We start from the raw sequence: 72089 nt of genomic DNA on the forward strand, positions 1-72089 counted from the left end.
AGGACATATGCTTTCTGCTACCTCTTGAGCACTGCGTTAGTTTTCCCCGAAGAGGAAGGGATGATGCAGCGAAGTAGCATAAGTATTTCCCTCAGTTTTTGAGAACCAAGGTATCAATCCAGTAGGAGGCTACGCGCGAGTCCCTCATACCTGCACAAAACAAATAAATCCCCGCAACCAACGCAAATAGGGGTTGTCAATCCCTATAAGGCCACTTACGAGAGTGAGATCTGATAGATATGATAAGATAATATTTTTGGTATTTTTATGATAAAGATGCAAAGTAAAATAAAGGCAAAGTAAATAGCAAAGGAAATAACTAAGTAGTAGGAGATTAATATGATAAAGATAGACCCGGGGGCCATAGGTTTCACTAGTGGCTTCTCTCGAGAGCATACGTATTCTACGGTGGGTGAACAAATTACTATTGAGCAATTGACAGAATTGAGCATAGTTATGAGAATATCTAGGTATGATCATGTATATAGGCATCACGTCCGAGACAAGTAGACCGACTCTTGCCCGCATCTACTACTATTACTCCACTCATCGACCGCTATCCAGCATGCATCTAGAGTATTAAGTTAAAAATAGAGTAATGCCTTAAGCAAGATGACATGATGTAGAGGGATAGACTCATGCAATATGAAGAAAACCCCATATTGTTATCCTCGATGGCAACAATACAATATGTGCCTTGCTGCCCCTACTGTCACTGGGAAAGGACACCGCAAGATTGAACCCAAAGCTAAGCACTTCTCCCATTGCAAGAAAGATCAATCTAGTAGGCCAAACCAAACTGATAATTCGAAGAGACTTGCAAAGATAACCAATCATACATAAAAGAATTCAGAGAAGATTCAAATATTATTCATAGATAGACTTGATCATAAACCCACAATTCATCGGTCTCTACAAACACACCGCAAAAAGAAGATTACATTGAATAGTTCTCCACAAGAGAGGGGGAGAACATTGTATTGAGGTCCAAAAAGAGAGAAGAAGCCATATAGCTACTAACTATGGACCCGTAGGTCTGAGGTAAACTACTCACACTTCATCAGAGGGGCTATGGTGTTGTTGTAGAAGCCCTTTGTGATCGATGCCCCCTCCGGCGGAGCTCCGGAGCAGGCCCCAAGATGGGATCTCGTGGATACAGAAAGTTGCGGCAGTGGAATTAGGTTTTTGGCTCCATATCTGATCGTTTGGGGGTACGTAGGTATATATAGGAGGAAGGAGTACGTCGGTGGAGCAATAGGGGGCCCACGAGGGTGGAGGGCGCGCCTAGGGGGGTAGGCGCGTCCCCCTACCTCGTGGCCTCCTCTTTTCTTTCTTGACGTAGGGTCCAAGTCTCCCTGGTCTTGTTCGTTGAGAAAATCACGTTCTCGAAGGTTTCATTCTGTTTGGACTCCGTTTGATATTCCTTTTCTTCGAAACCTTAAAATAGGCAAAAAAACAATAATTCTGGGCTGGGCCTCCGGTTAATAGGTTAGTCCCAAAAATAATAGAAAAGTGGATAATAAAGCCCAATAATGTCCAAAACAGTAGATAATATAGCATGGAGCAATAAAAAAATTATAGATACGTTGGAGACGTATCAAGCATCCCCAAGCTTAATTCATGCTCGTCCTCGAGTAGGTAAATGATAAAAACAAAATTTTTGATGCGGAGTGCTACTTGGCATGATTTTAATGTAATTCTTATTAATTGTGGTATGAATATTCAGATCCAAAAGATTCAAGACAAAAGTTCATATTGACATAAAAATAATAATACTTCAAGCATACTAACAAAGCAATTATGTCTTCTCAAAATAACATGGCTAAAGAAAGTTATCCCTACAAAATCATATAGTCTGGCTATGCTCTATCTTCACCACACAAAATATTTAAATCATGCACAACCCCGATGAAAAGCCAAGCAATTGTTTCATACTTTTGACATTCTCAAAACTTTTTCAATCTTCACGCAATACATGAGCTTGAGCCATGGATATAGCACTATAGGTGGAATAGAGTGGTGGTTGTGGAGAAGACAAAAAAGGGAAGATAGTCTCACATCAACTAGGCGTATCAACGGGCTATGGAGATGCCCATCAATAGATATCAATGTGAGTGAGTAAGGATTGCCATGCCACGGATGCATTGAGCTATAAGTATATGAAAGCTTAAATAGAAACGATGTGGGTGTGCATCCAACTTGCTTGCTCATGAAGACCTAGGGCAATTTGAGGAAGCCCATCATTGGAATATACAAGCCAAGTTCTATAATGAAAGATTCCCACTAGTATATGAAAGTGATAACATGAGAGACTCTCTACTATGAGATCATGGTGCTACTTTGAAGCACAAGTGTGGTAAAAGGATAGTAACATTGTCCCTTCTCTCTTTTTCTCTCATTTTTTATTTGGGCATTTTCTCTTTTTTATGGCCTCTTTTTTTATTTGGGCTTCTTTGGCCTCTTTTATTTTTCGTCTGGAGTCTCATCCCGACTTGTGGGGGAATCATAGTCTCCATCATCCTTTCCTCACTGGAACAATGCTCTAATAAGGATGATCATCACACTTTTATTTTTCTTACAACTCAACAATTACAACTCGATAACGGAACGGTGGAAAGTTGCATGGCAATATATCTCGGAATGGCTATGGAAATGCCATAATAGGTAGGTATGGTGGCTGTTTTGAGGAAGGTATATGTGGGTGGGTGATACCGGCGAAAGGTGCATGGTATTAGAGAGGTTAGCAAAGGTGGAAGGGTGAGAGTGTGTATAATCCATGGACTCAACATTAGTCATAAAGAACTAATATACTTATTGCAAAAATCTACAAGTTATCAAAGCAAAGTATTACGCACATGCTCCTAGGGGGATAGATTTGTAGGAAAAGACCATCACTCGTCCCCGACCGCCACTCATAAGGAAGACAATCAAAAAATAAATCATGCTCCGACTTCATCACATAACGGTTCACCATACGTGCATGCTACGGGAATCACAAACTTTAACACAAGTATTTTTCAAATTCACAACTACTCAACTAGCATAACTTTAATATCACCATCTTCATATATCAAAACAATTATCAAGTATCAAACTTCTCATAACATTCAACACACTCATAAGGAAGTTCTTTTATTATTCTTGAATACCAAGCATATTGGAATTATTTAAGTAAATTAACATGCTATTTAAGACTCTCAAAATAATCTAAGTGAAGCATGAGAGATCAATAGTTTTTATAAAACAAATCCACCACCGTGCTCTAAAAGATATAAGTGAAGTACTAGAGCAAAATTATATAACTCAAAAGATATAAGCGAAGCACATAGAGTATTCTAAAAAAATTCCAAATCGTGTATGGTTCTCTCAAAAGGTGTGTACAGAAAGGATGACTGTGGTAAACTAACAAGCAAAGACTCAAATAATACAAGATGCTCCAAGCAAAACACATATCATGTGGCGAATAAAAATATAGCTCCAAGTAAAGTTACCGATAGAAGTAGACGAAAAAGGGGATGCCTCCGGGGCATCCCCAAGCTTTGGCTTTTAGGTGTCCTTAGATTATCTTGGGGGTGCCATGGGCATCCCCAAGCTTAGGCTCTTGCCACTCCTTGTTCCATAATCCATCAAATCTTTACCCAAAACTTGAAAACTTCACAACACAAAACTTAAAGTAGAAAATCTCGTGAGCTCCGTTAGCGAAAGAAAATAAAAGACCACTTCAAGGTACTGTAATGAACTCATTATTTATTTATATTGGTGTTATACCTACTGTATTCCAACTTCTCTATGGTTTATAAACTATTTTACTAGCCATAGATTTATCAAAATAAGCAAACAACACACGAAAAACAGAATCTGTCAAAAACAGAACAATCTGTAGTAATCCGTAGCTAGCGCAAGATCTGGAACCCCAAAAATTCTAAAATAAATTGCTGGACGTGAGTAATTTATCTATTAATCATATGAAAAATAATTAACTAAATATCACTTTCCAAATAAAAATGTCAGCAGTTCTCGTGAGCGCTAAAGTTTCTGTTTTTACAGCAAGTTCAACAAGACTTTCCCCAAGTCTTCCCAACGGTTCTACTTGGCACAAACACTAATTAAACACAAAAAACACAACCAAAACAGAGGTTAGATAAATTATTTATTACTAAACAGGAGCAAAAAGCAAGTAATAAAAATAAAATTGGGTTGCCTCCCAACAAGCGCTATCATTTAACGTCCCTAGCTAGGCATAACAAGCAAGAATAGATCTAGGTATTGCCATCTTTGGTAGGCAATCCATAAGTGGCTATCATAATAGATTCATAAGGTAATTTAATTTTCTTTCTAGGAAAGTGTTCCATGCCTTTCCTTAATGGAAATTGGAATCTAATATTTCCTTCCTTCATATCAATAATTGCACCAATCGTTCTAAGGAAAGGTCTACCAAGAATAATAGGACATGAAGGATTGCAATCTATGTCAAGAACAATAAAATCTACGGGCACATAATTCCTATTTGCAACAATAAGAACATCATTAATTCTTCCCATAGGTTTATTAATAGTGGAATCCGCAAGGTGCAAGTTTAGAGAGCAATCATCAAAATCACGGAAACCTAACAAATCACACAAAGTCTTTGGAATCGTGGAAACACTAGCACCCAAATCACATAAAGCATAGCATTAATGATCTTTAATTTTAATTTTAATAGTTGGTTCCCACTCATCATAATGTTTTCTAGAGATATAAACTTCCAATTCAAGTTTTTCTTCATAAGATTGCATCAAGGTATCAACGATATGTTTAGTAAACACTTTATTTTGACTATAAGCGTGAGGAGAATTTAGCACAGATTGCAACAAGGAAATACAATCAATCAAAGAGCAATTTTCATAGTTAAATTCCTTGAAATCCATAATAGTGGGTTTAGCAACATCTAGGGTTTTAATTTCTTCAATCCCACTTTTATCAAATTTAGCATCAAGATCAACAAATTCCGAATTCTTGGAACGTCTTCTAGGTAAAGGTGGATCATATTCAGTCCCATCATTATCAAGATTAATATTGCAAAACAAAGATTTAATAGGGGACACATCAATAACTTTTAGATCTTCATCTTTATTTTCATAGGAACTAGAAGAACACGCTCTTATAAAGGCATCTTTCTTAGCACGCATCCTAGCGGTTCTTTCTTTGCACTCATCAATGGAAATTATCATGGCTTTGAGAGACTCATTGATATCATGCTTAGGTGGGATAGATCTATGTTTCAAAGAATCAACATCAAGAGCAATTCTATCAACATTCCTAGCCAAATCATCAATCTTAAGCAATTTTTCTTCAATCATAGCATCAAAATTCTTTTGTGAAGTAATAAATTCTTTAATATTAGATTCAAAATCAGAGGGCATCTTATTATAATTTCCATAAGAATTGTTGTAGGAATTACCATAATTATTAGAGGGATACTAGGATAAGGCCTGGGATTAAAATTTCCTCTATACGCGTTGTTACCAAAATTGTTCCTACCAACAAAATTCACATCCATAGATTCATTATTATTCTCAATCAAAGTAGACAAGGGCATATCATTAGGATCAGAAGAAACACTCTTATTAGCAAATAATTTCATAAGTTCATCCATCTTTCCACTCAAAACATTATTTTTTTCTATCGCATACACCTTTTTATTAGTAGATCTTTCAGTATGCCATTGAGAATAACTAACCATAATATTATCTAGGAGTTTAGTAGCTTCTCCTAAAGTGATTTCCATGAAAGTGCCTCCCGCGACCGAATCTAAAAGATTTCTAGAAGCAAAATTCAATCCGGCATAAAAATTCTGAACAATCATCCACAAATTTAAACCATGAGTAGGGCAATTACGTATCATTAATTTCATTTTCTCCCAAGCTTGTGCAACATGTTCATGATCAAGTTGCTTAAAATTCATAATATCGTTTCTAAGAGAGATGATCTTAGCGGGAGGAAAATACTTAGAGATAAAAGCATCTTTGCACTTATTCCATGAATCAATACTATTTTTAGGCAAAGACGAAAACCAAGCTTTAGCACGATCTCTAAGCGAAAAAGGAAATAGCTTCAATTTAACAATATCATTATCCACATCTTTCTTATTTTGCATATCACACAAATCAACGAAGTTATTTAGATGGGTAGCGGCATCTTCACTAGGAAGGTCAGAAAACAGATCTTTCATGACAAGATTCAGCAAAGAAGTATTAATTTCACAAGATTCAGCATCAGTAAGAGGAGCAATCAGAGTGCTAATAAAATCATTGTTGTTGGTATTGGTGAAGTCACACAATTTACTATTATCTTGAGCCATCGTGACAAGCAAGCAAACTAACACACAAGCAAACAAAAAGCAAGCGGGCAAAAGGAGGCAAATAGAGAAAGAGAGGGAGGATAGAGAGAGAGGGCAAATAAAACGGCAAGGGTGAAGTGGGGGGAGAGGAAAACGAGAGGCAAATGGCAAATAATGTAATGTGGGAGATAAGGGTATGTGATGGGTACTTGGTATGTTGACTTTTGCGTAGACCTCCCTGGCAACGGCGCCAGAAATCCTTCTTGCTACCTCTTGAGCACTGGGTTGGTTTTCCCCGAAGAGGAAGGGATGATGCAGCGAAGTAGCATAAGTATTTCCCTCAGTTTTTGAGAACCAAGGTATCTATCCAGTAGGAGGCTACGCGCGAGTCCCTCGTACCTGCACAAAACAAATAAATCCTCGCAACCAACGCAAATAGGGGTTGTCAATCCCTATAAGGCCACTTACGAGAGTGAGATCTGATAGATATGATAAGATAATATTTTTGGTATTTTTATGATAAAGATGCAAAGTAAAATAAAGGCAAAGTAAATAGCAAAGGAAATAACTAAGTAGTAGGAGATTAATATGATAAGGATAGACCCGGGGGCCATAGGTTTCACTAGTGGCTTCTCTCGAGAGCATAGTATTCTACGGTGGGTGAACAAATTACTATTGAGCAATTGACATAATTGAGCATAGTTATGAGAATATCTAGGTATGATCATGTATATAGGCATCACGTCCGAGACAAGTAGACCGACTCCTGCCTGCATCTACTACTATTACTCCACTCATCGACCGCTATCCAGCATGCATCTAGAGTATTAAGTTAAAAACAGAGTAACGCCTTAAGCAAGATGACATGATGTAGAGGGATAGACTCATGCAATATGAAGAAAACCCCATCTTGTTATCCTCGATGGCAACAATACAATACGTGCCTTGATGCCCCTACTGTCACTGGGAAAGGACACCGCAAGATTGAACCCAAAGCTAAGCACTTCTCCCATTGCAAGAAAGATCAATCTAGTAGGCCAAACCAAACTAATAATTCGAAGAGACTTGCAAAGATAACCAATCATACATAAAATAATTCAAAGAAGATTCATATATTATTCATAGATAGACTTGATCATAAACCCACAATTCATCGGTCTCAACAAACACACCGCAAAAAGAAGATTACATCAAAAAGATCTCCACAAGAGAGGGGGAGAACATTGTATTGAGATCCAAAAAGAGAGAAGAAGCCATCTAGCTGAAGGAAATATGCCCTAGAGGCAATAATAACGTTATTATTTATTTCCTTATATCATGATAAATGTTTATTATTCATGCTAGAATTGTATTAACCGGAAACATAATACATGTGTGAATACATAGACAAACAGAGTGTCACTAGTATGCCTGTACTTGACTAGCTCATTAATCAAAGATGGTTATGTTTCCTAACCATGAACAAGGAGTTGTTATTTGATTAATGGGATCACATCATTAAGTGAATGATCTGATTGACATGACCCATTCCATTAGCTTAGCACCCGATCGTTTAGTATGTTGCTATTGCTTTCTTCATGACTTATACATGTTCCTATGACTATGAGATTATGCAACTCCCGTTTACCAGAGGAACACTTTGTGTGCTACCAAACGTCACAACGTAACTGGGTGATTATAAAGGAGCTCTACAGGTGTCTCCAAAGGTACATGTTGGGTTGGCGTATTTCGAGATTAGGATTTGTCACTGCGATTGTCGGAGAGGTATCTCTGGGCCCTCTCGGTAATGCACATCACTTAAGCCTTGCAAGCATTGCAACTAATGAGTTAGTTGCGGGATGATGTATTACAGAACGAGTAAAGAGACTTGCCGGTAACGAGATTGAACTAGGTATTGAGATACCGACGATCGAATCTCGGGCAAGTAACATACCGATGACAAAGGGAACAACGTATGTTGTTATGCGGTCTGACCGATAAAGATCTTCGTAGAATATGTAGGAGCCAATATGAGCATCCAGGTTCCGCTATTGGTTATTGACCGGAGACATGTCTCGGTCATGTCTACATTGTTCTCGAACCCGTAGGGTCCGCACGCTTAAGGTTCCGATGACAGTTATATTATGAGTTTATGCATTTTGATGTACCGAAGGTTGTTAGGAGTCCCGGATGTGATCACGGACATGATGAGGAGTCTCGAAATGGTCGAGACATAACGATTGATATATTGGAAGCCTATGTTTGGATATCGGAAGTGTTCCGGGTGAAATCGGGATTTTTACCGGAGTACCGGGAGGTTACCGGAACCCCCCGGGAGCTATATGGGCCTTAGTGGGCCTTAGTGGAAGAAGAGGAGAGGCAGCCAGGGCTGGGCCGCGCGCCCCTCCCCCCTAGTCCGAATAGGACAAGGAGGGAGGGGGCCGGCGCCCCCCTCCTTTCTCTCTCTCTCTTTTCCACCTCGCGAATCCTATTCCAACTAGGATTGGGGGAGAAGTCCTACTCCCGGAGGGAGTAGGACTCCTCCTGGCGCGCCCTATGATGGCCGGCCGGCCTCCCCCTCTTGAACCTTTATATACGGAGGCAGGGGCACCCCAGAGAGACACAAGTTGATCCACGTGATCATATTCTTAGCCGTGTGCGGTGCCCCCTTCCAGCATAGTCCTCGATAATATTGTAGCGGTGCTTAGGCGAAGCCCGGCGACAGTAGTGCATCAAGATCGTCAGCATGCCGTCGTGCTGACGGAACTCTTCCCCGACACTTTGCTGGATCAGAGTCCGGGGATCGTCATCGAGCTAAACGTGTGCTAGAACTCGGAGGTGCCGTAGTTTCAGTGCTTGATCGGTCGGGCCGTGGAGACGTACGACTACATCAACCAAACGCTTCCGTTGTCGATCTACTAGGGTACGTAGATCATACTCTTGTTGGGTTTCGTAGTAATTTCAAAAAATTTCCTACGCACACGCAAGATCATGTGATGCATAGCAACGAGGGGGAAGAGTGTTGTCTACGTACCCAACGCAGACCGACTGCGGAAGCGATGAACCGACGTAGAGGAAGTAGTCGTACGTCTTCACGATCCAACCGATCAAGCACCGAAACTACGGCACCTCCGAGTTTGAGCACACGTTCAGCTCGATGACGATCCCCGGACTCCGATCCAGCAAAGTGTCGGGGAAGAGTTCCGTCAGCACGACGGCGTGGTGACGATCTTGATGTACTACAGCAGCAGGGCTTCGCCTAAACTCCGCTACAGTATTATCGAGGAATATGGTGGCAGGGGGCACCGCACACGGCTAAGGAATAGATCACGTGGATCAACTTGTGTGTCTAGAGGTGCCTCCTGCCCCCGTATATAAAGGATCCAAGGGGGAGAGCTGGCCGGCCAAGGAGGAGGGCGCAGGAGAGTCCTACTCCCTCTGGGAGTAGGATTCCCCCCCCCAATCCTAGTCGGAATAGGATTCGCGGAGGGGGAAAAGAGGAGGAGGGGGCCGGCCACCTCTCCTAGTCCTAATAGGACTAGGGGAAGGGGGAGGCGCACAGCCCATCTAGGGCAGCCCCTTCTCTTTTCCACTAAGGCCCACTATGGCCCATATAGCTCCCGGGGGGGTTCCGGTAACCCTCCCGGTACTCCGGTAAAATCCCGATTTCACCCGGAACACTTCCGATGTCCAAACATAGACTTCCAATATATCAATCTTTACGTCTCGACCATTTCGAGACTCCTCGTCATGTCCGTGATCACATCCGGGACTCCGAACAACCTTTGGTACATCAAAATGCATAAACTCATAATATAACTGTCATCATTACCTTAAGCGTGCGGACCCTACGGGTTCGAGAACAATGTAGACATGACCGAGACACGTCTCCGGTCAATAACCAATAGCGGGACCTGGATGCCCATATTGGCTCCTACATATTCTACGAAGATCTTTATCGGTCAGACCGCATAACAACATACGTTGTTCCCTTTGTCATCGGTATGTTACTTGCCCGAGATTCGATCGTCGGTATCCAATACCTAGTTCAATCTCGTTACCGGCAAGTCTCTTTACTCGTTCCGTAATACATCATCTCACAACTAACATATTAGTTGTAATGCTTGCAATGCTTATGTGATGTGTATTACCGAGAGGGCCCAGAGATACCTCTCCGACAATCGGAGTGACAAATCCTAATCTCGAAATACGCCAACCCAACATCTACCTTTGGAGACACCTGTAATGCTCCTTTATAATCACCCAGTTACGTTGTGACGTTTGGTAGCACCCAAAGTGTTCCTCCGGCAAACGGGAGTTGCATAATCTCATAGTCATAGGAACATGTATAAGTCATGAAGAAAGCAATAGCAACATACTAAACGATCGGGTGCTAAGCTAATGGAATGGGTCATGTCAATCAGATCATTCAACTAATGATGTGACCTCGTTAATCAAATAACAACTCATTGTTCATGGTCAGGAAACATAACCATCTTTGATTAACGAGCTAGTCAAGTAGAGGCATACTAGTGACACTTTGTTTGTCTATGTATTCACACATGTATTATGTTTCCGGTTAATACAATTCTAGCATGAATAATAAACATTTATCATGATTATAAGGAAATAAATAATAACTTTATTATTGCCTCGAGGGCATATTTCCTTCAGTCTCCCACTTGCACTAGAGTCAATAATCTAGATTACACTGTAATGATTCTAACACCCATGGATCCTTGGTGCTGATCATGTTTTGCTCGTGGAAGAGGCTTAGTCAACGGGTCTGCAACATTCAGATCCGTATGTATCTTGCAAATCTCTATGTCTCCCACCTGGACTAGATCCCGGATGGAGTTGAAGCGTCTCTTGATGTGTTTGGTCCTTTTGTGAAATCTGGATTCCTTTGCCAAGGCAATTGCACCAGTATTGTCACAAAAGATTTTCATTGGACCCGATGCATTAGGTATGACACCTAGATCGGATATGAACTCCTTCATCCAGACTCCTTCGTTCGCTGCTTCCGAAGCAGCTATGTACTCCGCTTCACATGTAGATCCCGCTACGACGCTTTGTTTAGAACTGCACCAACTGACAGCTCCACCGTTTAATGTAAACACGTATCCAGTTTGCGATTTAGAATCGTCCGGATCAGTGTCAAAGCTTGCATCAACGTAACCTTTTACGGTGAGCTCTTTGTCACCTCCATATACGAGAAACATATCCTTAGTCCTTTTCAGGTATTTCAGGATGTTCTTGACCGCTGTCCAGTGATCCACTCCTGGATTACTTTGGTACCTCCCTGCTAAACTTATAGCAAGGCACACATCAGGTCTGGTACACAGCATTGCATACATGATAGATCCTATGGCTGATGCATAGGGAACATCTTTCATATTCTCTCTATCTTCTGCAGTGGTCGGGCATTGAGTCTTACTCAACTTCACACCTTGTAACACAGGCAAGAACCCTTTCTTTGCTTGATCCATTTTGAACTTCTTCAAAATTTTGTCAAGGTATGTGCTTTGTGAAAGTCCAATTAAGCGTCTTGATCTGTCTCTATAGATCTTAATGCCTAATATGTAAGCAGCTTCACCGAGGTCTTTCATTGAAAAACTTTTATTCAAGTATCCCTTTATGCTATCCAGAAATTCTATATCATTTCCAATCAGCAATATGTCATCCACATATAATATCAGAAATGCTACAGAGCTCCCACTCACTTTCTTGTAAATATAGGCTTCTCCGAAAGTCTGTATAAAACCAAATGCTTTGATCACACTATCAAAACGTTTATTCCAACTCCGAGAGGCTTGCACCAGTCCATAAATGGATCGCTGGAGCTTGCACACTTTGTTAGCTCCCTTTGGATCGACAAAACCTTCCGGTTGCATCATATACAACTCTTCTTCCAGAAATCCATTCAGGAATGCAATTTTGACATCCATCTGCCAAATTTCATAATCATAAAATGCGGCAATCGCTAACATGATTCGGACGGACTTAAGCATCGCTACGGGTGAGAAGGTCTCATCGTAGTCAATCCCTTGAACTTGCCGAAAACCTTTTGCGACAAGTCGAGCTTTGTAGACAGTAACATTACCATCAGCGTCAGTCTTCTTCTTAAAGATCCATTTATTCTCAATTGCTTGCCGATCATCGGGCAAGTCAACCAAAGTCCATACTTTGTTCTCATACATGGATCCCATCTCAGATTTCATGGCTTCAAGCCACTCTGCGGAATCTGGGCTCACCATCGCTTCTTCATAGTTCGTAGGTTCATCATGATCTAGTAGCATGACTTCCAGAACAGGATTACCGTACCACTTTAGTGCGGATCTTACTCTGGTTGATCTACGAGGTTCAGTAGTATCTTGATCTGAAGTTTCATGATCATTATCATTGGCTTCCTCACTAACTGGTGTAGGTGTCACTGAAACAGTTTTCTGTGACGAACTACTTTCCAGTAAGGGAGCAGGTACAGTTACCTCGTCAAGTTCTACTTTCCTCCCACTCACTTCTTTCGAGAGAAACTCCTTCTCTAGAAAGGATCCATTCTTAGCGACGAATGTCTTGCCTTCGGATCTGTGATAGAAGGTGTACCCAACAGTCTCCTTTGGGTATCCTATGAAGACACATTTCTCCGATTTGGGTTCGAGCTTATCAGGTTGAAGCTTTTTCACATAAGCATCGCAGCCCCAAACTTTAAGAAACGACAACTTTGGTTTCTTGCCAAACCACAGTTCATAAGGCGTCGTCTCAACGGATTTTGATGGTGCCCTATTTAACGTGAATGCGGCCGTCTCTAAAGCATAACCCCAAAATGATAGCGGTAAATCAGTAAGAGACATCATAGATCGCACCATATCTAGTAAAGTACGATTACGATGTTCGGACACACCATTACGCTGTGGTGTTCCGGGTGGCGTGAGTTGCGAAACTATTCCACAATTTTTCAAATGTACACCAAACTCGTAACTCAAATATTCTCCTCCACGATCAGATCGTAGAAACTTTATTTTCTTGTTACGATGATTTTCAACTTCACTATGAAATTCTTTGAACTTTTCAAATGTTTCAGATTTATGTTTCATTAAGTAGATATACCCATATCTGCTTAAATCATCTGTGAAGGTGAGAAAATAACGATATCCGCCACGAGCCTCAATATTCATCGGACCACATACATCGGTATGTATGATTTCCAACAAATCTATTGCTCTCTCCATAGTACCGGAGAACGGTGTTTTAGTCATCTTGCCCATGAGGCACGGTTCGCAAGTACCAAGTGATTCATAATCAAGTGGTTCCAAAAGTCCATCAGTATGGAGTTTCTTCATGCGCTTTACACCGATATGACCTAAACGACAGTGCCACAAATAAGTTGCACTTTCATTATCAACTCTGCATCTTTTGGCTTCAACATTATGAATATGTGTATTACTACTATCGAGATTCAATAAAAATAGACCACTCTTCAAGGGTGCATGACCATAAAAGATATTACTCATATAAATAGAACAACCATTATTCTCTGATTTAAATGAATAACCGTCTCGCATTAAACAAGATCCAGATATAATGTTCATGCTCAACGCTGGCACCAAATAACAATTATTTAGGTCTAATATTAATCCCGAAGGTAGATGTAGAGGTAGCGTGCCGACCGCGATCACATCGACTTTGGAACCGTTTCCCACGCACATCGTCACCTCGTCCTTTGCCAGTGCCCGCTTATTCTGTAGTCCCTGTTTCGAGTTGCAAATATTAGCAACAGAACCAGTATCAAATACCCAGGTGCTACTGCGAGCTCTAGTAAGGTACACATCAATAACATGTATATCACATATACCTTTGTTCACCTTGCCATCCTTCTTATCCGCCAAATACTTGGGGCAGTTCCGCTTCCAGTGACCAGTCTGCTTGCAGTAGAAGCACTCAGTTTCAGGCTTAGGTCCAGACTTGGGTTTCTTCTCCTGAGCAGCAACTTGCTTGCCGTTCTTCTTGAAGTTCCCCTTCTTCTTCCCTTTGCCCTTTTTCTTGAAAATGGTGGTCTTGTTAACCATCAACACTTGATGCTCCTTCTTGATTTCTACCTCCGCAGCTTTCAGCATTGCGAAGAGCTCGGGAATAGTCTTGTTCATCCCTTGCATATTATAGTTCATCACGAAGCTCTTGTAGCTTGGTGGCAGTGATTGGAGAATTCTGTCAATGACGCAATCATCCGGAAGATTAACTCCCAATTGAATCAAGTGATTATTATACCCAGACATTTTGAGTATATGCTCACTCACAGAACTGTTCTCCTCCATCTTGCAGCTATAGAACTTATTGGAGACTTCATATCTCTCAATTCGGGCATTTGCTTGAAATATTAACTTCAACTCCTGGAACATCTCATATGCTCCATGACGTTCAAAACGTCGTTGAAGTCCCGATTCTAAGCCGTAAAGTATGGCACACTGAACTATCGAGTAGTCATCAGCTTTGCTCTGCCAGACGTTCATAACATCTGGTGTTGCTCCAGCAGCAGGCCTGGCACCCAGCGATGCTTCCAGGACATAATTCTTCTGTGCAGCAATGAGGATAATCCTCAAGTTACGGACCCAGTCCGTGTAATTGCTACCATCATCTTTCAACTTTGCTTTCTCAAGGAACGCGTTAAAATTCAACGGAACAACAGCACGAGCCATCTATCTACAATCAACATAAACAAGCAAGATACTATCAGGTACTGAGTTCATGATAAATTTAAGTTCAATTAATCATATTACTTAAGAACTCCCACTTAGATAGACATCCCTCTAATCTTCTAAGTGATTACGTGATCCAAATCAACTAAACCATAACCGATCATCACGTGAGATGGAGTAGTTTTCAATGGTGAACATCGTTTATGTTGATCATATCTACTATATGATTCACGCTCGACCTTTCGGTCTCCGTGTTTCAAGGCCATATCTGCATATGCTAGGCTCGTCAAGTTTAACCTGAGTATTCTGCGTGCGCAAAACTGGCTTGCACCCGTTGTAGATGGACGTAGAGCTTATCACACCCGATCATCACGTGGTGTCTGGGCACGACGAACTTTGGCAACGGTGCATACTCAGGGAGAACACTTCTTGATAATTTAGTGAGAGATCATGTTATAATGCTACTGTCAATCAAAGCAATATAAGATGCATAAAAAGATAAACATCACATGCAATCAATATAAGTGATATGATATGGCCATCATCTTGTGCTTGTGATCTCCATCTCCGAAGCACCATCGTCACCGGCGTGACACCTTGATCTCCATCGTAGCATCGTTGTCGTCTCGCCAATCTTATGCTTCCACGACTATCACTACCGTTTAGTAATAAAGTAAAGCATTACATCGCGATTGCATTGCATACAATAAAGCGACAACCATATGGCTCCTGCCAGTTGCCGATAACTCGGTTACAAAACATGATCATCTCATACAATAAAATTCAGCATCATGTCTTGACCATATCACATCACAACATGCCCTGCAAAAACAAGTTAGACGTCCTCTACTTTGTTGTTGCAAGTTTTACGTGGCTGCTACGGGCTTAAGTAAGAACCAATCTCACCTACGCATCAAAACCACAACGATAGTTTGTCAAATAGACTCCGTTTTAACCTTCGCAAGGACCGGGCGTAGCCACACTCGGTTCAACTAAAGTTGGAGAGACAGTCGCCCGCAAGCCATCTATGTGCAAAGCACGTCGAGGGAACCGGTCTCGCGTAAGCGTATGCATAAGGTTGGTCCGGGTCGTCTCGTCCAACAATACCGCCGAACCAAAGTATGACATGCTGGTAGGCAGTATGACTTGTATCGTCCACAACTCACTTGTGTTCTACTCGTGCATATAACATCAACATAAATAACCTAGGCTCTGATACCACTGTTGGGTTTCGTAGTAATTTCAAAAAAATTCCTACGCACACGCAAGATCATGTGATGCATAGCAACGAGGGGGAAGAGTGTTGTCTACGTACCCAACGCAGACCGACTGCGGAAGCGATGAACCGACGTAGAGGAAGTAGTCGTACGTCTTCACGATCCAACCGATCAAGCACCAAAACTACGGCACCTCCGAGTTCGAGCACACGTTCAGCTCGATGACGATCCCCGGACTCCGATCCAGCAAAGTGTCGGGGAAGAGTTCCGTCAGCACGACAGCGTGGTGACGATCTTGATGTACTACAGCAGCAGGGCTTCGCCTAAACTCCGCTACAGTATTATCGAGGAATATGGTGGCAGGGGGCACCGCACACGGCTAAGGAATAGATCACGTGGGTCAACTTGTGTGTCTAGAGGTGCCTCCTGCCCCCGTATATAAAGGATCCAAGGGGGAGAGCTGGCCGGCCAAGGAGGAGGGCGCAGGAGAGTCCTACTCCCTCTGGGAGTAGGATTCCCCTCCCCAATCCTAGTCGGAATAGGATTCGCGAAGGGGGAAAAGAGGAGGAGGGGGCCGGCCACCTCTCCTAGTCCTAATAGGACTAGGGGAAGGGGGAGGCACACAGCCCATCTAGGGCAGCCCCTTCTCTTTTCCACTAAGGCCCACTATGGCCCATATAGCTCCCGGGGGGGTTCCGGTAACCCTCCCGGTACTCCGGTAAAATCCCGATTTCACCCGGAACACTTCCGATGTCCAAACATAGACTTCCAATATATCAATCTTTACGTCTCAACCATTTCGAGACTCCTCGTCATGTCCGTGATCACATCCGGGACTCCGAACAACCTTCGGTACATCAAAATGCATAAACTCATAATATAACTGTCATTGTTACCTTAAGCGTGCGGACCCTACGGGTTCGAGAACAATGTAGACATGACCGAGACACGTCTCCGGTCAATAACCAATAGCGGGACCTGGATGCCCATATTGGCTCCTACATATTCTACGAAGATCTTTATCGGTCAGACCGCATAACAACATACGTTGTTCCCTTTGTCATCGGTATGTTACTTGCCCGAGATTCGATCGTCGGTATCCAATACCTAGTTCAATCTCGTTACCGGCAAGTCTCTTTACTCGTTCCGTAATACATCATCTCACAACTAACATATTAGTTGTAATGCTTGCAAGGCTTATGTGATGTGTATTACCGAGAGGGCCCAGAGATACCTCTCCGACAATCGGAGTGACAAATCCTAATCTCGAAATACGCCAACCCAACATCTACCTTTGGAGACACCTGTAATGCTCCTTTATAATCACCCAGTTACGTTGTGACGTTTGGTAGCACCCAAAGTGTTCCTCCGGCAAACGGGAGTTGCATAATCTCATAGTCATAGGAACATGTATAAGTCATGAAGAAAGCAATAGCAACATACTAAACGATCGGGTGCTAAGCTAATGGAATGGGTCATGTCAATCAGATCATTCAACTAATGATGTGACCTCGTTAATCAAATAACAAATCATTGTTCATGGTCAGGAAACATAACCATCTTTGATTAACGAGCTAGTCAAGTAGAGGCATACTAGTGACACTTTGTTTGTCTATGTATTCACACATGTATTATGTTTCCGGTTAATACAATTCTAGCATGAATAATAAACATTTATCATGATTATAAGGAAATGAATAATAACTTTATTATTGCCTCTAGGGCATATTTCCTTCAACTCTCCCCTCTCGTTGCTATGCATCACATGATCTTGCGTGTGCGTAGGAATTTTTTTGAAATTACTGCGTTCCCCAACAGTGGCATCCGAGCCTAGGTTTTATATGTTGATGTTATATGCACGAGTAGAACACAAGTGAGTTGTGGGCGATATAAGTCATACTGCTTACCAGCATGTCATACTTTGGTTCGGCGGTATTGTTGGATGAAGCGGCCCAGACCGATATTACGCATACGCTTATGCGAGACCGGTTCTCCCGACGTGCTCTGCACAGAGGTGGCTTGCGGGTGACAGTTTCTCCAACTTTAGTTGAACCAAGTGTGGCTACGCCCGGTCCTTGCGAAGGTTAAAACAGCACCAACTTGACAAACTATCGTTGTGGTTTTGATGCGTAGGTAAGATTGGTTCTTGCTTAAGCCCGTAGCAGCCACGTAAAACTTGCAACAACAAAGTAGAGGACGTCTAACTTGTTTTTGCAGGGCATGTTGTGATGTGATATGGTTAAGACATGATGCTAAATTTTATTGTATGAGATGATCATGTTTTGTAATCGAGTTATCGGCAACTGGCAGGAGCCATATGGTTGTCGCTTTATTGTATGCAATGCAATCACGCTGTAATGCTTTACTTTATCACTAAGCGGTAGCGATAGTCGTGGAAGCACAAGCTTGGCGAGACGACAACGATGCTACGATGGAGATCAAGATGTCGCGCCGGTGATGATGGTGATCATGACGGTGCTTCGGAGATGGAGATCACAAGCACAAGATGATGATGGCCATATCATATCACTTATATTGATTGCATGTGATGTTTATCTTTTATGCATCTTATCTTGCTTTGATTGACGGTAGCATTATAAGATGATCTCTCACTAATTATCAAAAAGTGTTCTCCCTGAGTATGCACCGTTGCGAAAGTTCTTCGTGCTGAGACACCACGTGATGATCGAGTGTAATAAGCTCTACGTTCAAATACAACGGGTGCAAAACAGTTGCACACGCGGAATACTCAGGTTTTACTTGACGAGCCAAGCATATACAGATATGGCCTCGGAACACGGAGACCGAAAGGTCGAGCGTGAATCATATAGTAGATATGATCAACATAGTGATGTTCACCAATGAAACTGCTCCATCTCACATGATGATCGGACATGGTTTAGTTGATTTGGATCACGTAATCACTTAGAGGATTAGAGGGATGTCTATCTAAGTGGGAGTTCTTTAAGTAAATTAACTGAACTTAAATTTATCATGAAACTTAGTACCTGATGAGTATCTTGCTTGTTTATGCTTGATTGTAGATAGATGGCTCGTGCTGTTGTTCCGTTGAATTTTAATGCGTTCCTTGAGAAAGAGAAGTTGAAAGATGATGGTAGCAATTACACGGACTGGGTCCGTAACTTGAGGATTATCCTCATTGCTGCACAGAAGAATTACGTCCTGGAAGCACCGCTGGGTGCCAGGCCTGCTGCTGGAGCAACGCCGGATGTTATGAACGTCTGGCAGAGCAAAGCTGATGACTACTCAATAGTTCAGTGTGCCATGCTTTACGGCTTAGAATCGGGACTTCAACGACGTTTTGAACGTCATGGAGCATATGAGATGTTCCAGGAGTTGAAGTTAATATTTCAAGCAAATGCCCGGATTGAGAGATATGAAGTCTCCAATAAGTTCTATAGCTGTAAGATGGAGGAGAACAGTTCTGTCAGTGAACATATACTCAAAATGTCTGGGTATAATAATCACTTGATTCAATTGGGAGTTAATCTTCCAGATGATTGCGTCATTGACAGAATTCTCCAATCACTGCCACCAAGCTACAAGAGCTTCGTGATGAACTATAATATGCAAGGGATGAATAAGACTATTCCCGAGCTCTTCGCGATGCTGAAAGCTGCAGAGGTAGAAATCAAGAAGGAGCATCAAGTGTTGATGGTCAACAAGACCACTAGTTTCAAGAAAAAGGGCAAAGGGAAGAAGAAGGGAAACTTCAAAAAGAACAGCAAGCAAGTTGCTACTCAAGAGAAGAAACCCAAACCTGGACCTAAGCCTAAAACTGAGTGCTTCTACTGCAAGCAGACTGGTCACTGGAAGCGGAATTGCCCCAAGTATTTGGCGGATAAGATGGATGGCAAGGTGAACAAAGGTATATGTGTACCTTACTAATGCTCGCAGTAGCACCTGGGTATTTGATACTGGTTCTGTTGCTAATATTTGCAACTCGAAATAGGGACTACGGATTAAGCGAAGATTGGCTAAGGACGAGGTGACGATGCGCGTGGGAAACGGTTCCAAAAGTCGATGTGATCGCAGTCGGCACGCTACCTCTACATCTACCTTCGGGATTAATATTAGACCTAAATAATTGTTATTTGGTGCCAGCGTTAAGCATGAACATTATTTCTGGATCTTGTTTGATGCGAGACGGTTATTCATTTAAATCAGAGAATAATGGTTGTTCTATTTATATGAGTAATATCTTTTATGGTCATGCACCCTTGAAGAGTGGTCTATTTTTATTAAATCTCAATAGTAGTGACACACATATTCATAGTGTTGAAGCCAAAAGATGCAGAGTTGATAATGATAGTGCAACTTATTTGTGGCACTGTCGTTTAGGTCATATCGGTGTAAAGCGCATGAAGAAACTCCATACTGATGGACTTTTGGAACCACTTAATTATGAATCACTTGGTACTTGCGAACCGTGCCTCATGGGCAAGATGACTAAAACACCGTTCTCCGGTACTATGGAGAGAGCAACAGATTTATTGGAAATCATACATACAGATGTATGTGGTCCGATGAATATTGAGGCTCGTGGCGGATATCGTTATTTTCTCACCTTCACAGATGACTTAAGCAGATATGGGTATATCTACTTAATGAAACACAAGTCTGAAACATTTGAAAAGTTCAAAGAATTTCAGAGTGAAGTAGAAAATCATCGTAAGAAGAAAATAAAATTCCTACGATCTGATCGTGGAGGAGAATATTTGAGTTATGAGTTTGGTGTACATTTGAAAAATTGTGGAATAGTTTCGCAACTCACGCCACCCGGAACACCACAGCGTAATGGTGTGTCCGAACGTCGTAATCGTACTTTACTAGATATGGTGCGATCTATGATGTCTCTTACTGATTTACCGCTATCGTTTTGGGGATACGCTCTAGAGACAGCCGCATTCACGTTAAATAGGGCACCATCAAAATCCGTTGAGACGACGCTTTATGAACTGTGGTTTGGCAAGAAACCAAAGTTGTCGTTTCTGAAAGTTTGGGGCTGCGATGCTTATGTGAAAAAGCTTCAACCTGATAAGATCGAACCCAAATAGGAGAAATGTGTCTTCAAGGATATCCAAAGGAAACTATTGGATACACCTTCTATCACAGATCCGAAGGCAAGACTTTTGTTGCTAAGTTCGGAAACTTTCTAGAGAAGGAGTTTCTCTCGAAAGAAGTGAGTGGGAGGAAAGTAGAACTTGACGAGGTAACTGTACCTGCTCCCTTATTGGAAAGTAGTGCATCACAGAAAACTGTTTCTGTGACACCTACACCAGTTAGTGAGGAAGCTAATGATGATGATCATGAAACTTCAGAACAAGATACTACTGAACCTCGTAGATCAACCAGAGTAAGATCCGCGCCAGAGTGGTACGGTAATCCTGTTCTGCAAGTCATGCTACTAGATCATGATGAACCTACGAACTATGAAGAAGCGATGGTGAGCCCAGATTCCGCGAAATGGCTTGAAGCCATGAAATCTGAGATGGGATCCATGTATGAGAACAAAGTGTGGACTTTGGTTGACTTGCCCGATGATCAGCAAGCAATTGAGAATAAATGGATCTTCAAGAAGAAGACTGACGCTGACGGTAATATTACTGTCTACAAAGCTCGACTTGTCGCAAAAGGTTTTCGGCAAGTTCAAGGTATTGACTACGATGAGACCTTCTCACCCGTAGCGATGCTTAAGTCTGTCCAAATCATGTTAGCAATTGCCGCATTTTATGATTATGAAATTTGGCAGATGGATGTCAAAACTACATTCCTGAATGGATTTCTGGAAGAAGAGTTGTATATGATGCAACCAGAAGGTTTTGTCAATCCAAAGGGAGATAACAAAGTGTGCAAGCTCCGACGATCCATTTATGGACTGGTGCAAGCCTCTTGGAGTTGGAATAAATGCTTTGATAGTGTGATCAAAGCATTTGGTTTTATATAGACTTTTGGAGAAGCCTGTATTTACAAGAAAGTGAGTGGGAGCTCTATAGCATTTCTGATATTATATGTAGATGACATATTACTAATTGGAAATAATATAGAATTTCTGGATAGCATAAAGGGATACTTGAATAAGAGTTTTTCAATGAAAGACCTCGGTGAAGCTGCTTACATATTAGGCATTAAGATCTATAGAGATAGATCAAGACGCTTAATTGGACTTTCACAAAGCACATACCTTGACAAAGTTTTGAAGAAGTTCAAAATGGATCAAGCAAAGAAAGGGTTCTTGCCTGTGTTACAAGGTGTGAAGTTGAGTAAGACTCAATGCCCGACCACTGCAGAAGATAGAGAGAAGATGAAAGATGTTCCCTATGCATCAGCCATAGGATCTATCATGTATGCAATGCTGTGTACCAGACCTGATGTGTGCCTTGCAATAAGTTTAGCAGGGAGGTACCAAAGTAATCCAGGAATGGATCACTGGACAGCGGTCAAGAACATCCTGAAATACCTGAAAAGGACTAAGGATATGTTTCTCGTATATGGAGGTGACAAAGAGTTCATCGTAAACGGTTACGTTGATGCAAGCTTTGACACTGATCCGGACGATTCTAAATCGCAAACCGGATACGTGTTTACATTAAACGGTGGAGCTGTCAGTTGGTGCAGTTCTAAACAAAGCGTCGTGGCGGGATCTACATGTGAAGCGGAGTACATAGCTGCTTCGGAAGCAGCGAACGAAGGAGTCTGGATGAAGGAGTTCATATCCGATCTAGGTGTCATACCTAGTGCATCGGGTCCAATGAAAATCTTTTGTGACAATACTGGTGCAATTGCCTTGGCAAAGGAATCCAGATTTCACAAGAGAACCAAGCACATCAAGAGACGCCTCAATTCCATCCGGGATCTAGTCCAGGTGGGAGACATAGAGATTTGCAAGATACATACGGATCTGAATGTTGCAGACCCATTGACTAAGCCTCTTCCATGAGCAAAACATGATCAGCACCAAGGCTCCATGGGTGTTAGAATCATTACTGTGTAATCTAGATTATTGACTCTAGTGCAAGTGGGAGACTGAAGGAAATATGCCCTAGAGGCAATAATAAAGTTATTATTTATTTCCTTATATCATGATAAATGTTTATTATTCATGCTAGAATTGTATTAACCGGAAACATAATACATGTGTGAATACATAGACAAACAGAGTGTCACTAGTATGCCTCTACTTGACTAGCTCATTAATCAAAGATGGTTATGTTTCCTAACAATGAACAAGGAGTTCTTATTTGATTAACGAGATCACATCATTAAGTGAATGATCTGATTGACATGACCCATTCCATTAGCTTAGCACCCGATCATTTAGTATGTTGCTATTGCTTTCTTCATGACTTATACATGTTCCTATGACTATGAGATTATGCAACTCCCGTTTACCAGAGGAACACTTTGTGTGCTACCAAACGTCACAACGTAACTGGGTGATTATAAAGGAGCTCTACAGGTGTCTCCAAAGGTACATGTTGGGTTGGTGTATTTCGAGATTAGGATTTGTCACTCCGATTGTCGGAGAGGTATCTCTGGGCCCTCTCGGTAATGCACATCACTTAAGCCTTGCAAGCATTGCAACTAATGAGTTAGTTGCGGGATGATGTATTACAGAACGAGTAAAGAGACTTGCCGGTAACGAGATTAAACTAGGTATTGAGATACCGACGATCGAAAATCGGGCAAGTAACATACCGATGACAAAGGGAACAACGTATGTTGTTATGCGGTCTGACCGATAAAGATCTTCGTAGGATATGTAGGAGCCAATATGAGCATCCAGGTTCCGCTATTGGTTATTGACCGGAGACATGTCTCGGTCATGTCTACATTGTTCTCGAACCCGTAGGGTCCGCACGCTTAAGGTTACGATGACAGTTATATTATGAGTTTATGCATTTTGATGTACCGAAGGTTGTTCGGAGTCCCGGATGTGATCACGGACATGACGAGGAGTCTCGAAATGGTCGAGACATAACGATTGATATATTGGAAGCCTATGTTTGGATATCGGAAGTGTTCCGGGTGAAATCGGGATTTTACCGGAGTACCGGGAGGTTACCGGAACCCCCCGGGAGCTATATGGGCCTTAGTGGGCCTTAGTGGAAGAAGAGGAGAGGCAGCCAGGGCTGGGCAGCACGCCGCTCCCCCCTAGTCCGAATAGGACAAGGAGAGAGGGGGCCGGCGCCCCCCTCCTTTCTCTCTCTCTCTTTTCCACCTCGCGAATCCTATTCCAACTAGGATTGGGGGAGAAGTCCTACTCCCGGAGGTAGTAGGACTCCTCCTGACGCGCCCTATGATGGCCGGCCGGCCTCCCCCTCTTGAACCTTTATATACGGAGGCAGGGGCACCCCAGAGAGACACAAGTTGATCCACGTGATCATATTCTTAGCCGCGTGCGGTGCCCCCTTCCACCATAGTCCTCGATAATATTGTAGCGGTGCTTAGGCGAAGCCCTGCGACAGTAATGCGTCAAGATCGTCACCATGCCGTCGTGCTGACGGAACTCTTCCCCGACACTTTGCTGGATCGGAGTCCGGGGATCGTCATCGAACTGAACGTGTGCTAGAACTCGGAGGTGCCGTAGTTTCAGTGCTTGATCGGTCGGGCCGTGGAGACGTACGACTACATCAACCAAACGCTTCCGTTGTCGATCTACTAGGGTACGTAGATCATACTCTCCCCTCTCGTTGTTATGCATCACATGATCTTGCGTGTGCGTAGGAAATTTTTTGAAATTACTGCGTTCCCCAACACTAGCTACTAACTATGGACCCGTAGGTCTGAGGTAAACTACTCACACTTTATCGAAGGGGCTATGGTGTTGATGTAGAAGCCCTCCGTGATCGATGCCCCCTCTGGCGGAGCTCCGGAACAGGCCCCAAGATGGGATCTCGTGGATATAGAAAGTTGCGGCGGTGGAATTAGGTTTTTGGCTCCGTATCTGATCATTTGGGGGTACGTAGGTATATATAGGAGGAAGGAGTACGTCGGTGGAGCAATAGGGGGCCCACGAGGGTGGAGGGCACGCCTCCTACCTTGTGGCCTCCTCTTTTCTTTCTTGACGTAGGGTCCAAGTCTCCCTGGTCTTGTTCGTTGAGAAAATCATGTTCCCGAAGGTTTCATTCCGTTTGTACTCCGTTTGATATTCCTTTTCTTCGAAACCCTAAAACAGGCAAAAACAACAATTCTGGGCTAGGCCTCCGGTTAATAGGTTAGTCCCAAAAATAATATAAAAATGGATAATAAAGCCTAATAATGTCCAAAACAGTAGATAATATAGCATGGATCAATCAAAAATTATAGATACGTTGGAGACGTATGTAACATCCCAAATTTTCAATTTGGAATGTTATACATTAGATCATCATGCATATCATATTTTATTTTGCATTTTGGTTGATCCTAGAAATTCTACGCAACTCAATGACCCACGGAGAGAGTTGTGGATTTCGTTATTTTCATATTTGAGTTTTCTCAAATTTTGAGAATATGATCATTTGATTTTATTTATTTTATCATCAATTATTTCTATTACAAAAATATGAGAGAGGGAATAAAATGACTTTCAAAAAATAAAGAAATATTGAGGATTTAATTAAAAAATCAAATAAGATTTTATTTCGGAGTTTTTCGGAGTTTTATTTGAATTTAGGAAAAATGTGCGTTTTTCAAAATTGCATTTAGGTCCCAAATAAATGTTCACCTTGTGCGGCTTGATTTTAGAAGCCCGTGAAAATTTATTTCGGAATTTTTGGAGTCCGTTTAGTATTTCTTTTTTTTCTTGCGAGCAGAATAATTTAAAAAAACGAACCGACTTCGGGCCGTACCCGAGCGGGACATCGCCCGGGGGCAGCCTTTAAATAGCGCCGCTCCGAGCCGCCCCAGCTCATCAGCCCTGCCACGATCCGCGCGCGCCGCCGGAGCCGCCGCCGCCGACGATCCCGCCGCCCGAGGTTCGTCGCGCCTCGTTTTCCGTGCTGAAAAAAACCGGCGTTCGTCGTTTTTCTTTTTCTCGGATTAAATCCGCGATTTTCTGATCGCGATTCCTGATCCGATTTTCATTTTAGTATAACTTTTCGCTCGTTTATCGGAATCAGGCGATTCAAGCGCCTAGGGATTCGTCTCGAAACCCTCTATCCGTTTAACCAACTTAAACAAGATTTTGCTACTGTAAAATTTGCCGTAGATCCAGATTAGTAGAATGAAGTTGTTTTCTTTCGCCGTTTGACTTTCGTTGCTTCGTTCGATTTGATTCTTTTTGCCAACCGGAGTTCTTAAGTTGAACCTTCTGGTTAGATCTCTTATTTGAGTTTTACCCGTGCATTAGATGAGTACTTATTGTATGCTTGTTTGTTTGTCTGCGATAGAATACCCGGAGTGCGCCGCCTGTTACTTCGAATCGTTAGGTATTGCGGATCATCAGCAAGGCAAGTAACACTTTGATCATACATTTTCTACTACCCAGTTTTATTGCATTAGATCAATCCTCACGCATTGCATGATTTATAGCAGACTAGCAGATGTAGGGGATGTAGGTGGTACGGTCTACCCGATCGTAAGGTGCTAGCGCTTCTGAAATACTATGTCTCGGTCATCCGTCTTCTCAAACACCATGTAGTGCGAGAAACCAAACGGAGGCGACCGAGTCTTGTGGGGAAAAGTGCGCAAACCTCTGCAGAGTGTATAAACTAATCATGGTTAGCCGTGTCCCCGGTTATGGACATCTTGAGTATCTAGTACTTGGATTATCATGTGAATCTCAACATGTTATTCTAAATTAATTTTGTTGGGTTATGTTTAATGATGAAGCTTAATTGGGATTGAGAATGCTGTCAACCATTCTCAATGTTTAACAACCACCATGATAGTAATTAAATTTATTCCTTCAAAGTAGGGAAAAATTGGCTTTACGCAAAACTGTAACCATAGAGCTTTCCACCAGCCAAATATGCATGTAGTATAGCTGTTTCATTCCATTACTCTCTATGTGTTACCTTGCCAGCATATTTCATGTGCTGACCCATTTCGGGCTGCAACGTTAATGTTGCAGACTTTTCAGACGACGATTAAGAAGTCTTTAGGTCGTGGTTCTATACTCAGTGATGCCGTTGGAGTTGATGGACTCACTTATCTTCCAAGCCTTCCGCTGTTATCGTTATTAGATGGCCTTAAGCCATATTTATTGTAATAAGTTCTCTTATGAGACACTCGATGTAATAAGTGTGTGATTGCTACTCTGCTATAAATCCTCCGAGTACTGTGTGGTGTCAGCATTACTGATCCAGGGATGACACCGGAGCACAGAGATCAGACTGTTTGAGGTCTGGTCGCTACAGAGATGGTATCAGAGCACACGCTGACTGTAGGACACGACCACTAAACTAAAGACCTAGATCATTATTCACTCTCTTCTCTTCTGACCTCTCATCTTTTCTACTCTTTAGGATGGCGGATGCAAGGAACAAGTACACACAACCGGATGAAGATACACCCTTTGGACGACACTTGAAGGAAGTCACTAGATACCTGAACATAGGAGTACCAAGTTTCACCGGAACCTACAACGCCACTTTACGTGAAGAAGAGCGCTGGATGATTCAAGTTCAAGTTCCAGGAAGGACGTTCATGCCAGTCACTAAGCCCATAGAGTTTTCTTTTGATGCACCAACTTGGAGTCTAGGAAAGAGCATGGCAGCTCACATCGCCATGGGACGCATTGGAGAAGCCTACCGCAAGGATCTCAAGGATACTATCTACCAGATTTGTGGGCACCGAGATGAGCACTGGGAGATGATCAGCACCAGGAAGGATAGATCAATCGTAGCTTTTATCCAGGAGTTAAATCAGCACATTCGATGACAGGAGAACCAGATGTGCGCCGACATGATAGATCTGAAGAAGGCTAAGACTAGAATCAAGGAACTGGAGGAAGAACTCAAGGCTACACGTGAAGATTATGAAGAGGAAATTGAAGTATTGGTGGAGAAGAATGACGACCTGATCAAGAAGATTAGAATATTTATGGGAGACCCTACACCCGTGGATGAAGACGAAGAACCCCAGGAGATTAGCCCGGAAGACTACATCATCATCGACGGCACCAACTCGGAACCAGATAGTAGCGATGATGACTATGTTGATGAAGCTGGAGCAGATAGCATAGAGTCTGCAACCGAAGAATATTTCTAGTAGACCACCTCATTAGTAGTAGTAGTCCACCATGTAAATATAGTAGTCCGAGCACTTTTGTGATAGTTAGATCGATTGTATGCCCTTGTTTGATTGATTGGAGTGAATTGTTTGTTTTGCCTCATGTGCATATGGGTAGTGTTTTCTCTTTAGACCCCCTCTATTCTTATATCTCATCTTTTCTAAACCCTCAGATGCCTCCGAGACGTGACCCCGGATTTGCCTTTCCAGCAGAGCTCACCCAGTTGATCCAGCAGCAGAACACATTGATGCAGTTGCTAGTCTAGAATCAGAATCAGGGGAACAACAACAACAATCCACCACCACCACCACCACCTGTTGACCACTTAGCCCGTTTTCTTAGGCTGAATCCGCCGGTGTTTTCCAGTAGCACCGAGCCGATAGTAGCAGATGATTGGCTCCGCAAGACAGCTAGGGAGTTTACCACAGCAGGATGCACAGATGCGGAGAAGGTGAAATTTGCCGCACATCAGTTAGAAGGACCCGCAGCATCATGGTGGGAGAATTTCACAGCCACTTTCCCTGTAGACACTGTCACATGGGACCAGTTTCAGCAGGCTTTTCGTACTGCACACGTTTCAGCAGGAGCTATGGCCATGAAGAAGCGTGAGTTTCGCAACTTGCGCCAAGGAGGAAGGACAGTTGGCCAGTATGTGGAGGAATTTAGTAAGCTAGCACGTTATGCACCATATGATGTCGCTACAGATGCAGCTAAGCAGGAGAAGTTTCTAGAAGGACTGAATGATGAGTTGAGCATGCAGTTGATGGTAGCAACCTTCAACAACTACCAGGAGTTGGTAGATGGTGCTCTTATGATTGAAGGGAAGCAGTAGCAAATTGAGAATCGCAAGAGGAAGTATGGACAAGGAAAGTACAATTCAGGAGCTCAGCAGAAGCCACGTTTTACCCCTAGACCGGGAGGACATTTTCAGCATACCCATGGAGGAGGTAGCACGCACAATCACAATGGCACCAAGAATGGTAATGGCAATGGAGGAAGCAACGGCCAGAACAGCACCAACCCCTCAACCCCATCCAAGAAGGACCTAAGCCAAGTCACTTGCTTTAAGTGTTCGAAGACAGGACATTATGCCAACGAATGTCCTGAAGGCCAAAATGGCAATGGAAGTTCTGGGAAGAAGCCGAACCCTTTCAACAGGGGACAGGTGAACCACGTTAGCGTGGAGGAGGTTGAAGCTCAGCCCGATGCAGTAATAGGTAAGTTTTTGGTTAAGTCATTTACTGCACTCGTTCTCTTTGATACTGGTGCATCGCATTCATACATCTCAAGGGGGTTTGTGGATAAGTATAACCTACCAACCCAAGCCCTTAGGTCACCCATGTTAGTAACCTCGACCGGAGCAGAGTATGTGGCTAGTCTATGGTGTGATCGGTTACCATTAAGGATTGGTAACTATGTTTTTCCCTCAGACCTAATAGTATTGGAATCTCAAGGATTGGATGTGATATTAGGCATGGATTGGTTATCAAAGTATGAAGGGAATATTGAATGTGCTAGTAAGTCAATTTTGCTTACCACACCAGAAGGGAGAAGGATCAAGTATGCATCCCGGCATGTGCCAAAGAGGACTCAAGTAAATTGCCTAACAGGAGTTGTGCAGGAGGAAGTACCAATGGTAAGGGATTTCCCTGATGTATTTCCAGAGGAGTTGCCAGGCATGCCATCGGATAGAGATATTGAGTTTTTGATTGAGCTATTGCCAGGCACAGGGCCAATATCAAAGAGACCATATAGGATGCCAGCAAAGGATTTGGTGGAAATTAAGAAGCAGATTAAGGAGTTACTGGATAAAGGATATATTCGCCAAGTTCTTCGCCTTGGGGATCTCTAGTACTTCTAGTGGAGAAGAAGGATGGATCATTAAGGATGGTTGTTGATTATCGAGGATTGAATGAAGTAACGATCAAGAACAAGTACCCACTACCAATGATCAACGATCTGTTTGATCGATTGCAAGGAGCTAAGGTATTTTCCAAGATCGATCTGCGATCAGGATACCACCAGTTGAAGATTCGAGAACAGGATATTTCGAAGACAGCTTTTACCACCAGGTATGGGCTGTACGAGTATACCGTTATGTCATTTGGTCTGACTAACGCACCTGCCTATTTTATGAACATGATGAACAAAGTGTTTATGGAGTTTTTGGATAAGTTCGTCGTAGTGTTCATTGATGATATCCTGGTTTACTCGAAGAATGAAGAGGAGCATAAGGAGCATTTGCGTTTGGTACTTGGAAAGCTCAGAGGACATCAGTTATATGCCAAGTTCAGCAAATGTGAGTTTTGGTTGAAGGAAGTAGGATTCCTCGGACACGTTATATCTGGAGAAGGTATAGCAGTAGATCCCGCTAAAGTTGAAACCGTGACCAAGTGGGAAGCCCCAACAACAGTTGGAGAGATCCGGAGTTTTCTTGGACTCGTAGGATACTACCGGAGATTTATTGAGAATTTCTCAAAGATTGCGAAGCCTATAACAGAGTTGTTGAAGAAAGATACCAAGTTCATATGGATAGAGGAGTGTGAGGCTAGTTTCCAGGAGTTGAAGAAACGCTTAGTTACCTCACCAGTGTTGATTTTGCCAGACCAGACCAAGGATTATGAGGTGTATTGCGACGCTTCACGTCGAGGACTTGGAGCAGTGCTTATGCAGGAAAGGAGAGTTGTTTCATATGCCTCAAGACAACTGAAGCCTCATGAGTTAAATTATGCTATGCATGATTTGGAGTTAGCAGCCGTAGTGCATGCATTGAAAACATGGAGACATTTTCTGATTGGAAATCATTGTGAGGTGTACACGGATCATAAGAGTTTGAAGTACATTTTCACACAGAAGGAGTTGAATCTCAGACAAAGGAGATGGTTGGAGCTTATCAAGGATTATGATATGAAATTGAATTATCATCCCGGAAAGGCTAATGTAGTAGCTGACGCCTTAAGCCGTAAGAGCCATGTCAATACATTAATGACGGGAGGAACACCAAGGGAGTTAGCAGAAAATCTTCGTGAACTATGTTTGGAAATAGTTCCGCGAGGCTATGTAGCAGCATTGGAGATTCAGTCAACCTTGATGGATAAAATCAGGGAAGCTCAGAAAGCTGACAAAGAGATTGCCGCGGTAAAGGAGAAACTGAGCAAAGGAAAAGCTAAAGGATTTCGTGAGGATGAGCACGACACTCTATGGTTTGAAGATCGTGTTTATGTGCCCAATGACCCGGAGATCAGGAAGTTGATTTTGCAAGAGGCACACGACTCACCGTATTCAATTCACCCAGGAAATACCAAGATGTATTTGGATTTGAAGGATATTTTCTGGTGGACCGGAATGAAGAAGGATATTGCGGAGTATGTAGCAGTTTGTGATGTATGCCAGAGAGTAAAGGCGGAGCATCATAAGCCAGCAGGATTGTTACAACCATTGCCGATACCCGAATGGAAGTGGGATAAGCTAGGCATGGATTTTATCACGGGATTGCCCAGGACTCGTTCAGGCTATGACTCAATTTGGGTTGTAGTTGATCGATTGACGAAAGTAGCTCATTTTCATCCCAGTAAAGACCACTTACACCAGTGCTAAGTTGGCAAAGATATACATGACCAGGATCGTATGTTTGCATGGAGTTCCGAGGAGTATCGTATCGGATAGAGGAACCCAGTTTACCTCAAAGTTTTGGAAGCAGTTGCACGAAACTTTGGGTACCAGGTTAGAATTCAGTACAGCTTTTCATCCACAGACAGATGGACAGACCGAGAGAGTCAATCAGATTTTGGAGGATATGCTGAGAGCTTGTGCGCTAGATTATGGATCTAGTTGGGACGATAATTTGCCATATGCAGAGTTCTCTTACAACAACAGTTACCAAACCAGTTTGAAGATGGCCCCTTTCGAAGCTTTGTATGGAAGGAGGTGCAGGACACCGTTATCATGGGACGAAGTTGGAGACCGCTAGTTGTTTGGTCCTGACTTGATTAAAGAGTCTGAACAGAAGGTGAAATTGATTCGCGATAGGCTCAAGGTAGCCCAGTCCAGACAGAAGAGTTATGCGGATTCTAAACGCAAGGAGACAGTTTACGAAGTTGGAGATAGAGCTTATCTTCGAGTATCACCACTTCGAGGAACAAAGCGTTTTGGAGTTAAAGGGAAGTTAGCACCACGATTTGTAGGACCATATCGAGTTTTGGAGTGTATGGGAGAAGTAGCCTACAAGTTGGAATTGCCCGAAGGATTGTCAGGAGTACATGATGTGTTCCACGTTTCTCAGTTAAAGAAATGTCACGCGGAGATGGCTGATATACCGTTGAGAGACACAGTGCCTTTGGAAACTATTCAGTTGGATAACGATTTGACCTACAACGAGAAACCAGTCAAGATTCTCGAGTTTGCCAGCCGAGTTACTCGCAGCAAGGTTATCAAGTTTTGCAAAATTCAGTGGAGCCACCACACAGAGGATGAAGCCACCTGAGAGCGAGAGGAAGATTTGCTCAAAGACCACCCTCACCTATTTTCTAGCCAACCCGAATCTCGAGGGCGAGATTCATCTTAAGGGGGGTAGGTTTGTAACATCCCAAATTTTCATCTTAAGGGGGGTAGGTTTGTAACATCCCAAATTTTCAATTTGGAATGTTATACATTAGATCATCATGCATATCATATTTTATTTTGCATTTCGGTTGATCCTAGAAATTCTACGCAACTCAATGACCCACGGAGAGAGTTGGGGATTTCGTTATTTTCATATTTGAGTTTTCTCAAATTTTGAGAATAGGATCATTTGATTTTATTTATTTTATCATCAATTATTTCTATTACAAAAATATGAGAGAGGGAATAAAATGACTTTCCCAAAATAAAGAAATATTGAGGATTTAATAAAAAAATCAAATAAGATTTTATTTCGGAGTTTTTCGATGTTTTATTTGAATTTAGGAAAAAATTGCGTTTTTCAAAATTGTATTTAGGTCCCAAATAAATGTTCACCTTGTGCGGCTTGATTTTAGAAGCCCGTGAAAATTTATTTCGGAATTTTTGGAGTCCGTTTAGTATTTCTTTTTTTTTCTTCCGAGCGGAATAATTAAAAAAACGAACCGACTTCGGGCCGTACCCGAGTGGGACACCGCCCGGGGGCAGCCTTTAAATAGCGCCGCCCCGAGCCGCCCCAGCCCATCAGCCCCGCCTCGATCCATGCGCGCCGCCGGAGCCGCCGCCACCGCCGTCGACGATCCCGCCGCCCGAGGTTCGTCGCGCCTCGTTTTCCGTGCTAAAAAAAATCGGCGTTCGTCGTTTTTCTTTTTCTCGGATTAAATCCGCGATTTTTCTGATCGCGATTCCTGATCCGATTTTCGTTTTAGTATAACTTTTCGCTCGTTTGTCGGAATCAGGCGATTCAAGCGCCTAGGGATTCGTCTCGAAACCCTCTATCCGTTTAACCAACTTAAACAAGATTTTGCTACTGTAAAATTTGCCCTAGATCTAGATTAGTAGAACGAAGTTGTTTTCTTTCGCCGTTTGACTTTCGTTGCTTCGTTCGATTTGATTCTTTTTGCCAACCGGAGTTCTTAAGTTGAACCTTCTGGTTAGATCTCTTATTTGAGTTTTACTCGTGCATTAGATGAGTACTTATTGTATGCTTGTTTGTTTGTCTGCGATAGAATACCCGGAGTGCGCCGCCTGTTACTTCGAATCGTTAGGTTTCGCGGATCATCAGCAAGGCAAGTAACACTTTGATCATACCTTTTCTACTACCCAGTTTTATTGCATTAGATCAATCCTCACGCATTGCATGATTAGGATCTAATTAAATTGTGGGACGGGAAGTAGATGAGGTAGTACCTATTACCTGTTATTATCAAACCTTTGGGAGTTACTTCTACGTTTGCTTATTATGCCATGCTATGCTAGTAGACGTGGATTCGGTGAGTGATATCCATGACAGATGTGAGATTGTTAATTAATGGTTTATCTAAGGTGGCAACTTAAACACACATCTGGGTGGATTGAGGCACCTGGGTATTCCAGGACTTGCCTGTTTTCTTTTGGACCGCCACCCAGGCTCAAAGGGATCATGAGACTATTCATACTAGAAACTTCTGTGTGCAGCCACAAGCTATTATGGGCTCTAGCATAGTTGACTAAGTTGTGCGAACTCTTACAATGGTAGAATAGAAGATGTAGGGGATGTAGGTGGTACGGTCTACCCGATCGTAAGGTGCTAGCGCTTCTGAAAGACTATGTCTCGGTCATCCGTCTTCTCAAACACCATGTAGTGCAAGAAACCAAACGGAGGCGATCGAGTCTTGTGGGGAAAAGTGCGCAAACCTCTGCAGAGTGTATAAACTAATCATGGTTAGGCGTGTCCCCGGTTATGGACATCTTGAGTATCTAGTACTTGGATTATCATGTGAATCTCAACATGTTACTCTAAATTAATTTTGTTGGGTTATGTTTAATGATGAAGCTTAATTGGGATTGAGAATGCTGTCAACCATTCTCAATGTTTAACAACCACCATGATAGTAATTAAATTTATTTCTTTGAAGTAGGGAAAAATTGGCTTTACGCAAAAATGTAACCATAGAGCTTTTCACCAGCCAAATATGCATGTAGTATAGCTGTTTCATTCCATTACTCTTTATGTGTTACCTTGCCAGCATATTCCATGTGCTGACCCGTTTCGGGTTGCAATGTTAATATTGCAGACTTTTCAGACGACGATTAAGGAGTCTTTAGGTCGTGGTTCTATACTCAATGATGCCGTTGGAGTTGATGGACTCACTTATCTTCCAAGCCTTCCGCTGTTATCGTTATTAGATGGCCTTAAGCCATATTTATTGTAATAAGTTCTCTTATGAGACACTCGATGTAATAAGTGTGTGATTGCTACTCTGTTATAAATCCTCCGAGTACTGTGTGGTGTCAGCATTACTGATCCAGGGATGACACCGGAGCACAGAGATCAGACTGTTCGAGGTCTGGTCGCTACAACGTATCACTTTCCTGGCAGCTATGAGGATAATCCTCAGGTTACGGACCCAGTCCGTGTAGTTGCTACCATTGTCTTTCAGCTTGCTTTTCTCTAGGAACGCGTTGAAGTTGAGGGCAACATTAGCGTGGTCCATTTGATCTACAAGACATATTGCAAAGTTTTAGACCATGTTCATGATAATTAAGTTCATCTAATCAAATTATTTAATGAACTCACACTCAGATAGACATCCCTCTAGTCATCTAAGTGATACATGATCCGAGTCAACTAGGTCGTGTCCGATCATCACGTGAGACGGACTAGTCATCATCGGTGAACATCTTCATGTTGATCGTATCTTCTATACGACTCATGTTCGACCTTTCGGTCTTCCGTGTTCCGAGGCCATGTCTGTACATACTAGACTCGTCGAGTCAACCTAAGTGTATTGCATGTGTAAATCTTGCTTACACCCGTTATATGCGAGCGTTAGAACCTATCACACCCGATCATCACGTGGTGCTTCGGAACAACAGACCTTAGCAACGGTGCACAGTTAGGGGGAACACTTTCCTGAAATTATTGCAAGGGATCATCTTATTTAAGCTACCATCGTTCTAAGAAAATAAGATGTAAAAACATGGTGAACATGTCATGCAATCAAATAGTGACATGATATGGCCAATATCATTTTGCTCATTTTGATCTCCATCTTCGGGGCGCCATGATCATCATCGTCACCGGCATGACACCATGACCTCCATCACCATGATCTCCATCATCGTGTCTTCATGAAATTGTCTCGCCAACTATTACTTCTACTACTATGGCTAATGGTTAGCGATAAAGTAAAGTAATTACATGGCGTTTATGTTAACACGCATGTCATAAATAAATTAAGACAACTCCTATGGCTCCTACCGGTTGTCATACTCATCGACATGCAAGTCGTGATTCCTATTACAAGAACATAATCAATCTCATACATCACATATATCATTCATCACATCCTTTTGGCCATATCACATCACACGGCATATGCTGCAAGAACAAGTTAGACGTCCTTTAATTGTTGTTGCAAGTTTTTACGTGGCTGCTATAGGTTTCTAGCAAGAACGTTTCTTACCTACGCCAAAACCACAACGTGATATGCCAATTTCTATTTACCCTTCATAAGGACCCTTTTTATCGAATCCGATCCGACTAAAGTGGGAGAGACAGACACCCGCTAGCCACCTTATGCAACTAGTGCATGTCAGTCGGTGGAACCAGTCTCACATAAGAGTACGTGTAAGGTCGGTCCAGGCCGCTTCATCCCATGATGCCGCCAAATCAAGATAAGACTAGTAACGGCAAGTAAATTGATAAAATCGACACTCACAACAACTTGTGTTCTACTCGTGCATAGAAACTACACATAGACCTAGCACATGATGCCACTGTTAGGGATTGTTGCAGAAATTAAAAAAATTCTATGCATCACCAAGATCAATCTATGGAGAGACTAGCAACGAGAGAGAGGGGAGTGTATCTTCATACCCTTGAAGATCGCGAAACGGAAGCGTTACAAGAACGCGGATGAAGGAGTCGTACACGAAGCGATTCAGATCACGGCGGAATCCGATCTAAGCACTAAACAACGGTGCCTGCGCGTTCAACACACGTGCAACCCTGTGACGTCTCCCGCGCCTTGATCCAGCAAGGGGAGAGGGAGAGGTTGGGGAAGACTCCGTCCAGCAACAGCACGACGGCGTGGTGGTGGTGGAGGAGCGTGCCACTCCAGCAGGGCTTCGCCAAGCACTTCGAGAGACGAGGAGGGAGAGGGGTAGGGCTACGCCAAGAGAGAGGGAGACTCGTGTCTCTGGCAGCCCCAAAAACCCCACTATATATAGGGGGAGGGGAGGGGCTGCGCCCCCATCTAGGGTTCCCCTTAGGGGTGGCGGCCAGCCCTACATGCATCTAGGGGGCGGCCAGAGGGGGAGAGAGGGGGGGCGCACCCTAGGTGGGCCTTAGGCCCATCTGAGCCTACGGTTTCCCCCTTCTCCCCTTCCCTGCGCCTTGGGCCTCTTGTGGGAGGCGCACCAGCCCACCTAGGGGCTGGTCCCTTCCCACACTTGGCCCACGTAGGCCTCCGGGGCTGGTGGCCCCTCCCGGTGGACCCCCGAACCCTTCCGGTGGTCCCGGTAACACCCAAAACACTTCCGGTGTCCAAAACGGGACTTCCCATATATAAATCTTTACTTTCGGACCATTCCAGAACTCTTCGTGACGTCCGGGATCTCATCCGGGACTCCGAACAACATTCGGTAACCACGTACTTCCATTCCCTATAACCCTAGCGTCATCGAACCTTAAGTGTGTAGACCCTACGGGTTCGGGAACCATGCAGACATGACTGAGACATCTCTCCGGTCAATAACCAACAACGGGATCTGGATACCCATGTTGGCTCCCACATGTTCCACGATGATCTCATCGGATGAACCACGATGCCAAGAATTCAATCAATCCCGTACATGATTCCCTTTGTCTACCGGTATAGCACTTGCCCAAGATTCGATCGTCGGTATACCGATAACTTGTTCAATCTCGTTACGGCAAGTCTCTTTACTCATTCCGTAAAACATCATCGCGTGACCAACCCCTTAGTCACATTGAGCTCGTTATGATGATGTCTTACCGAGTGGGCCCAGATATACCTCTCCGTCATACGGAGTGACAAATCCCAGTCTCGATTCGTGCTAACCCAACAGATACTTTCGGAGATACCCGTAGTGCATCTTTATAGCCACCCAGTTACGTTGTGACGTTTGGCACACCTAAAGCATTCCTACGGTATCCGGGAGTTGCACAATCTCATGGTCTAAGGAAAAGATACTTGACATTGGAAAAGATTTAGCAGACGAACTACACGATCTTGTGCTATGCTTAGGATTGAGTCTTGTCCATCACATCATTCTCCTAATGATGTGATCCCGTTATCAATGACATCAAATGCCCATGGCCAGGAAACCGTAACCATCTATTGATCAACGAGCTAGTCAACTAGAGGCTCACTAGGGACATTTTGTGGTCTATGTATTCACACATGTATTACGATTTCCGGATAACACAATTATAGCATGAACAATAGACAATTATCATGAACAAGGAAATATAATAATAACCATTTTATTATTGCCTCTAGTGCATATTTCCAACAGTAAGTTACTCCATTTGATCAGCGAGCGGACGATAGGGATCTCAATGTGTCCTTGTGTTCCTTGGGATGAGCTTTTTATTTCCAGTAGTTGTTCTAGCTTCAGCAAGATTGTACCATCCGGATTCAGTAAGGGCGGTTAGGGATTTGGAATGGCCAAAGGACCCATGTGCTTTTTCAATGGACACTAGAAAGGAGTAAGACCAGGAAAAGCTACCGATCCCGGCAATCTACTTTTGGTTTGGTCCAAGTTGATGTTTGTTTCTCCCCTGGATTCTCCTCTTCAGTGTCCATATTATTTGAGTACGTGTCTGCTCGCGACATATATTTCGGTAGCTCTTGTAGCTGCTTCACTTGATGTGGTGACAGATCTCGAGGACTCGTCCAGGGCCAACACAGATATCTCTAGGTTTTGTCATTTTCATTTTTTTCCTCCTAATATTTGTGTGGCATTGGTAATTCGTCCCATGAAGGATAAATTTGAGAAGTGGGGCATCTTTGATGTGGCTGTATACAAAAGAACACCACGCATTGCATCACTTTCCTTCATTTCTACTCCCATAGCTGCCATTGCACCGTAGCATGGGAAGGTCGGCAGCACCTGATATGCTCTCGTAATACTGGGTTTTGGAAGCAGAGCAATGTGGACCATGTTCAGACATATAGGCCGTAATTAGGCCCTGTTTGGTTCATAAGTCCTAAGACTTTTGTTAGTCTCATCTAAAAAATCGCTAGTCCCTAAAAAATCCCTACATGTTTGGTTCCTGAGACTGAAAGACCATGTTATATAACTAAGAGTCTTAAAAAGACTCTCCGGTTTTTTTCATAAGTCCCGAATGCTCACTTAAAGTCTCTATAAGTCCCTCATGTTTGATTTAGATGGGACTAAAAAAGACTTTTTTAAATCCCTACACCAATAAGTCCGTGTAAACAAACACCCCCTTAATCTTTACTTTGTCCATCACATCAGATGAAGCACCATCAGTCTCCTGGATAAACCAATGGATTTGCTATGGTCAAACCTGGAAACAGTAGGTGTGATTGATGCCTGGCTCCTGCCCCCTGCAGTCTACCTGATTCATTTCATCTCTGGAACGACAAGGAAGTTACAAACAGTATGGCTTTGACCATATTACTGGTTACTATGTGACCACCGGTCAGCTTATAAGAGTGTAAAACCATTATTTGTCTTCCGATCCATATTATTTGTCTTCGATTTGTACGAATATATCTAGACACATATTGGAAGGAGCAGTATTTTGCAGGGACGTTACAGAAGTTATGTCGAGTAGCGGAGACTGGAACGAAGAGGAAGGGGCCAAACAAGTGCAAGAAAAAATGTCAACTCAGTGCCGGACTCTTAGCTGCTAAACACAGCAGAGAGCGACCCTTAGTTGTGGCATCCCAATACTTCTTCCAAAAGCCTAGTACACCGACCGAATCGACAACACTGTCTAACAGAGAGCACGTACTGTCAAATGGTGTGCTATGTCGACCAGAGACCAACCCTGACCCGGAAAACGGCGTGCGGAAACGCCACCAGTCCACCACCGCCATTACTGCATGCCCCGGGGAAAACCGCGAGATGATCATCGCCGCCGACGGCGTTCTGCATTGCTTCGCTTCGACGGCTTAACAACGTGCGCGCGCATATCATGCACCCAGCCAGCGCGTACGTACTGCCGCTGACACGTACGTACAAGTCGATGGAAACCGCCAGCGCGCCTCGTCTCGTAGTACCACTCAACATGTCTGTTCTGGAAACAGCTCGATCGATGCCTGTCGTGTCAACGCGCCTGTGCGTGCTAGCAGGCGAGTATCACGTCCTTGTTTCGACAGCAGCCCGAAGTTATACCTTAGCTACCGTACACAAACATACATACTCCCTCCATTCCATAATATAGTGCGCCCGCGTTTCCCGAGGTCCAACTTTAACCATAAATTTAACCAACGAGACCAACTGTGACGAGAGAAAAAATTATATAATTGAAAACTTTTTTCAAATACGAATTCACTGATATAATTTTTGCTCCGTCACAATCGGTCTTGATAGTTAAATTTACGGTCAAAGTTGAAGCACGTGGATAGAGAAAGCACTACATTGTGGCTACATTATGGAATGGAGGGAGTATATAGGAGTACTATTGAAACATACGAATACGATCGGTACTACGGCCCTTCCTCGTCCGCGCATTGATGCTGTCCTGCTGGTCACTGTTCCCAGGTCCCTGGTGATCGCATGCTGATTGCATCTGCCTATGGCTATGGCTAGATCAGCTGCATGTGCCGCGTGAGCACCAGCATCCACACGGGGTCGACTGTGTCGCTGGTACTAGTCCCTCTGGGGTCTAGACCATGCATGCACGGTTTTGTCGGGCGAGGTCAAGTGGTCAGCAACAAGAACACTGTAAACCAGATATGCTTGCAGTACAAGTCATAAGAGAGCCGCTGTTAGCAATTCAAGTCGATGACCACCTGCCTGACTTTTTCTAGTCTCTAAGACCTTTTAAAAAAGACTCTTAAAAAGGTGTTTCTAAGGACTTTTAGTAAAAAGTCTAAAAAAAAATCTCACCCTATTTGATTTGCTAGGGATTTTTTCTAATCCCAACACAAAAAAGTCCTGAAATCAAACATCCCCTAAGACAGCGTGACGAGTGCGGGTGCGGCACGTAAAACACGCAGAGAGATGTCAAGTGCTAACAGTACGCTCTCTCCTCATTTCTCTCTCTAGCCGATGAACTTTACTGTTTAATACGTGACCGCCGGTCAGCTTAAGAGTGTAAAACCATTTATCACGCAGTAGTGCTTGTTTCGCACGAAAGTCACATGAGTATAGCGGAGGAGATTAAAACGGGATCGGAAAGGAACAAAAGACTACAAAGTCTGGGAAAATTTGTCAACTCAGCGTTGGACTCTTAACTGCTAAACATAGCAGAGGGCGACCCCTAATTCTGGCACGCCCAGACTTTTTCCAACAGCTTACACCGAGTCGACAACGCACTAGAGCATGCATGCACCGTCTCGGCGCTGTCCTCTCTCCTGTCTCCGTCGGCCCAACTCGCCGTATCCATCTGTTAGCTCGATCGGAGATCAATCCTGACCCGGAAAACGGCGTGTGGAAACACCACCACCGCCATTACTGTCCCGGGAAAAACCCAAGTAGTACCTTGCCTTCGACGGTTTAAAAACGTGCCGCCTGCACCCAGCGCGCCGTGCTGCCGTTGACACGTAGGTACAGGTCGATGGAAACTGCGACGTAGGGTTTAAGTTCGAGTCTCTGTCAAAATAAGGACGTGCAGCTCGCTTGCTAACACACACACACACACACACACACACACACACACACACATTGACATGATAGGCATCGAGCCGTTTCCAGAAACAGCACATTGAATATGATGAGACAACTACTATACTAGTACAGGCGACCCTCCCTCGTGCACCCGTAACCCGTTGATAATAGTGTTTTGTTGCTGGTCGCTGTTCCCAGGTCATTGGTGACAGACAGACGAGCGCATGCTGATTGCATCTACCTACGGCAAGATCAGCCGCATGTGTCGCGTGAGCAACAGCGTATACACGGGCCCGACTGTGTCGCAGGTACTACTTGCTCCGAGCCTGGACCATGCATGCATGCATGGTTTTGCTACTAGTTAAGGTCAAGTGGTGAGCAACGAGGACACTGTAAACCAGTTATGTTTACAAGTCAGAAGAGAACCGCTGTTAGCAGGTCAATCGACGACCGCATGGCCACGTGCCTGATTAAGACAGCGTCACGAGACGAGTGCGGTGCGTAAAACACACAGAGAGAAAGTGCCAGCACGCTCTCTCCTCTACCCCTCTCTGTCTGAAATGATACTCCTATCTTCTAATCTACCCAGGGGAGTCGGCATCAGCATTCAAGAGCTAACAACGCCCCGCGCAAACCGCGCACGGCACAAAGGTGGCCGGCCGGAGATCCAAGCCGCTCCGCACGCGACAGGTGTGTGTTAGTGTGTACGTCGGCCAGATTTCCCACGCCACGGCACGCCACCAGGCAACTTAGAGCATCTCCAACAGCCGTCCAAAAAAAGTTTTGCGCATTAAAAATTCGTTTTTTTACACCAACAGCTTCAGCAGATGCTGTAGCGCTAAAAAGTATTGGGCGTGCTGAAAAACGCTATCGCGCGTAACATATTTTGAGTTCCGGATCGGGCGTGCTTCACAATTTACATTGTCTGCTTTTTGGACGCGCGTCTTTAGACGTCTGCTAAAGTAATGTTGGTCCCGGCATACTAAAAATGCTACAGTGACATGCTATAATTTTTATTAGGCATGAGATTTTTATGCGGCCGTTGGAGATGCTCTTACTACTGTACCAGTGCAACAACGTAGCTATCTCCTCTTCGCGGTTCACACGTCCGGATTTCCCTGACAGTGGTTAGTAGTTAAGCCCCCGACCGGGCACTGGCTAAGCAGACTGAAGCAAGCGAGATAGATCCGGTTTGTTGAGACTTCCGAGAGGTGGGTTAGGTCGGGCGGTCGTCGTCCCGCGCAATCCACACCTCCACGCAACTCTGCATGCACGCGCGCCAACGCGGTGGGTGCAGTCCGCTTACCTGAATCGGCGACGGCGCCCGCGGTCAAGCCAGACGCTGCCCACCGCCCCCGGCGACCCGGTCGTCCGGCGCCGGACACCCCCCTATATCCCCCGCGCATGCGCCCGCTCCCTTCCATTCCTCGTCCGACTCCCACCTCGCACACTCCCACGCTCACAACTACGTCCGAGGTGCAGCAGACCAGCTCGGTGGCAAGATCGTCGGTCGGTCGACGACGCATGGCGGCCATGCCGTCGTCGGTGGTGGCGGAGCTGGAGGGCACGCTGCTGCGCGACGCCTGCACCTTCCCCTACTTCATGCTCGTGGCGTTCGAGGCGTCCGGCCTGCCGCGCTTCGCCGCGCTGCTGGCCCTCTGGCCGGCGCTGCGCCTGCTGGAGCTGCTGCTGGGCCGGGGCGGCCTGGCGCTGCGCTGCGCGGCGTTCGTGGCCACGGCCGGGGTGCCGCGGGCGGAGCTGGAGGCCGTGGCGCGCGCCGTGCTGCCCAAGTTCATGGCCGACGACGTCGACCCCGCCGCGTGGGCGGCCTTCGGGGCCTGCGAGGGGAGGCGCGTCGTCGTCACCCGCATGCCCCGGGTCATGGTCGAGTGGTTCGCCAGGGAGCACCTCGGCGCGCACGACGTCGTCGGCTGCGACGTCGAGTACAGCCGGCTCAGGCGGTGCACCGGGCTCCTCAAGGGCGGCCGCGACGAGGCCGTCGCCGAACGCGTGCGCGCGCTTTTCCGGGACGGCGACCGGCCGGACCTCGGTCTGGGCCGGTCGGAAATGGCACGATCGTTCTTGCCCTTGTGCAAGGTGAGCTGCGCTCTCTACAAAGTTCTCCTTTTCTGTTTTTTTACTTATCTCACAAATCACATTAATCAAGGAGAACATAACTAAGGCCCTGTTTGGTTCATAAGTCCTAGGATTTTTTTAGTCCCAATTTATAAGTCCTAAATCCCTAAAAAGTCCTTACCTGTTTGGTTTCTGGGACTTATAAGTCTATAAGACCATATTACAACTATAAGTCCCTATAAATTCCTCCTTAAGAGTCTTATTTCATAAGTCTCAAATGCCCACTTTAAGTCCCTATAAATCCTTCCTGTTTGGTTTAGATGAGACTTACAGGGGTTTATTTAAGTCCTTAGACCAATAAATCTCTGGAAACAAACACCCTCTAAATGCTAGACAACATATTAATATTGCATGCATGGCCCTCCCATTCTTTCGTGCATTGGTTGATTTTATATTAAAAAAATGACAGAATTCAATGCAAAAATACCTATATTTGCCTATTTCCAGGACAATGAGCCTGACAAATAAGACACTCTGCTTTTTTTAGACGGGGCTAACAAACCGAAAAGGGAGGGAGGCTTTTGAATTTCTTTTGGATTTTTTAATTTTTTTTGGCAAGTTCCGTTTTTTAAAGATATTGTTCTGTTTTTCTAAGAATAATTTGGTTCGTTTTACATGGGCTTTGGAGAGCTCAACTTCGGTTGAAGACTACAAACCTTTGGTGCAGTTTTTTTTTTGTAAAAGCATGCTATTATTTTTGGAAAATCAATTCACTTATTACTTTTATCTTCACAAAAACTATAGGTTCGATTTTTTCCACTTTGCTTCTTCATTTTTAGTTGAAGCCCTGAGCATGGGTAACTTTTTTTTCTTCCAAAAGATGAGTAACCTTACATGACATCTGAATACGTTACATGCGTGGATGCAGGAGCAACTCCAGCCGCCGTTCTCCGCGGACGACGACGACGTGGCGAAGCGACCGAAGTGCCCTCCGTTTCGGCCGGTCATCTTCCACGACGGTCGGCTCGTGCGCCGGCCGACGGCGCTCATGTCCATCGCCATCCTCCTCTGGATCCCCCTCGGCGTCCTCCTCGCCATCGTCCGCATCACGCTCGGCATCGTCCTCCCCATCCAGGCCCTCCCCTACGTCGCCCCCTTCGTCGGCGGCGCCGTCATCACGCGCGGCCGGCCCCCCGCCCCGACTACCGGCGCCAACGGCTCGCCCACGGGCGTCCTCTTCGTCTGCACGCACCGCACGCTCATGGACCCGGTGGCGCTCGCGTTCGTGCTCGGCCGGCGCGTGGCCGCCGTGACCTACTCCCTCTCCCGGCTCTCGGAGGTCCTGTCGCCGATCCCGACGGTGCGGCTGACGCGCGACCGCGACACGGACGCGGCGCGGATGCGGGCGGAGCTGGCGCGGGGCGACGTGGCGGTGTGCCCCGAGGGCACCACCTGCCGGGAGCCCTTCCTGCTCCGCTTCTCGGCGCTGTTCGCGGAGCTGAGCGACCGGATCGTCCCCGTGGCGACCAACTACCGCGTGGGGCTCTTCCACCCGACGACGGCGCGGGGGTGGAAGGCCATGGACCCCATCTTCTTCTTCATGAACCCGCGGCCGGTGTACGAGTTGACGTTCCTGAACCAGCTCCCCGCCGAGGCGACGTGCGCCGCCGGGAGGAGCCCCGTCGACGTCGCCAACTACGTGCAGAGGATACTCGCGGCCACGCTGGGGTTCGAGTGCACCACCTTCACCCGCAAGGACAAGTACCGGGTGCTCGCCGGCAACGACGGCATCGTCGGCGTCAAGCCCGCCGCGACGGCGACGGCGACGGCGGCGACCAAGCCAGGATGGCAGCGCCGGGTCAGGGAGGTGCTCGGGTTCTTGCGCTTCACCAAGATCGATTAACCACCGGAACAAAGGCATGCATGTAGCCCAACCACTCAACCGGCTACATGCTGCTGTATATCTGCTCAACAAAAAATTGTAACATACCACAGACGTTAGAAATTCACGTTAATCTACACGTTTGTTTTTAGTTTTTTTCTTTCAAAAAGAAAAGTGTTCAATTTTGGTGTTGTAAATCTTCGGGCGAGTGTAGTGTCTGTAATTAATGAGCTTGAGTCGTTGGTAGTTGAGCAGTCCTCTAGTCTGTATTGGCTTATCTCCATCTTTTCTTACAGTGATGGGTTTTACTGAAATCGATGGGCTTATCTCCATCTAGTCTCCAGTTGAGCGATTGAAAGAACGTCACGTACTGTATTACTTTTGGAGTGAGCAGCGATGAGTAATTTTGGTTCTGCACGGTTGTGGTAAAGGTCGGAGTGCAAATAAGAAAGAGAAAAAAATAGGGGAAAAGGAATTGTCAAGAGTGGGATTTGAACCCACGCCCTTTCGGACCAGTACCTGAAACTGGCGCCTTAGACCAACTCGGCCATCTTGACTTGATGTCCAATTCTAACAAACAGGCATAATTATATACAACGTAAACAACAAAACTCTCCTCGCATATAACATGAAAACACATAACGATCTTACACATCACTGTTGGAAATATGCCCTAGAGGCAATAATAAAATGGTTATTATTATATTTCTTTGATCATGATAATTGTCTATTATTCATGCTATAATTATGTTATCCGGAAATCGTAATACATGTGTGAATACATAGACCACAACACGTCCCTAGTAAGCCTCTAGTTGACTAGCTCGTTGATCAAAAGATAATCATGGTTTCCTGACTATGGACATTGGATGTCATTGATAACGAGATCACATCATTAGGAGAATGATGTGATGGACAAGACCCAATCCTAAGCATAGCTCAAAGATCGTGTAGTTCGTTTGCTGTAGCTTTTCCGAATGTCAAGTACCATTTCCTTAGACCATGAGATTGTGCAACTCCCGGATACCGTAGGAGTGCCTTAGGTATGCCAAACGTAACGTAACTGGGTGACTATAAAGGTACATTACAGGTATCTCCGAAAGTATCTGTTGGGTTGACACGAATTGAGACTGGGATTTGTCACTCCGTGTGATGGAGAGGTATCTCTGGGCCCACTCGGTAATGCATCATCATAATGATCTCAATGTGACCAAGTGGTTGATCACGGGATCATGCATTACGGCACGAGTAAAGTGACTTGCCGGTAACGAGATTGAACGAGGTATTGGGATACCGACGATTGAGTCTCGGGCAAGTAACGTACCGATTGACAAAGAGAATTGTATACGGATTGATTGAATCCTCGACATCGTGGTTCATCCGATGAGATCATCGTGGAGCATGTGGGAGCCAACATGGGTATCCAGATCCTGCTGTTGGTTATTGACTGGAGAGGCGTCTCGGTCATGTCTGCATGTCTCCCGAACCCGTAGGGTTTACACACTTAAGGTTCGGTGACGCTAGGGTTGTAGAGATATTAGTATGCAGTAACCCGAAAGTTGTTCAGAGTCCCGGATGAGATCCCGGACGTCACGAGGAGTTCCGGAATGGTCCAGAGGTAAAGATTTATATATAGGAAGTCCAGTTTCGGCCATCGGGAAGGTTTCGGGGGTCGCCGGTATTGTACCGGAACCACCGGAAGGGTCTCGGGGGTCCACCGGGTGCGGAGGGCCCCATGGGCTGAGTTGGGAGGGGAACCAGCCCATAGTGGGCTGGTGCGCCCCCTCTTGGGCCTCCCCTGCGCCTAGGGTTGGGAAACCCTAGGGGTGGGGGCGCCCCCACTTGGCTTGGGGGGGGGGAAGCCATCCCTTGGCCGCCGCCCCCCCTTGGAGATCCATCTCCTAGGGCCGGCGCCCCCCCAAGGCCCCTATATAAAGAGGGGGGAGGGAGGGCAGCCGCACACCCTTGCTCTTGGCGCCTCCCTCTCCCTCCGTTACACCTCTCCTCCCCGCTTGCGCTTGGCGAAGCCCTGCCGGGATCCTGTTGCATCCACCACCACGCTGTCGTGCTGCTGGATCTTCATCAACCTCTCCTTCCCCCTTACTGGATCAAGAAGGAGGAGACGTCTCCCAACCGTACGTGTGTTGAACGCGGAGGTGCTGTCCGTTCAGCACTTGGTCATCGGTGATTTGGATCACGTCGAGTACGACTCCATCAACCCCGTTCTCTTGAACGCTTCCGCACGCGATCTACAAGGGTATGTAGATGCACTCCTCTCTCCCTCGTTGCTAGATGACTCCATAGATTGATCTTGGTGATGCGTAGAAAATTTTAAAATTCTGCTACGTTCCCCAACAGTGGCATCATGAGCTAGGTCTATGCGTAGTTACTATGCATGAGTAGAACACAAAGTAGTTGTGGGCGTCGATATTGTCAATTATCTTGCCGTTACTAGTCTTATCTTGATTCGGCGGCATTGTGGGATGAAGTGGCCCGGACCGACCTTACACGTACGCTTACGTGAGACTGGTTCCACCGACTGACATGCACTAGTTGCATAAGGTGGTTGGCGGGTGTCTGTCTCTCCCACTTTAGTCGGATCGGATTCGATGAACAGGGTCCTTATGAAGGGTAAATAGAAATTGGCAATTCACGTTATGGTTTTGGCGTAGGTAAGAAACGTTCTTACTAGAATCCTGTAGCAGCCACGTAAAAACTTGCAACAAAAATTAGAGGACGTCTAACTTGTTTTTGCAGCAAGTGTTTTGTGATGTGATATGGCCAAAGGATGTGATGAATGATATATGTGATGTATGAGATGATCATGTTCTTGTAATAGGAATCACGACTTGCATGTCGATGAGTATGACAACCGGCAGGAGCCATAGGAGTTGTCTTAATTTATTTGTGACCTGCGTGTCAACATATAACGTCATGCAATTACTTTACTTTATTGCTAAACCGTTAGCCATAGTAGTAGAAGTAATAGATGACGAGACAACTTCAAGAAGACACGATGATGGAGATCATGATGATGGAGATCATGGTGTCATGCCGGTGACAACGATGATCATGGAGCCCCGAAGATGGAGATCAAAAGGAGCAAATTATATTGGCCATATCATGTCACTATTTGATTGCATGTGATGTTTATCATGCTTTACATCTTATTTGCTTAGAACAACGGTAGTTTAAATAAGATGATCCCTCGTAATAATTTCAAGAAAGTGTTCCCCTAACTATGCACCGTTGCGAAGGTTCGTTGTTTCGAAGCACCACATGATGATCGGGTGTGATAGATTCTAACGTTCGAATACAACGGGTGTAGGCCAGATTTACACACGCAATACACTTAGGTTGACTTGACGAGCCTAGCATGTACAGACATGACCTCGGAACATGGAAGACCGAAAGGTCGAGCATGAGTCGTATAGAAGATACGATCAACATGAAGATGTTCACCGATGTTGACTAGTCCGTCTCACGTGATGATCGGACACGACCTAGTTAACTCGGATCATGTTTCACTTAGATGACTAGAGGGATGTCTATCTGAGTGAGAGTTTATTGAATAATTTGATTAGATGAACTTAATTATCATGAACTTAGTCTAAAATCTTTACAATATATCTTGTAGATCAAATGGCCCACGCTGTCCTCAACTTCAACGCGTTCCTAGAGAAAACCAAGCTGAAAGACGATGGCAGCAACTATACGGACTGGGTCCGGAACCTGAGGATCATCCTCATAGCTGCCAAGAAGGATTATGTTCTAGAAGCACCGCTAGGTGGCGCACCTGTCCCAGAGAACCAAGACGTTATGAACGCTTGGCAGTCACGTGCTGATGATTACTCCCTCTTCAGTGCGGCATGCTTTACAGCTTAGAACCGGGGCTCCAAAAGCGTTTTGAGAGACACGGAGCATATGAGATGTTCAAAGAGCTGAAAATGGTTTTTCAAGCTCATGCCCGGGTCGAGAGATATGAAGTCTCCGACAAGTTCTTCAGCTGTAAGATGGAGGAAAATAGTTCTGTCAGTGAGCACATACTCAAGATGTCTGGGTTGCATAACCGCTTGACTCAGCTGGGAGTTAATCTTCCGGATGACGCGGTCATTGACAGAATCCTTCAGTCACTTCCACCAAGCTACAAGAGCTTTGTGATGAACTTCAATATGCAGGGGATGGAAAAGACCATTCCTGAGGTATATTCAATGCTGAAATCAGCGGAGGTGGAAATCAAAAAGGAACATCAAGTGTTGATAGTGAATAAAACCACTAAGTTCAAGAAAGGCAAGGGTAAAAAAAACTTCAAGAAGGACGGCAAGGGAGTTGTCGCGCCCGGTAAGCAAGCTGCTGGGAAGAAGCCAAAGAATGGACCCAAACCCGAGACTGAGTGTTTTTATTGCAAGGGAAGTGGTCACTGGAAGCGGAACTGCCCCAAATACTTAGCGGACAATAAGGCCGGCAACACTAAAGGTATATGTGATATACATGTAATTGATGTGTACCTTACCAGTACTCGTAGTAGCTCCTGGGTATTTGATACCGGTGCGGTTGCTCACATTTGTAACTCAAAGCAGGAGCTGCGGAATAAACGGAGACTAGCGAAGGACGAGGTGACGATGCGCGTCGGGAATGGTTCCAAGGTCGATGTGATCGCCGTCGGCACGCTGCCTCTACATTTACCTACGGGATTAGTTTTAAACCTCAATAATTGTTATTTAGTGCCAGCTTTGAGCATGAACATTGTATCAGGATCTCGTTTAATTCAAGATGGCTACTCATTTAAATCCGAGAATAATGGTTTTTCTATTTATATGAGAGATATGTTTTATGGTCATGCTCCGTTGGTGAATGGTTTATTCTTAATGAATCTCGAGCGTAATGTTACACATATTCATAGTGTGAATACCAAAAGATGTAAGGTTGACAATGATAGTCCCACATACTTGTGGCACTGCCGCCTTGGTCACATAGGTGTCAAACACATGAAAAAGCTCCATGCAGATGGACTTTTAGAGTCTCTTGATTACGAATCATTTGACACGTGCGAACCATGCCTCATGGGTAAAATGACCAAGACTCCGTTCTCAGGAACAATGGAGCGAGCAACCAACTTATTGGAAATCATACATACTGATGTGTGCGGTCCAACGAGTGTTGAGGCTCGCGGTGGCTATCGTTATGTTCTCACCCTCACTGATGACTTGAGTAGATATGGGTATGTCTACTTAATGAAACACAAGTCTGAGACTTTTGAAAAGTTCAAGGAATTTTAGAGTGAGGTTGAGAATCAACGTGACAGAAAAATCAAGTTCTTGCGATCAGATCTTGGGGGAGAATACTTGAGTCACGAATTTGGCACACACTTAAGAAAATGTGAAATAGTTTCACAACTCACGCCGCCTGGAACACCTCAGCGTAATGGTGTGTCCGAAAGTCGTAATCGCACTCTATTAGATATGGTGCGATCTATGATGTCTCTTACCGATTTACCGCTGTCATTTTGGGGCTATGCTTTAGAGACTGCCGCATTCACTTTAAATAGGGCTCCGTCGAAATCCATTGAGACGACACCGTATGAATTATGGTTTGGGAAGAAACCTAAGCTGTCGTTTCTAAAAGTTTGGGAATGCGATGCTTATGTCAAGAAACTTCAACCAGAAAAGCTCGAACCCAAATCGGAAAAATGAGTCTTCATAGGATACCCTAAAGAAACTATTGGGTATACCTTGTACCTCAGATCCAAAGGCAAGATCTTTGTTGCCAAGAATGGGTCCTTTCTAGAGAAAAAGTTTCTCTTGAAAGAAATAAGTGGGAGGAAAGTAGAACTTGATGAAGTATTACCTCTTGAACCAGTAAGTGGCGCAGCTCAAGAAAATGTTCTTGAGGTGCCTGCACCGACTAGAGAGGAAGTTGATGATGATGATCATGAAACTTCAGATCAAGTTGCTACTGAACTTCATAGGTCCACGAGGACACATTTCGCACCAGAGTGGTATGGCAACCCTGTCTTGGAAATCATGTTGTTAGACAACGGTGAACCTTCGAACTATGAAGAAGCGATGGCGGGCCCGGATTCCGACAAATGGCTGGAAGCCATGAAATCCGAGATAGGATCCATGTATGAAAACGAAGTATGGACTTTGACTGACTTGCCTGATGATCGGCGAGCCATAGAAAATAAATGGATCCTTAAGAAGAAGACAGATGCGGATGGTAATGTGACCATCTATAAAGCTCGGCTTGTCGCTAAGGGTTATCGACAAGTTCAAGGGGTTGACTACGATGAGACTTTCTCACCCATAGCGAAGCTGAAGTCCGTCCGAATCATGTTAGCAATTGCTGCATGCTATGATTATGAGATATGGCAAATGGACGTCAAAACGGCATTCCTTAATGGTTTCCTTAAGGAAGAATTGTATATGATGCAGCCGGAAGGTTTTGTCGACCCTAAGAATGCTGACAAGGTGTGCAAGCTCCAACGCTCTATTTATGGGCTGATGCAAGCATCTCGGAGTTGGAACATTCGTTTTGATGAGATGATCAAAGCGTTTGGGTTTACGCAGACTTATGGAGAAGTCTGCATTTACAGGAAAGTGAGTGGGAGCTCTGTAGCATTTTTCATATTGTATGTGGATGACATACTGTTGATGGGAAATGATATAGAATTTTTGGAAAGCATAAAGGCCTACTTGAACAAGTGTTTTTCAATGAAGGACCTTGGAGAAGCTGCTTATATATTAGGCATCAAGATCTATAGAGATAGATCGAGACGCCTCATTGGTCTTTCACAGAGTACGTACCTTGACAAGATATTGAAAAAGTTCAAAATGGATCAGTCAAAGAAGGGGTTCTTGCCTGTATTGCAAGGAACGAGATTGAGCACGGCTCAATGCCCGACCACGGGAGAAGATAGAGAAAAGATGAGTGTCGTCCCCTATGCCTCGGCCATAGGGTCTATCATGTATGCTATGCTGTGTACCAGACCTGATGTAAACCTTGCCATAAGTTTGGTAGGAAGGTACCAAAGTAATCCCGGCATGGAACACTGGACAGTGGTCAAGAATATCCTGAAGTACCTGAAAAGGACTAAGGAAATGTTTCTCGTTTATGGAGGTGACGAAGAGCTCGTCGTAAAGGGTTACGTCGATGCTAGCTTTGACACAGATCTGGATGACTCTAAGTCACAAACCGGATACGTGTATGTTTTGAATGGTGGGGCAGTAAGCTGGTGAAGTTGCAAGCAAAGCGTTGTGGCGGGATCTACATGTGAAGCGGAGTACATGGCAGCCTCGGAGGCAGCACAAGAAGCAGTCTGGATGAAGGAGTTCATTACCGACCTAGGAGTCATACCCAATGCGTCAGGCCCGATGACTATATTCTGTGACAACACTGGAGCTATTGCCCTTGCCAAGGAGCCCATGTTTCACAGGAAGACCAGGCATATCAAGCGTCGCTTCAACTCCATTCGTGAAAGTGTTCAAAATGGAAACATAGAGATTTGTAAAGTACATACGGACCTGAATGTGGCAGATCCGTTGACTAAACCTCTCCCTAGAGCAAAACATGATCAACACCAGAACTGCATGGGTGTTCGATTCATCACAATGTTACTAGAATATTGACTCTAGTGCAAGTGGGAGACTGTTGGAAATATGCCCTAGAGGCAATAATAAAATGGTTATTATTATATTTCTTTGTTCATGATAATTGTCTATTATTCATGCTATAATTGTGTTATCCGGAAATCGTAATACATGTGTGAATACATAGACCACAACATGTCCCTAGTGAGCCTCTAGTTGACTAGCTCGTTGATCAAAAGATAGTCATGGTTTCCTGACTATGGACATTGGATGTCATTGATAACGGGATCACATCATTAGGAGAATGATGTGATGGACAAGACCCAATCCTAAGCATAGCTCAAAGATCATGTAGTTCGTTTGCTGTAGCTTTTCCGAATGTCAAGTATCATTTCCTTAGACCATGAGATTGTGCAACTCCCGGATACCGTAGGAGTGCCTTGGGTATGCCAAACGTCACAACGTAACTGGGTGACTATAAAGGTACATTACAGGTATCTCCGAAAGTGTCTGTTGGGTTGACACGAATCGAGACTGGGATTTGTCACTCCGTGTGACGGAGAGGTATCTCTGGGCCCACTCGGTAATGCATCATCATAATGAGCTCAATGTGACCAAGTGGTTGATCACGGGATCATGCGTTACGACACGAGTAAAGTGACTTGCCGGTAATGAGATTGAACGAGGTATTGGGATACCGACGATCGAGTCTCGGGCAAGTAACGTACCGATTGATAAAGGGAATTGTATATGGATTGATTAAATCCTCGACATTGTGGTTCATCTGATGAGATCATCGTGGAGCATGTGGGAGCCAACATGGGTATCCAGATCCCACTGTTGGTTATTGACCGGAGAGGCGCCTCGGTCATGTCTGCATGTCTCCCGAACCCGTAGGGTCTACACACTTAAGGTTCGATGACGCTAGGGTTGTAGAGATATTAGTATGCAGTAACCCTAAAGTTGTTCGGAGTCTCGGATGAGATCCCGGACGTCACGAGGAGTTCCGGAATGGTCCGGAGGTAAATATTTTTATATAGGAAGTCCAGTTTCGGCCACCGGGAAGGTTTCGGGGGTCGCCGGTATTGTACCGGGACCACCGGAAGGGTCCCGGGGGTCCACCAGGTGGGGCCACCTATCCCGGAGAGCCCCATGGGCTGAGTTGGGAGGGGAACCAGCCCATAGTGGGCTGGTGTGCCCCCCTTGGGCCTCCCCTGCGCCTAGGGTTGGGAAACCCTAGGGGTGGGGGCGCCCCCCACTTGGCTTGGGGGGGAAGCCACCCCTTGGCCGCCGCCCCCCTTGGAGATCCATCTCCTAGGGCCGGCGCCCCCCAAGGCCCCTATATAAAGAGGGGGGAGGGAGGGCAGCCGCACACCCTTGCTCTTGGCGCCTCCCTCTCCCTCCGTTACACCTCTCCTCCCCGCTTGCGCTTGGCGAAGCCCTGCCGGGATCCTGCTGCATCCACCACCACGCTGTCGTGCTGCTGGATCTTCATCAACCTCTCCTTCCCCCTTGCTGGATCAAGAAGGAGGAGACGTCTCCCAACCGTACGTGTGTTGAACGCGGAGGTGCTGTCCGTTCGACACTTGGTCATCGGTGATTTGGATCACGTCGAGTACGACTCCATCAACCCCGTTCTCTTGAACGCTTCCGCACGCGATCTACAAGGGTATGTAGATGCACTCCTCTCTCCCTCGTTGCTAGATGACTCCATAGATTGATCTTGGTGATGCGTAGAAAATTTTAAAATTCTGCTACGTTCCCCAACAATCACATGCATGACAACATAAAAATAGTTCCCCGTGTGCTCATCATCTCTGGTTAGGGCTTTTGTGTAGGTTTTTGTTGTGGGTCACTTCGGCCCTTCCGTTGATGGTAGCTCCACCTGTGGTGCTTAATAAAGTCTTCTTCAACAGTGCGTCGTTGGTAGTGGCGGTGGCTCAGGTCCGGTAATAAGGTTTCCTCAAGTCTCCCCATCTCGTCGCTGTCATATGCGACGTCGGTAGTGGTGTATTTTTTCACTGTTCGTTCTAGCCAGTGAGGTTAGCAGAGTTTGTAGGAGCGGCGGTGATATCTTCCTTTACAGTTTGTTCCTCCGGCCTAGTTCCAAGCATGTCGATGTGGCCTTCGGTGTTGGGGTGAGGTGTATGAGAAATAATGGAGGTTTGAGTATTGATGACTTCCCATTAGCGATCAACAACAACAGATTGGCTCAAACGATGAAGCGGTGTGTAGCGACGTGCAGTGGACCCGTTTGGGAGGGCTTCCAGGGACTTTGATGGATGCTTCTTTCGGCATAGCCAGTCTCAAGCCTAGGGAGACGAGGAGGACTGTGATTGTCTTAGCAAACCAATGTTAAAACTCAACCACTCTTAAAAAAATGAAGCTCAAAACAACATAGTTGGGTGTAACCCTCGACACGTCATATCGGAACCCGGGCGTAGTGTTAAATGGGCAGGGTCCGGTCGTCACCCTCTTGGTTGCACTCCGTATCTTGATATAGAAATGGTGATAAGTGAGCAACGATCGGGCAGTCGCATACTTAGTGGCGTGCTACATGGGTGTAGTGAAAATGAGAGGGTCTTCACAATTCGCATTTGGCTCGACGGGTGTGAAGTTTAAGGAAGCTAGCCAAGACAAGTAGGATCCCATGGCTTGATCAACACTTTTCTTTAAACATTTTTAGGGGTCGCCTTCTATTCCAATATTTTTTCTATAAAATAACTTTCCCTAAAATATAATTGAAGTAAAATTAGTTCTTCAAGATATGTTGGCAAGAATTACCAAAATCCACCTTTGGGATTAGATGCACTTCCATTTGGGCATATACAGAACGCATGCCTCCAGAAGCGCCACTGCATAATGAATGGATAAATTGTAATTATGTAATATCAAGAAACTTGCCATGGAAGGAGTTTGTTAAGATATATCTAAATGACTGGAAAAGCATCGAAGAACTAGGCATGGACACAGGTGCATGAAAGTTACCTATCCACATCAGAACCATGACTTGGTATCTGATACGTCTCCAACGTATCTATAATTTTTGATTGCTCCGTGCTATATTAACAACTGTTTTGGATGTTTATGGGCTTTATTATACACTTTTATATCATTTTTTGAGACTAACCTATTAACCCAGAGCCCAGCGCCAGTTCTTTGTTTTAGAGTATCGCAGAAAAGAAAATCAAACGGAGTCCAATTGACCTGAAACTTTACGGAACTTATTTTTGGAAGGAAAGCAACCCGGGAGACTTGGAGTCCACGTAAGGGAAGCAACGAGGAAGCCACGAGGCAGGGGCGCGCCCTCCACCCTCGTGGGCCCCTCATGGCCCCCCTGACGTACTTCTTCCGCCTATATATCTTCATATACCCTAAAACAATCGGGGAGCACAATAGATCGGGAGTTCCGCCGCCAGAAGTCTCTGTAGCCACCGAAAGCCAATCTAGACCCATTCCGGCACCCTGCGGGAGAGGGAATCCTTCTCCGGTGGCCATCTTCATCATCCCGGTGCTCTCCATGACGAGGAGGGAGTAGTTCTCCCTCGGGGCTGAGGGTATGTACCAGTAGCTATGTGTTTGATCTCTCTCTCTCTCGTGTTCTTGATTTGACACGATCTTGATGTATCGCGAGCTTTGCTATTATAGTTGGATCTTATGATGTTTCCCCCCCCCCTCTACTCTCTTGTAATGAATTGAGTTTCCCCTTTGAAGTTATCTTATCGGATTGAGTCTTTAAAGATTTGAGAACACTTGATGTATGTCTTGCCATGCGTACCTGTGGTGACAATGGGATATTACGTGATTCACTTGATGTATGTCTTGCCATGCGTATCTGTGGTGACAACGGGATATCACGTGATTCACTTGATGTATGTTTTGGTGATCAACTTGCGGGTTCCGCCCATGAACCTATGCATAGGGGTTGGCACACGTTTTCGTCGTGATTCTCTGGTAGGAACTTTGGGGCACTCTTTGAGGTTCTATGTGATGGTTAAATAGATGAATCTGAGATTGTGTGATGCATATCGTATAATCATACCCACGGATACTTGAGGTGACATTGGAGTATCTAGGTGACATTAGGGTTTTGGTTGATTCGTGTCTTAAGGTGTTATTCTAGTACGAACTCTAGGGCTGTTTGTGACACTTATAGGAATAGCCCAACGGATTGATTGGAAAGAATAACTTTGAGGTGGTTTCGTACCCTACCATAATCTCTTCGTTCGTTCTCCGCTATTAGTGACTTTGGAGTGACTCTTTGTTGCATGTTGAGGAATAGTTATGTGATCCAATTATGTTATTATTGTTGAGAGGACTTGAACTAGTGAAAGTATGAACCCTAGGCCTTGTTTCAGCACATTGCAATACCGTTTACGCTCACTTTTATCATTAGTTACCTTGCTGTTTTTATATTTTTTAGATTACAAAAACCATTATCTACTATCCATATTGCACTTGTATCACAATCTCTTCGCCGAACTAGTACACCTATACAATTTACCATTATATCGAGTGTGTTGGGGACACAAGAGACTCTTTGTTATTTGGTTGCAGGGTTGCTTGAGAGAGACCATCTTCATTCTACGCCTCCTACGGATTGATAAACCTTAGGTCATCCACTTGAGGGAAATTTTCTACTGTCCTACAAACCTCTGCACTTGGAGGCCCAACAACGTCTACAAGAGAAGGTTGTGTAGTAGACATCAGTATCAAAATGTTATGAGTTTCAACTATGACCTGCCCCAACTTATGGAAGACGATTTGTGGCACGTAGGTGCGGAGGCATCGACTCTATTTTTCTTTTGGCTTTCGATTTTGAATCTTTTGAACCATTCCAAATTAAATTTTGTTTGCATATTCATGTTCGTTGTGACGAGGGCTTTGAAATAAGATCACGTTTGTATACATTTTGACGAGTTTTAAAACCTCAAAAAGTTCCATCTGTTGAAACTTGATACGACCGAACGACAAAATCCCCAAGTTTCAGAAAGTACAACTTAAAACTTGGTGTGCCGTCATGCGGAATCCAACGACTTGGTGAATCTCAAAGCAATTGTGTGGCCGAGCACGACTGCGTAGGTACTGGCGGAGCTTTATGAGGGCAAAAGTGTGCCATGGCCCGCCCAACCCATGGGGTAAAAGTGCATATACTGATACATATATGCAACTGCCTTATGCATGTAGCCTCACCTCGTCACTATTCTCTTCTTGGCACCAGCCTCTGTTGCCGATGCCTTCCTTGATTGCTCTTCATATCCAGCAGAGTAGCAAACCGGCGCTAGGGCATGAGCCACGCATACAGCCGCAGGCAGGGCCGGAGAGAGGTGGTGTGGAGCCGCGGAGGTTGAGCTACCGGTCGCACCGTCGCAACAAACAGTAGCAGCGCCGAGTGGTGCGGAGGCCGGGTTTCAGGCCAGGCTTGTAAAAGCCCGACCTTCTTTTCTCAAGCCCGAGCCCGACCCGAAATCAAGCCTGAAACCCCGGAAGCCCCGCCTGAATGTTTGTTTTCTAGTGTTCGCACATGTAAGCCCGGCCCAAAGCCCAAAAGCCCAGCCCGAAATTCTGGAAAAGAGAAGCCCGAGCCTAGCCCGTAGTACCTTTGGGCTGCAAACGAGGCTTCAGGCTTGACATTCGGGCCGGGCTTGGGCCGGATTGTCCGGGTTTACCTGAGGGCGACCCATGCAGCGCTGGCTCGACCATGCCTAAGAAGGAGGATAGCCGGGCGAGTAGCAACCTAGACGATGAGCGTTGCTGCACGGGCACATGAGTACCCTCCAAACTCTCATCTCATAGTCATTGGTTAGTACTCCCTCCGTTCCTAAATATAAGTAGTCTTTTTAGAGATTTTAATACAGACTACATACAAAGCAAAATAAGTGAATCTACATACTAAAATATGTCTATATACATTCATATGTAGTCCTTACTGAAATATCTAAAAAGACTTATTTCCTATAAAATATAGGTCGTAGCACTCTGAAATTCAATCAATTGATAATACACATCTTAATTTGGTACTAGATAATTGTCATGGGCAGGCTAATCAATGCATAATCAATTTGTTTTTCAAGAGAAAAAGAGAGATGATACAATTACAGATGAAGTTCAGAGAGATTTTTTAGTAGCAGCTCTTCGACCATTGGTTGAGTTGAAATATTTTGCAGCGATGCTATAACTACAGATAGTTTTTCACGGATTCAAGGCTACGGACGGAATTATTGTCATCTGGTTCGGTGGAGAGGGCCCCCACCCCTAGATTTCGGGGGGGTGGGGGTGAATTAGGAGTTGCCACGCCTGTTTGTAAGATTGTTTCCGTAAGCCTCGTCTGTAAGTCTATCATTTTTGAATATTTTGTGTTTTCTTTTAGTTTCGTCCGCCCAGGATTTCTTCCGCAGCTCCGCCACTGTGCGCAGGCGTGTGCCCCTCCAAATTTTTGTCCTACTTGTTTGAGACTAAAAAGCTTTGTCGTTGTTGTTGTTGCTGCTGCTGCTACTGCTATTGAATGTTTGCTTTGTCTTTTGGTTATTAGATTTGAGTGCATTTGTGTTGTGGTTTGGTTGATAGATCTGTATTGTGGTTTGGTTAATACTGTCCCTCTCAAAAATATAATGTGTATTAGATTTTTTTTCAAAGTTAAATCTTGTAAAGTTTGACCAAATTTATAAAAGAAAAACATCAACATCTAAAATGCACACTTTCACCATATTTTCAGTCCGGCGCACAAATGGTCAACGATATGGCCCTGTTTGGTTCGGCTGTGGATTTCTAAAAGCAGCTGTGAAAAATCTGTTGTGGAAAAACAACTATGAAAAATCTGATGTGAAAAAGATGTAGGTCATTTGGCAAACCAGCTGATATAACTTTTTCAGATTTTGGCCCGCAACAGAATCAGAGTTTGGAAAGCACGTCCTGGGCTGCTTCCGCTTTTGGTTCAGATTTCGGCAACGGATTTCTGAAATCGGATTCTGATGGGTTCACCCTTTAGTTCAGATTCTGCTACGCGGCAGCGGAATCTGTCGATAAAAGCTGAAATAAATAGAGCAGCTAGCTTTGCCTTCACGCAAAGTTCCAAACACCAAACTACGTATACGTGCTTCATCATCCAATCACTACGCACACTAACGAATAAGGCTAGTCATAGTGGGAGTAACTTAGCTAGTAACATAGCGCATTTCAAGAAATTTTTACTTATGTGGCAAGTAGTTAATGAGAGGTGGTAACATAATATGTTACTGTAACATAGCGTTTCCAAGACAAGATGAGTCTACAAGATAATAAATGAACTCATCTAAGATACTACTATTATGTTACTTTGCATTATGAAGGTAGTAACTTAGGCTAGTGTCATATGCATGACACTAGTCTAACTTACTCCCCACTATGAGGATGGTCATAGTGGGGAGTAAATTAGACTAGTGTCATATGCATGACACCAGTCTAAGTTACTATCTCCATAGTGCAAAGTATCTTAGTAGTAGTGTTATAGTTTGTTTCATTTATTGTCTTATAGACTTATTTTATCTCGGGAAGCACTACGTTACATTAACATATTATGTTACTTCAAGCACCTCTCTCCTCATTAAATACTTGCCACATAAGTAAAATTATATTGAGATGTGTTAAGTTACTACCTAAATTACCCCACTGTGGCTAGCCTGACCAGCCTAATCCCACAGAAAGGAACAGCACCGAAAACCAAAGCTGGCACTCAAATTCTGCAGTGCACACAAACACAATCAATAATCCGCCACTTTCTGTCTGCGCCACGTTCTTCACGCGCTGGGCAGCGAGCCGGCAGATCCTCCATGCTTCGCCCGCCGCTGCGCCTCCGACCTCTCCTCCTCCTCCCCGCCCAGCCGGTACCGCCGCCGCTGCTTCCCGCCGAATAATCCATAATAAAAGTAGCCCCCGATAAAACGGGCCGGCCGCCTCCCTCGGCCCCGACCCGCACGCCACGCGGGACTCACCCACCCACCCTCTTCCTCCCCCTCCCTCCCATCTTCCTCCCTAGGATGCGCGCCTCCCCCCGCCTCCTCCGGCCGGAACCCTAGCCAGGCGTGCAGGCGCGCAGCAGGCGGGGCCCCCGCGCCGCGCCGATGGGGAGGCCGGGGTACCTGACGCTGCCCATCTTCGTGGTGCTCGCCGCGATCGGCTACGTCTACTACACCACGGTCTTCGTCGCCGTCGCCGGCTGGCTCGGCCTCGCCACGGCCGCCGGGGTCGCCAACGCCGCCGCCTTCACGGCCCTCGCCGCCGCCTGCCTCGCCACCTACGCCGCCGCCGTCTCCCGGGACCCCGGCCGGGTGCCGCCCGCCTTCCTGCCCGACGTCGAGGGCGCCGACACCCCCGTCCACGAGGTCAAGCGCAAGGTGCGTGCCCTCGGCTGCCTGTCGGGGAGTTTTGGATCTGTGGAGCGGAATGGTGCTCGGTTCTTGCAGAATTTCCCCCCTTCTCATGAAATTGGGCAAGTTTGCTTCAATTGCCGCGCCTCCCAGTTAGGCAAATGCGGTTTAATGCCAATTTGCCTCCTGGGATTGGATCATTTACGACCATCTATGCGTGTAACTGTTCCATTCTGCCGATTTCAGCTCAAAGTTGCGACTGTTAAAGGAGGGACTTGATAGATAGATAACAGATAGATAATTTAGATCCGAATCTGAGTGTTGGTGCCTGGAACCTTCCACCGTGTGTGTGGATCCAGTCTAAGTTTGAAGGTCTGTCTAGACAATATTTTAAATTTCCACCGGGTTTGGAATCATGAGCAAAAAAATTGTAGCAAGTTTCAAAGTGTTATCCATGGCCATTAAACAAAACAAGCACAAGCTATTCGCAAAGTAAAGTGACTCTAAATTGAGCGGCCGGCCTTGCTAATTTTTTTATTAATGGTGGCCCTGGTGGGTATTGCGGTTAGATACCATGCAAAGCTTCCGATTTTATGCCTTGTTATCTTGCATTTTCCAAAGTGAATGCGACAGTTGAATACTTGAATGCAGATAAATAAATAGCACTCTGCATGAATATGGCTATTTGGCCTCTTCCAATGGTATACCCAAGTTTCCGTTTTCCCTTTATTAGTTTGTTTTGTGCCCATGGGTGTGTTATAACGGTAGACATCAGGTGTAAGTAGCATGTTCTGTTGCTGGGCCTGCAAACATTACGCATAACAAAAGAAGAATATTGAGGTAGTCAACACAAGATTTTTGGACCGCTGCTTTTGAAGAAATTGAGCTCTAAGGTGACTTAAGCAAATTGCTTTGTGGTGTTAAACGAAGAGTTCCCTGTTGGCAAGTAGCCTACCGAATTGGCAGTACAACGTGATTTTGCCTTGTACCAAAAATGGGGAAAATGAAAGGGAGATTAGCTTAGTATGGGAGTAAGGTTGAGGTGGGAGTAAATAAGCGGGGAAATCCCATCGTCTGATTTACTCTAGAGTACAATTCCATGACGATAGCTGACAAAAATTAACTTCTTATTAGTTTGTTGCCTCAAAATACTCAATCTGTACTGCTTTTGCAGGGTGGTGATTTGAGATATTGCCAGAAATGTGGCCACTATAAGCCCCCACGCGCACACCATTGCCGTGTGTGCAAGAGATGTGTTCTGAAAATGGTGCTGGCTAGTACTAATTCTATGATGATCCTTCTATTTTATCTCCCCTTCCACGTTTTCACTAACTTTTTATGTGCAGGACCATCACTGTATTTGGATTAATAACTGTGTTGGGCACGAGAACTACAAGATATTCTTGGTCTTTGTATTGTATGCTGTAATTGCAAGCTTCTATTCAATGGTAGTTCAGTTTCTTCGATTACTTTGGCAAATATGATTTCTTGGGGTGGTATAGCATTGAAAAGTATATTTTTCCCATCTCAGATTCTAATTGTAGGGAGCGTCATTTACAGTGCTCCGAAAGATGAACAGTTAAGCAGTGATTCTTCTAGAACATTGATTGTAAGTACTCTTGCGTTGTTTTTTAGTTACCTAGCATGTTGCATGTTCATCTGAACTACTCACAAAAATTTTAAACTTGCCAAATGGACAGATTATTTGTGGGATCATTCTTTGTCCATTAACTCTGGCGCTGTCAGTGCTCTTGGGCTGGCATATCCACCTCATATTACAGAATAAAACTACAATTGAGGTTTGTGACAACAAATTTCTCTTTTGATGTTGGGCAGCATTCATGTTTATAGAAAATATTAAAAACACTTGTTATTGATGGTTGCAGTACCATGAAGGAGTTAGAGCAATGTGGTTGGCAGAAAAGGGTGGAGACCTTTATCAGCATCCATATGACCTTGGTGTCTATGAGAATCTTATTTCGGTAAGAAGATGAACTATTTTCTATTCGCAGCGAAAAAGACTAACAATTTTCTGAGCTGTTTAAATGTTTCACATATTAAGATATGAATGCGGAATGGGAGTAGTTGATTTTCAGAGACAATGTTAATGGCAACAGCTTTATTGCCCATTTAAAGATATCCACAATTTTGATACTGACTCCAAAGCAGATTTTGCCATATACACCCCTCCACAAGTTTGCACATTTGTATATTTCAAACAAATTTCAAAAAATTCCTTCCTAGTCTTATTAATGTTTGCTAAATTGTCACATGTAGTTATGCCATGCTGTTGGCATGTGCGTTTCACATGTATCTTTATTTTGGTCTTGCACGTTAGGGTGTTGCCTTGTGACCATGAGGTCACAGGTTTTAGTCCTGGAAACAGCCTTTTGCGGAAATATAGGGAAATACTGCATACAGAAAACCCAAAGTGGTCGGACCCTTCTCCGGACCCTACGCAAGAGGGAGCTACGTGCACCGGGCTGCCCTTTTTGCACATTAGGGTGTTATATAAAAGTTTTAACTCAAACTGTGGAAACAGGTAACCAGTGTAGTAGTTCACCTCCCTTCATTGCTTTCAACCAGACTGGTGAAGTTAGTTCATTAAATTGAACAATGGCCCTGCTGCATGTATTCATAGTTAAGCAGATGTAGACGGTCTGCTGTCAGGCCTGTGTGGCGCCAGTTTAACACATGATGCGGGCTTGCGTGGTGCCGCTTCCCGAACTATAATCATGTTTGCTTGCTTGCTTTCTTAACCCTGGAAAGCATCGTGTGTTATATGTTCTGATGTTTCCGATTGTTTATCCACAGGTGCTTGGGCGTAGCATATTCTGCTGGCTCTGCCCAGTATCAGTCAATACAGGCAATGGCCTACGGTTCCGTGCATCGTATGATATTTTACCATCTACACCACCATGTGATTTACAAAAGATAGCATTACATTCACATTGAGGTACATAGGTTGCTAATATGAGAAAGGGGATTGATATTCCTATTCAAGTGCCCAAAGTGTACCATTTCTGAGCCATTCTGGATACTTCTTAAAACCCTCAAATTTAAGATATGAGAAAGGATACCTGCGGATCCAGAAGTATTTCTTCCTCTCCAGGGTTTTGTTTTGAGATGGTCGTATTTCCGGTGAGGAAGATGACTGCTGCCTCAGCTCATAATCGGCTGTGTTTGTACACAAAAAGTCTAACCCTTATGTTGTAAAGTAAATGTACATGCTGTGTTCGGAAGCGAAAGCACATCAAAGCAAATTTTGCTGAGATGCACATCTGTTCAGAAGTAAATGTCACATGTGCTGTATACATCTGCAATTACATTATCAGACATGGAAATGTCATTGCTGCGCAGTAAAAACCAAGAGAAGATTGCTGTGATTATTTAATGTTTTCAGTAAGGCTGGTGCTGGGCAACATACGCCATCTCCCCCGAAGCACAGTAGCCAACAAGGCAACAGGCAATCTATGCTTTGTGCAGATTATTTTCTACTATTACATCCCATAATGTAAAATGTTTTTTGATGAGACGGAGGGAGTAGGTTACAACAGTCAGCACTCAGCAGCAAATGCAACGACTAATACATCAGTTGGGAGTAATCTATTTGCCCTTTCCTTTTCCCTTGCCCTTCTTGGCGTCAAGTTTGGCTTGCACACGAGCCGCTGCCGCGGCCTTTGCCTCCTCCCTCTTCTTCTTCTCTTCCTCTTTGGTGGCGGCAGCCAGCTCCCGCTGTTTCTTAAGCTCCCTATCGAAATTTATGTATCAAAAATCATGTACTTTCTAACAATCACAAGGGTATTACAAAATGGATAATAGACATGGCACGTAACTCTCGAGTGTTCTCAAGAAATCGCGTAAACAAGAATATTAGCTAGGCTATATGATATATTATGTAATTCCAATATGATGTCCCATGCTGTTTAACATGATTATTGGGTACTAACTTCTGTATTAGAAAAAAATGCCAAAACTGGCTTAACTGTACTACTGACCAAAAACACAGCAAAAGCTCCACTACCCCATAGAAACAGAAAAAAAGGACAAAACTCTTAAAAATGGAGGATTAAACAAAGCTATGGTTGTCTAGAGATGTTATGGGGTGGACGAGCATTCAGAGGCAGAGTTCTCAACTCCTTAGCTCCCTGCCAAGTGCCAACCTCCACAAATCAGCTTCAGTGAGGATTTTGTCGACCATCGTCTGATTATTGGGTACTTGATGCGTTAAATATAAAAGAGGAAACACTTGGAGATGTCTTACTCTAGCCTGGCTTTCTCATCAGATACACTGCCCAGACTTGAACCTTTCCTTGGCTTGCAAGCCAGTAATTCCACCTCAAAAATGAGTGTTGCACTGCAGAAACAAAGCAAACCTTGTTACAGAAACTTCTGGCCTGGGGATGCTTACAACTTCAGTCAATCAAGAGGTGAAATGGCAAACAAACTTCGCTGGTATCTCTGGCGGCGAGCCTGGACTTCCATACGCATATTCCGGCCTGCATGTTATTTTTGCAATCTCGCCAACCTTCAACATGCCGATACACCATGCCATATTAGAAAGAAACTTTCGAGGCTATCGAAGTGAGCAAGCAATTATAAACGTTCACATACTTTCATAGTTCTTAAGGCTATATCCCATGCTTTAATGACAGCTCCCTGGCCAACTTCAAATGAAAAAATAGAATTGTCTTCATGTGTGGTGTCAAAAACTTCGCCATTTTCAGCAAGTGTCCCTTCATAATGAACTGCAGATAGGTATAAAGGCAAATGTTTAACCCAACATGGCAGATTAAGCAGTGAAACATTTACTGTATTGCATAGAAAAGTGCATTGCCGTAAGATTCGGGGGCAAAGTAGCTGAATGGAAAAACATTGGAAGCACTTGAGGTAAAAAACTTGTACCATAACTTAAACCCTGAGCAACCGCCCAGCCAAATAGAAAATAAATTATTGAGGCTATGTTTTACTCAGAGGGCTATGGATTGACTGCAGTACCATCAACCAATGGAAGGCTATCAGATGGGCTTATAGCATCATCCTTTGCTTTTCTGACCACCGTCTTAAGAACGCCTCCATCCCCTGTTAGATCTATGGTTTCTGCCATGACCTTGCTGTTGAACGGAGATTCTGAAAGCAAGAAAGAACAGGGCATTATTAGAGTGCTCTAGCAAAACCAAATTTGGTCAAACTAATGGGCACAAGCACTTGAAAATGCATAACATAGTCAGCCCCTTCACTTGTCTAAATTCTTTCAATTAAATTTGAAGCTAGTTTTAAAATCAAGGTTTCAGACATAGGGTTGGCAGCGCGACAAAAGACCCAAGAGACAATCGTCAGTGAATTGAAGGTGTACCGAACAACACTCAAGTAGACTCTATAACCGTTTTTCCTCATCAAAACAAAAATGTAAAATACAGTGCCAGTCTCACAAATAACCCAATTCCAACAACTGAGTTACACAAAACAATTCCAACAAGTAGTAGCGCGGCCCTACTTAGCATGTCCTTAAGAGATCTTCTCCCAGCACGCATTTATGTAACCTAAAAGTTTTTGTGTTGCCCCCCTCCCAGATCAACAGCCTACAGGCTTAAAGCCGAACCTAGAGGCAACTGCAATCTTCCTCAAGCACTACCGCATGGCACAACCTGAACTGAGACTGTGTTCAACTATTCGAGACCTAAAGGCCTCCACGGCAACAAAATCTACTACAGGTCCATGACAAAATCAGGCAAAGGAGGTAGAATTTACCTCGGGTCGGCGACGATTTGGAGGGAGGGCCGTGGCGGCGGGCACGTCGGTGAGGACCTGCTGAGCGGATGGGTGTGGTGTTGGGATTAGAAGGGGTGTGCGGAGAGGAGGAAGATGGATGCGGGCGTGCGGCACGTACCTTCACGGAGAGAGGAGGGAGGGATTCGGAGTGGGGGGAGAAACGATGACAGACAGATCTGGATGGGACGAGGGGAGGGGGAATCAGAGGATGGTTTCGCGTGAGGATGCCCTCCGTCGATTCGATTCGGTCGCCACTACTACGGACTGTATATTCTCGTTTCCAAAGAAAAAGGAAAAAGCTTTATCCCTAAAAAAAACTTTTTTGTGGGCACTGAAAAACCTTTATTTCTATTATAAAAAAATGATGCATTTTTTCTTTTTTCTGATTGTTATATAAACTCAATAGCTTTTGTGCAAACTGTTGAAAATTAAACACTCTCTTCGAAAAATATCAAAAAATTAGATAGGTCAATTCCAAAACTCTAGGTTGATCTAGCAAAAAAAAAAACCTCTAGGTTTTGGGTTTCAGTGTTAACTAGCAAATGAGCCCGTGCGTTGCAACGGATGAAAAAAAACACACTTCCCAATCTAATAACCATGAGTCCAAACTTTAGTAGGTCCATATCTTTTATGTCAACACATGGCATTCCATCTGTGTTTCTATTTATCTTTCTTCTCACTCTCGTCGACGCTGCCCTCAATGTTAACATCAATACAACATGTTTGAATGTTGTCAATCTTAAGACGTCTCCCCCTCGGCATACAATGCAAATGAGCTCGTGCATTGCAACGGATGAAAAAACACTCACTAATCTAATAACCATGAATTCGTAGGTCCATGTCCTTTATTTCAACACATGGCATCCCATTTGTGTTTCTATTTATCTTTCTTCCCACTTTTGTCGATGCTGGCTCTCAGTGTTCATACCATCACAACACGTTTGAATGTTGTCAATTTTAAGACGTCTCCCTTTCGGCATAGGATGATAACAGTTAAATATAATATCGTATTCAGATTCTACATATTTTTGTAATCAAATTTCATATATAACATGTTAAATTTGGAGTTAGGATTAAAAAGCTATGAACATTTTAAAAATCAATTAATATGTACTACAGATTTATTACCAAAAACTTGATGGCGTTTCCTGCAAAATAGCATGACGCACCAAGAATACCTATTTCTTTTATTAGTAGGTATAGATTAGGCCGGAGCAATTCAATATACTAGATAATGCCCCGCGCGTTGCTGCGGAATAGAATGTAATATATACTAAAATGATTTGATAGTATGAAACATGATTTTTGGAATTTTATACGAAAACTAAAATCGAATATACAAATGATTTATTATATAATTGCTGTTTATATTTAAGAATAGTAGCATTTTTTCATGCATGCTACATATGCTTTAGAATTGTCAAAAATGATGAGGAAATTATATTATCCATTCAGCAAGTTAATCTATGATTTTTATGGGAACATGTCGTTAGCACTTCAGGTTTAATTATTGCCTTTGGCTGTCTTGAACGATACTAAAATAAAGAAGACACTTTGGTAAAAAAAAATATTGAAATCCGAACGGACTCTTCATATTTTTCATAAGATCAAACGAAGTCATGATGGTGAGGTGGCATGGGCTCGAACAATTTGAACAAAACTTTTGAACATGAATTAAACCTTGGTAACGATTAATTTGTTTGTATAAGATGTCGTACTATTTCAAGTCAAAAAAATTGTGGGACTTCAGCCCTCCAAGTTACTTAATCATCTATGCTTCAGACACCATTTTGCAAAATTTACCCACAGTCCAGAAAACAAACCAATAAACATGCATCCTTGGGGGTTACAAATAATACGATCTGCCGTCCTATGAACAAAACTACAGAAGGCATGGCAAAAAATAATAAGAAAATCATGTTGTAGGATTATATCACGCTAAGTAGGAGGATTAGGAAAGGAGCAACCAGGAATAGCCTGCTACGTGCTACAGATGCCATGAGGGGGACGGCCTGCAGGAAATGGAGACTACAACTTTCGCTGACCACTATAATCTGTATGAATAGAAACGGAGGTGCATGAAGATAATTAACGACAGAGCGAATTAATTTAGGATATGTAATCAAAGATTAACATCAGGGGTTAGTTGCATAAGAAAGTGCATTCTTGATGAAAAAATCAACCAGCCATTGAGAATAGAACTCAAATGATACACAACTTTTAATCTATATGCGTACCTTTAAATAACTTGGTAATGCTAGCATATTTTTAGCGAATAGCATGTCGATCACACGATCACAAAACATTGGCATAACCTTGAGGATATTTGATCAGAGAACGTTGACTGCAATTTGAGGAGTTTGTCGATCACAAACCTGGACCTGTGCGATTCTGTCCTAGACAAAACTATGCAAAGCACTGGTAATATTGTTTCTTTGAGAAAGAGACAGAACATTCAATCGTACAAATCCATGACTCTTTCCTCAAATCCTTTTACACGAAGATATGGACCCATGGACTGTTCCTGAAAGTATAGGTCAAAACTTATCTGAACAAATGCAACAGCACAAAAGATTCAATCCTAATATGTGATGGTCAATAATGGTGACCTTCAGATTAGACAATGTAAAAGGAATCGAGGAAAGAGTCATGGATTATATATTATATTGTATCCCATTTACCTTGCTGATTGGAAGATTGACGCCAATGATAGAGGAGTCCAGCTTGCACATTACAATGAAATCCAAGAAGCTTCCGGTTGCCCTAGTCATATTGAGGAAACAAAAGAAACATGCGCAAGGAAAACTGCCAAAAGCTCCTCTTGTTCCTCTCGCACAACACTACATGCGGACCGGATCGCCACGCTCTAGGCATGAACAAAGGGATGAGGGTCTGAAAGGCTGCACGACGGACAACGCCAAGGTTCTTTGTGGTGCCGCGGCGGCGTGCAATGGGGTGTCGATGGCAGCCTCGACCGGGTGAAGACCATACGTACGGTCGACCGAGCGAAGCAGATGCGAGGCACCGGTTACCAGATGCAGGCGAGCTGCAGTTCCGTCAGGCGCGGCGCGGTGGCGCGACATCTATCCCCACCTTGCCGTGATGGTGATGGCGAGTGGCGTGCTTACGATGAGGCGATGGCTACTTAAATCTGGCACTTTCTTCCGCATATGTAGGGTAATGGAGGGGGAGGTAATGAGATGTGGTGAATGTTGCCGTTTCATCTGGATATGCTGCCGCCGTTTCATCTGGATATGCTGCTGCCTTTTCTTGGGGGGTCGGTCGCGGCGGCGGCTTCTAGCAGAAAACAAAACGACGGGGAAGACGAACCCTCATCGACCTACTGCGATAAGCCGGATAGATCGATTAGATGCGTTAGGTTTTTTTGAGCGAAATTAAATGCGTTAGTTACATGGGCTTTAGGTTGAAAGACCAAGCCCATCTAGATAGATGGCACACGTGCAAAACCAAAACAGCCTTACAATAACTGGCACGTTGGACATTAGATGCAAAAATTCTTTTTTTCTCTCAAGAAAAAATTAGATGCAGAAATTCTTTTTTTTCTCTTGGATTCTAGGTGCAAAAATCCTAGCTACGTGCAGCCGTGCAGAAATCGAATCTAACACGCCGTGCTCTTTTTTTACACCGTCATTCATGCAGCAGCGGGATAATTAGCGATTAGTGAGACGTGGCTGCACCATCGGTTTGTTACGGCAGAAACGGAACTACTGACCATCAGAACGGGGTTGCTGACATGGCATATGTGTTGTGGTTAGACGGCTGCATGCCAAGAGATATAAATTAGTGGACCCACTTGATGATGTGGATAGCTTGCATGTTAAGATAAATAGGATAGTGGGGATGAATCTCTTAGGTATATAGGATTAATGCATATTTTAATCCCAAGGGAGTTACAAATATATTATTATGCATAGCCTTAATTCCATTTTACTTATAGTTGACACAACCATGATATCTTTATGGCTAGCGCTAGGAACTATCCGGATTTAGGGAGGAAAAAAAAGGAAAAAAGGGTACGTAAATGTGTGATCGGTCTCTACCTTGGTCTGTTCTCGTTGATGATATGCTACCAACCCATTTTAATTCAGTGCCTAGGTACTACTTCTTCCGTTTCTAATTATAAGTTTTTTTATAAATTTTAATATGAACTACATATGAATGTATATAGATGTATTTTAGAGTGTAGATTGACCCATTTTGCTCGGTATATAGTCATACTGGAATCTTTAGAAACTTATATTTAGAAAAGGCAGGAGTATTTTATTCAGCATGGGTGGTTAAAACATTCAGTACCGGGCATAAAACCTGAGCTTTTGTATTTTCAAGCGGCTAAGCAAATGTTGTTAATTCCCCAGCTGTGCAGTAAGCTTGGAACCACGGGCGCATGAACCTATAAGGAGAGATCGCGTGTGGATAAGAAACTACTGGACCAGAAGATGAGGTAGGCCTAGGCGGTGGTGTGGGACCAAGGGGACGCGTGTGTAG

The 72089-nt window shown here is 44.3% G+C and overlaps 3 protein-coding genes and 1 non-coding gene across 6 annotated transcripts; 2 read left to right on the plus strand and 2 right to left on the minus strand.

Annotated features, from left to right (window-relative positions):
* Positions 1–43073: 43073 nt before the first annotated feature.
* On the plus strand, positions 43074–46213 carry LOC147991802 (glycerol-3-phosphate acyltransferase 5-like). The gene is made up of 2 exons (XM_087526302.1): positions 43074–44016; positions 44924–46213. The coding sequence occupies exons 1-2, from the start codon at positions 43324–43326 to the stop codon at positions 45896–45898; spliced, it is 1668 nt and encodes a 555-aa protein (XP_087382428.1). The 5' UTR covers positions 43074–43323; the 3' UTR covers positions 45899–46213.
* Positions 46214–46353: 140 nt separating this feature from the next.
* TRNAL-CAG (transfer RNA leucine (anticodon CAG)) lies at positions 46354–46434 on the minus strand. Its single transcript has one exon. It is a non-coding gene; the product is annotated as a tRNA-Leu (tRNA).
* Positions 46435–61211: 14777 nt separating this feature from the next.
* Positions 61212–65083, plus strand: LOC125528148 (putative protein S-acyltransferase 16). The gene is made up of 7 exons (XM_048692656.2): positions 61212–61838; positions 62986–63078; positions 63158–63259; positions 63343–63420; positions 63512–63610; positions 63698–63793; positions 64626–65083. Exons 1-7 carry the CDS (start codon positions 61566–61568, stop codon positions 64764–64766), a joined length of 882 nt encoding a protein of 293 aa, XP_048548613.2. The 5' UTR covers positions 61212–61565; the 3' UTR covers positions 64767–65083.
* Positions 65084–65171: 88 nt separating this feature from the next.
* Positions 65172–67871, minus strand: LOC125528151 (FKBP-like peptidyl-prolyl cis-trans isomerase family protein). Of its 3 annotated transcripts, none has more exons than XM_048692658.2 (7): positions 67702–67871; positions 67563–67622; positions 66810–66941; positions 66426–66559; positions 66260–66339; positions 66076–66168; positions 65172–65562 (listed from the first exon to the last, which is right to left on the minus strand). In XM_048692658.2, the coding sequence occupies exons 3-7, from the start codon at positions 66916–66918 to the stop codon at positions 65418–65420; spliced, it is 561 nt and encodes a 186-aa protein (XP_048548615.1). In that variant the 5' UTR covers positions 66919–66941; positions 67563–67622; positions 67702–67871; the 3' UTR covers positions 65172–65417. The 3 variants fall into 3 exon arrangements, with proteins under 3 accessions (XP_048548615.1, XP_048548614.1, XP_048548616.1); XM_048692657.2 differs by having other exon boundaries at positions 67563–67619; positions 67702–67852; XM_048692659.2 differs by having other exon boundaries at positions 67563–67827.
* Between the last annotated feature and the right edge of the window lie 4218 nt (positions 67872–72089).

Source organism: Triticum urartu, chromosome 1A, assembly GCF_056163025.1.
Source record: "Triticum urartu cultivar PI428250 chromosome 1A, HENAU_Tu73, whole genome shotgun sequence".
Taxonomy (NCBI): Eukaryota; Viridiplantae; Streptophyta; class Magnoliopsida; order Poales; family Poaceae; genus Triticum; species Triticum urartu.

What these genes read in the sequence shown, in the direction of transcription:
- LOC147991802 (XM_087526302.1), top strand. Translation starts at nt 43,324, where the DNA reads ATGCGCCCGCTCCCTTCCATTCCTCGTCCGACTCCCACCTCGCACACT. An exon ending in CGTTCTTGCCCTTGTGCAAG is followed by an intron (nt 44,017 to 44,923) that starts GTGAGCTGCGCT and finishes GCGTGGATGCAG; the next exon opens with GAGCAACTCCAGCCGCCGTT.
- LOC125528151 (XM_048692658.2), bottom strand. Translation starts at nt 66,918, where the DNA reads ATGGCAGAAACCATAGATCTAACAGGGGATGGAGGCGTTCTTAAGACG. An exon ending in TAGCCTTAAGAACTATGAAA is followed by an intron (nt 66,340 to 66,425) that starts GTATGTGAACGT and finishes GGCATGTTGAAG; the next exon opens with GTTGGCGAGATTGCAAAAAT. An exon ending in CCGCCAGAGATACCAGCGAA is followed by an intron (nt 66,169 to 66,259) that starts GTTTGTTTGCCA and finishes TTGTTTCTGCAG; the next exon opens with TGCAACACTCATTTTTGAGG.
- LOC125528148 (XM_048692656.2), top strand. Translation starts at nt 61,566, where the DNA reads ATGGGGAGGCCGGGGTACCTGACGCTGCCCATCTTCGTGGTGCTCGCC. An exon ending in TCCACGAGGTCAAGCGCAAG is followed by an intron (nt 61,839 to 62,985) that starts GTGCGTGCCCTC and finishes CTGCTTTTGCAG; the next exon opens with GGTGGTGATTTGAGATATTG. An exon ending in AGAATAAAACTACAATTGAG is followed by an intron (nt 63,611 to 63,697) that starts GTTTGTGACAAC and finishes TGATGGTTGCAG; the next exon opens with TACCATGAAGGAGTTAGAGC.